Source organism: Lepidochelys olivacea, assembly GCF_965140295.1.
Source record: "Lepidochelys olivacea isolate rLepOli2 genome assembly, chromosome: 12".
Classification (NCBI taxonomy): domain Eukaryota; kingdom Metazoa; phylum Chordata; order Testudines; family Cheloniidae; genus Lepidochelys; species Lepidochelys olivacea.
The window spans coordinates 2329667-2401212 of NC_140422.1; the positions used below are offsets into that span (position 1 = coordinate 2329667).

The window sequence follows — 71546 nt, forward strand, 5'->3', positions numbered from 1 at the left end:
CCTGATGAAGGCAGTTTGGGGTTTATAAAAACACATGTGCTGCTGATGCTGTTTTTAGGGCCCTCAGCAGTGAGGGACAAGGCTGGCTCAGCCGATTTGGCAGCCAGTTCCTCCCGGAGATCTAGCCCCGAAAGCAGAGAGTACTGGGAAATGTAGTCCCCTGGGCAGTCATGACTGTAGTTCTAGCCTGGGGCAAAGCATGCTGGGACTTAAAGGGCCTGTATAAAGCACTTTCCAGGAGCCGGGGAGAGATGTAGGGGGAGTGGGTCACGCTGAGAGGCAGTTCTGGAAGTAAGCCTTTTATGGTTTTGATTTTGGGTTGTTGGGTTTTTTTTAAATTTGGTTTTGTGTTTTATTTTGTGTAGGCTTTGGCGGGAGGGTCTCCCCCCATTTCATAGAATGGGGGATACAGCCCCTGGCAGGAAAGGAGGGTATTGGTGCCTGTGTAAAAGATCTCCACAGAATAGCTAAGCCATCGGTGAGTCAGTCCTGGAGGTCAGACTTGATGATCTGATGAGCCTGTCTGGCCTTAAAAATCAAACAATGAAACCACGCTGTGTCCTGGTGTATCTGTGTGTGCTACTACCTTAACGTAACACTCCTCTAGAAATGTTTGAGATTTATTTTTTAAATAACTGTATCCCTCTGCCTGCAAAGTCAGTCTGCAGAAGGCCCCCGTTCAGCAAAGTTCTTAAGCATGTGTCTTGCTTTAAGCATGTGAGATCAAGCTATATGTCCCAAAGTGTATCTTTTATGTAGCTAAATTAAATTAACTTAGTTCAGTTCACCACTTTTACTTACTTCTCTTTGGTCTGAGCTCTATTGTGTCACCTCTTTGTAGTTTCATGTATATATCCTTATAATGAAGAATTTAAATTCTTCATCTGTATTAAACCCTTCCAGCGAAGAATTAGAGAGGTTTAAAAATAAAATTCAAATGCAGATTTCTGGTATAGAGAAATTAGAGAAGGACTTTGATCATTTTGAAGGAATGTGTGTCCTGTTACTGCACGTGTGTCCTGTTACTGAGATGGGAGATTGAAATTGCATTTTAAAAAAAGCTTTTCCATTTATTTTTATGTTTTAAAAAAAAGCCTGAATAGCTGTAAAAGAGAGTATCTGATAAATGAAACCTTGCAAGATATATGGGGGGCCAATCTCATCATCAGTTTGTTTTTGTTTTTATCCTTTTCCTGATAACAACGGAGATTTCTCATGGTGTGATCTGGCCCATGTTGTTATTGGGGTCCTCTGTCATAATCACTTCCATTGAGGACAGTCATGATGGCATAGGGATAGGATTATCCATAATGTCAGTGGGATAAAAGCAGCAGCAGCTGACCACCTAGGGGAGGAAGATCCAGCTTCCATGAAAAAAGAAAAGGAGGACTTGTGGCACCTCAGAGACTAACCAATTTATTTGAGCATGAGCTTTCGTGAGCTACAGCTCACTTCATCCGATGAAGTAAGCTGTAGCTCACGAAAGCTTATGCTCAAATAAATTGGTTAGTCTCTAAGGTGCCACAAGTACTCCTTTTCTTTTTGCGAATACAGACTAACACGGCTGTTACTCTGAAAGCTTCCATGAAAGTTTTCTTTGTAATGATGGACAGGTAAAGTTAAATGGCAGGCACACATCACAGGCCAGGCTTGCTCCTGGGATGATGGAGCCCCAGCAGTGGTCAGTCTGGGTGGAACACGGCTCCCATGGGTCTAAAGCTGGCCTCAAAGTGGCAGGACTGCCCACTGGGATGGGGCAAGGTCCAGCTGCTCAGGAGTTGTGCTGATTGAGTAGCCGCCAGGCGGCATCCATTCTATCACCATATTGCCAAGCCCAAGGATTGAAAAAATGACGAGTCAGGCCTCCGAATCAGGAGATTGGCTTAAAAAGCATGAGATTTTTAGAAAAAAATAACAAATGTTGGGTTCTTTTTGTCTTCAATTTTCTGCCTTTAGGGTGAGCTTACTTCATGTTTTCAAGCTTTCCTCAGAAAGCATAAGTGCGGAAACTTACTTTTATTTGAATGCAGTCTGTTGATTTCAGCAGCTGAGGCTTTAAAAACCACCAAATACTGCAAGACTCACAATAAAATCTTAAGTTATCAATACTGCATCCACCAACAGGGCTCCAAGAGCCCCAGCTCGGACTTCTTTAAAGCTGCCTTCGCCCAACAGAATCTCAGGCATTTGTCTTTCATCTTCTGTTCAAACCCTCACTTGGTCCACCCTTGCGCATGTGCTTATGGTCCTGGTGTCGTGATTCATATATCCATGTAATACATTATAGGTCATTGAGGCCTGGTATGAATGACGCGTGCTTGACATGAGTACTTGCGTTGCAAGTTAACAACCGAAGCAAGAACTTAAGGTCAAGGACTATTAGAACTATTCGTACAAAGACAATCTTATGTTCCAAGAAAAATACAGAAAATCATCAGAAAAGGAAACAACAACAGCTGGACTGATATAAAATGGCATAAGAATTGGAGGAAATGGCATACCTATGATCATGGCAGCCCACTTAGGATTGTCTTTTTGGAATTGTATGGGTAGAAGGCCTGTAAACAAAGGCAAAGAACCGATGATGTGATGGAATGGACTATAAATGGTTGGTTATGATTTCTGCCAATGGGAGTAGTTTATTGATCCAGAGTCCCATGTGGATATAAATGTGGCTTTCACTGGCTCCCCGCATCTTGTGATCGGAAGGAATCTTGACTGGCCATTGGGACCATTCTGACCTTTGGACTCTGGTATAGTATGTTTGGGGTGTGAATGTGGAGTAAGTAAGGTTTGTTTAATAAAGAGCATTTAAAGTATTATGTACCAACACTGTGTCCAGTATCTGGCTGCTCCCCATCCTGTAGGGAGACCTCTACTGTGGGTCTAACATTGGCGTGTGCAGGTCACAAAAAGCCACCCACAGTGTGACCTGCTTCAAGTCATAATTCAACATTACTAGCAGCCTCTGGTGATTCTGTCCCCAAAGTGCTTGGAAATGTTAAAATCTATTATCCCTTTTGGGGTGGGACGTAGCAGCTGTGTAACCAAATGCAGCAATACGTACACTATTTTAGGACTGGAAGTGAAGAAGAGTATATCCAACTACGTACAAATACAGAGGGTATTTAACTAAGCAGAATGTACTTACCCAAATGGGAAATTGGCCAGGACTGTACACACTAACTTTTGTAAAAGTTCACAGGTGATCTGCAAAGAACATACAGGCTTAAGACCTCTTCTTACATCTTATCTGCAAGACCACACCTCCAGTGTCCCTTAGCATCATCCTTTCACTGACTCCAGTTGACAAATTGGGAACACTGTCTTTTCAGTCACCAACACAATGATGGGCTGCTTGGATGTTTCCCCTCTGCGTACTGATCTAGCCTGACCCTAATTAATTTACGAAATCTGACAAGATCTCAGCCTTAGGTGCTATGGCTGCACACTAGCTACATTTAACTGAATGTGTGACCTCTACTCTCAGTCAGATATTTGTATTTACGTAATATTTATTTAATAAATATCGAATACTATTGCTTGGACATAGAGTACTTGTCTCGTATCTTGTGCCCTGAAATTGACAACTGTTAACATGCTGTTCTACTCTGAATAGTGAGTAAGTAAAAATTACACTTTCTTTCTCAGCAGAACTTTTTTCTAGTCAGTCACATCTACTGACTTTAGTGACCAATTCTTTTTAACTGCTTTTTGCTCCTGGTAGCCCTGCAGAACTGACACAGTTATGGGAAACAGAGTGGGCATTGTCTTCTCTTTGGATGTCATTTGCAGAACTGGTTACTGAGACTCAATCAGCTACCCCTGTGCAATCCAAAGTCATCGAGGGACCTAGTTTTAAAGTTCATGAGAGCCAGCCTTACCCTGCTCTGCTGTGAGATGTACCCACCAAGGAAAGGTCAGCCTTCATCACACATGTCGGGCTGTATGCATTTAATGTGCTCCCTTTCGGGCTGCAGAATGCACCCGCCACCTTCCAAAAACTTGTAGATGGTCTCCTAGTGGGATTGGGAGAATATGCAGTCACCTACCTTGACGATGTGGCCATATTTTTGGATTCCTGAGCAGAACACCTGGAACATCTACGAAAAGTCTTTGAGCGCATAAGGGAGGCAGGACTAACTGTAAAGGCTAAGAAGTGTCAAATAGGCCTAAACTGAGTGACTTACCTTGGACACCAGGTGGGTCAAGGAACTATCAACCCTGTACAGGCCAAAGTGGATGCTATCCAAAAGTGGCCTGTCCCAAAGTCAAAGAAAGACGTCCAATCCTTCTTAGGCTTGGCCGAATATTACAGGCGATTTGTACCGCAATACAGCCAAATCGCCGCCCCACTGAGGCCTGGTCTACACTACGAGTTTATGTTGGATTTAGCAGCTTTAAATCTGAATTAACCCTGCACCCGTCCACACAACGAAGCCATTTTTTCGACATAAAGGGCTCTTAAAACCTTTTTCTGTACTCCTCCCCAACGAGGGAATTAGCGCTGAAATCGACATCACCGTTTTGAATTAGGGTTAGTGTGGACACAATTCGAAGGTATGGGCCTCCAGGAGCTATACCACAGTGCACCATTGTGACTGCTCTGGACAGTACTCTGAACTCGGTTGCACTGGCCAGGTATACAGGAAAAGCCCCAGGAACTTTTGAATCTCATTTCCTGTTTGGCCAGGTGAGCTCATCAGCACAGGTGACCATGCAGAGCTCATCAGCACAGGTGACCATGCAGTCCCAGAATCAACAAAGAGCTCCAGCATGGACCGAACGGGAGGTACTGGATCTGATCGCTGTATAGGGAGAGGAATCTGTGCTATCAGAACTATGTTCCAAAAGACGAAATGCCAAAACATTTCAAAAAATCTCAGAGGCCATGAGGGACAGAGGCTACATTAGGGACACAACACAGTGCCGCGTGAAACTTAAGGAGCTCAGACAAGCGTACCAGAAAACCAAAGAATCAAACCAATACTCCGGGACAGAGCCCCAGAGATGCTGCTTCTATGCTGAGCTGCATGCAATTCTAGGGGGGGCTGCCACCACTACCCCACCCCTGTCCATGGACTCTGATGATGGGGTACTCTCTGCCATGCCTTAGGATTTTGCAGATGGGGAAGATGAGGAGGAGGAGGAGGATGAGCTTGGGGAGAGCACACAGCACACCATTCTCCCCGACAGCCAGGATCTTTTTATCACCCTGACTGAAATAACCTCCCAACCCAACGAAGCCAGAGAAGGGACCTCTGGTGAGGGTACCTTTTTAAATACAATACATGTTATAAAAGCAAGTGTTTTTTAATGATTAAGTAGCCCTGAGGACTTGGGATGCATTCGTGGCCAGTACTGCTACTGGAAAAGTCTGTTAACGCGTCTGGGGATGGAGCAGAAATCCTCCAGGGACATCTCCATGAAGTTCTCCTGGAGGTACTCTAAAAGCCTTTGCAGAAGGTTTCTGGGGAGAGCAGCCTTATTCTGTCCTCCATGGTAGGACACTTTACCATGCCATGCTAGTAGCAAGTAATCTGGTATCATTGCATGACAAAGCCTGGCAGCATATGGTCCCGGTGTTTGCTGGCATTCAAGCAACATCTGTTTTTTATATCTCTGTGTTTATCTTCAGGAGAGTGATATCGTTCATGACAGGTTTCAGAGTAACAGCCGTGTTAGTCTGTATTCGCAAAAAGAAAAGGAGTACTTGTGGCACCTTAGAGACTAACCAATTTATTTGAGCATGAGCTTTCGTGAGCTACAGCTCACTTCATCGGATGCATAACTGTAGCATCCGATGAAGTGAGCTGTAGCTCACGAAAGCTCATGCTCAAATAAATTGGTTAGTCTCTAAGGTGCCACAAGTACTCCTTTTCTTATATCATTCATGGTAACCTGGTTGAAATAGGGGAATTTAATTAAGGGGACATTCAGAGGTGGCTGTTCCTACTGGGCTGTTTACCTGTGGCTGAAAAGAAATCCTCCCCGCAGTTAGCCATGCGGTGGGGTTGGGGTGGTGCATTGTTGAGCTGTTCGCATTTGGCTTGCAAGGATCTTCCCTGATACCAGCCAGGCGGTGTGGGGGAGGGGAAAAGCGATCATCCCAGAGAATTGGATGAGGGAGGGTGTTAGTTTGGTTTCTGCTCCACCACGTTAACAGGAAAACCACAGCACTAAATGGTCAACTCAACGGGCTTTGCTTGGTATGGGAAAGGAGGGCGCTGCTGTTATGAAGGTTGCAGAAGCCGAAAGACTGGCTTACCATGGCCGCCTGCAAGCTGAATTCTGTTGCCTGGCACTGCGTGTGTGATCTCCAACACCAAAGCCGCAGGCACTCAATATAAGATGCAAAATGCAACCTTGTACCAAAATCACATGTGCTATGTAATGTGAATAGTGTTGTTCGCCGTGAAAGAGTATAGCCACTGTTCTGTAAAATGTATCTTTTAAAATACTTCACTCCCTTTTTTTCCTCCAGCAGCCGCAAATGTTTCAAGCCTCCCTCCTCCATCCCAAAGGCTATCTCAGATAAGGCGGCAAAAAAAAATCACATGCAATGAAATGTTCTCTGAGCTCATGCAGTCATCTGGCACTGACAGAGCTTTGTGGAGGGACACAATAGCAGAGTACAGGACAGTGGGCGATGAACGTGAGGAGAGGTGGCGGCAGGAAGATCAGAGGAGGCATGAGGCAATGCTGGGGCTACTGCGGGATCAAACGGACGTTCTCCTGCGTCTGATGGAGGTTCATGAACGCAGCAGGATCACAGATTGCCACTGCAGCCCCTGTTTAACCACCCTCCCTCCTCTCCAAGTTCCATAGTCTCCTCACCCAGACGCCCAAGAACGCGGGTGGGGAGGCTCCGGGCACCCAACCACTCCAACCCCGTGGACAGCCCAAGCAACAGAAGGCTGTCATTCAACAAGTTTTGAAGTGGTCTTTTCCTTCCCTCCTAGCCTCTTCCCACACACCACCCGGCTACCTTGTGAGTTATCTCCCTATTTTTATGATCAATTAATAAAGAATACATGTTTTTTAAATGATAGTGACTTTATTTCCTTTGCAAGCAAGCTGTGATCAAAGGCGGGAGGGCAGGTGTCTTACAGGGAATTTAGAGGCAACCAAGGGGGTGGGTTTTCATCAAGGAGAAACAAACAGAAGTGTCACACCATACCCTGGCCAGTCCTGAAACTGGTTTTCAAAGCTTCTCTGATGCGCAGCACTTCCTGCTGTGCTCTTCTAACCGCCCTGGTGTCTGGCTGCGTGTATTCAGCGGCCAGGCGATTTGCATCAACCTCCCACCCCGCCATAAACATCTCCCCCTTACTCTCACAGAGATTGTGGAGCACACAGCAAGCAGCAATAACAACGGGAATATTGCTTTTGCTGAGGTCTGAGCGAGTCAGTAAACTGCGCCAGCGACCCTTTAAATGTCCAAATGCATGCTCTACCACCATTCTGCACTTGCTCAGCCTATAGTTGAACAGCTCCTGACTACTGTCCAGGGTGCCTCTGTAGGGCTTCATGAGCCATGGCATTAAGGGGTAGGCTGGGTTCCCAGGATAACTATATATAGGCATTTCAACATCCCCAATAGTTATTTTCTAGTCTGGGAAGTAAATCCCTTCTTGCAGCCGTTTAAACAGACCAGAGATCCTGAAGACACGAGTGTCATGAATCTTTCCCGGCCATCCCACGTTGATGTTGGTGAAATGTCCCTTGTGATCCACCACTGCTTGCAGCACCATTGAAAAGTACCCCTTGCGATTTACGTACTGGCTGCCCTGGTGGTCTGGTCCCAAGATGGGGATATGCGTTCCGTCTATAGCCCCACCACAGTTAGGGAATCCCATTACAGCAAAGCCATCTAGTATGACCTGCACGTTTCCCAGAGTCACTACCTTTGATAGAAGCAGCTCAATGATTGCGTTGGCTACTTGCATCACAGCAACCCCCACAGTAGATTTGCCCACTCCAAATTGATTACCGCCTGACCGGTAGCTGTCTGGCGTTGCAAGCTTCCACAGGGCTATTGCCACTTGCTTGTGAACTGTGAAGTATTCCTGTGCTTCAGGGCAGGGGAAAGCAAGTCACAAAGTTCCATGAAAGTGCCCTTACGCATGCGAAAGTTTCGGAGCCACTGGGAATCATCCCAGTCCTGCAACACTATGCGGTCCCACCAATCTGTGCTTGTTTCCCAGGCCCGGAATCAGCATTCCATGGCATGAGCCTGCCCCATTAACACCATGATCTCCAAATTGCAGGGGAACACGGTTTTAGAGAAAAGTGTGTTCATGTCCTCATCACCGCGCTTCCGTTGCCTCCTCGCCTGGTTTCTCAGGTGCTGGTTCTGCATAAACTGCATGATAATGCGTAAGGTGTTTACAATGGTCATAACTGCTGCGGTGAGCTGAACGGGCTCCATGCTTGCTGTGCTATGGCGTCTGCTCCTGCTCAGGCAATTCAGGGAAAAGGGCGCAAAACGATTGCCATTGCTCTGACAGAGGGAGGGGCGACCGACAACATGGCTTACAGGGAATTAAAATCAACAAAGGGGGTGGCTTTGTGAGAAACAGAATGGCCCCCTCAAGAATAGAACTCAAAACCTCAAGGATAGAACTCAAAACTGGGTTTAGCAGGCCGTTGATTTCAGGGAGGAAGGGAGGAGAAAATGAATACAAAACAAATCTGGTCTATTTCTTGTTTTGATCCACTTCATCTATCTTTATACATCTTGCTGGCAGCAGACTATGCAGTACGACTGCTGGCCAACGTCATCTCCTGGGTGCTCGGCAGAAGACGGTGCAGTATGACTGCTGGCCATCGTCATCTCCTGGCTGCTCATTAAAAGACGGTGCAGTAGGACTGCTGGTAGGACTGAATCACCATGAGACAAAATTTAAAAGGGTAATGACCTGTCTGAGTCACTCCCATGTTTGCCTAGGTGCCCCTGACCTCATCGAGGTCGGTTAAAAGAGCACCCTGGAATATGTTGACGATGGCTACCAGTTATACTGCACTGTCTGCTGCCAAAAGGCTGCTGCTGTGTAGCAGTGCAGTTCCATGTCTGCAAGCACCCAGGAGACATGTGGTGACGGTTAGCTGAGCGGGCTCCATGCTTGCCATGGTATGGTGTCTGCATGGATAACCCAAGAAAAAAGGCGCAAAATGATTGTCTGCCATTGCTTTCACGGAGGGAGGGAGGGAGGGAGGGAAGGGGGGCCTGACGATATGTACCCAGAACCACCCGCGACAATGTTTTAGCCCCATCGGGCATTGGGATTTCTACCCAGAATTCAAATGGGTGGTGGAGACTGCGGGAACTGTGGGATAGCCACCCACAGTGCAACGCTCCGGAAGTCGACGGTTGCCTCTGTACTGTGGACGCACTCCGCTGACGACATGCACTTAGAGCATTTGTGTGGGGACACACACAATCGACTGTGTAAAAACGCTTTCTACAAAACCGACTTCTATAAATTCAACCTAATTTCGTAATGTAGACAAGGCCTGACAGACCTAACCAAAAAGAAACAGCCAAATGCAGTTCAGTGGACTGAAGAGTGTCAGAAGGCCTTTAATCAGCTTAAAGCGACACTCATGTCTGACCCTGTGCTAAGGGCCCCAGACTTTGACAAACCGTTCCTAGTAACCACAGATGCGTCTGAGCATGGTGTGGGAGCAGTCTTAATGCAGGAAGGACCAAATCAAGAGTTCCATCCTGTCGTGTTTCTCAGCAAGAAGCTGTCTGAGAGGGAAAGCCACTGGTCAATCAGTGAAAAGGAATGTTACGCCATTGTCTACGCTCTGGAAAAGCTACGCCCATACGTTTGGGGATGGCGTTTCCACCTGCAAACCGACCATGCTGTGCTACAGTGGCTTCATACCACCATGGGAAATAATAAAAAACTTCTTTGGTGGAGTTTAGCGCTCCAAGATTTTGATTTCGACATACAACACATTTCAGAAGCTTCTAACAAAGTGGCTGATGCACTCTCCCGAGAAAGTTTCCCAGAATCAACTGGTTAAAATTGTCCTTGAGATGTGGAAAATATTGTTAGTCTTTATACAGTTAGTAGTATATTTAGAGGTGCATGTGTCTTATTAACTCTGTTTTCTCCTAGAGCTCCAGGAAGAAATCACAGCCAGTGTTTCACCTTATGTGTGATTTTGGGGGGTGTGTGTCATAAATATAAAGGGAAGGGTAACCACCTTTGTGCATACAGTGCTATAAAATCCCTTCTGGCCAGAGGCAAAATCCTTTCACCTGTAAAGGGTTAAGAAGCTAAGGTAACCTCGCTGGCACCTGACCCAAAATGACCAATGAGTGGACAAGATACCTTCAGATCTGGAGGTGGGGGGAAAGGCTTTTGTCTGTCTGTGTGATACCTTTTCCGGGAACAGATCAAGGATGCAAGCCCTCCAACTCCTGTAAAGTTAGTAAATAATCTAGCTAGAAAATGCATTAGGTTTTCTTTGTTTTGGCTTGTAAATTCGCTGTGCTGGAGGGAATGTGTATTCCTGGTTTTGTGTCTTTTTGTAACTTAAGGTTTTGCCTAGAGGGATTCTCTATGTTTTGAATCTGACTGCCTGTGAGATTATCTTCCATTCTAATCTTACAGAGTGTTTCTTTTATCTTTATTTTGTTCTTCGAATAAAGTTCTGGGTTTTTTTAAGAATCTGATTGAATCCTTAGAAACCCAAGCTGGTCTGTGCTCAACTTGTTTATTCTCAAGCCTCCCCAGGAAAGGGGGTGTAAAGGCTTGGGGGGATAGCTGGGGGAAGAGGAACTCCAAGTGGTCCTTTTCCCTGGTTCTTTGTTATAGCGTTTGGTGGTAGCAGCATACCCTAGTCCAAGGGCAAAAATTTTGTGCCTTGCGGAAGTTTTTAACCTAAGCTGATAGAAATAAGCTTAGGGGGTCTTTCATGCAGGTCCCCACATCTGTACCCCAGAGTTCAGAGTGGGGAAGGAACCTTGACAACTTGTATTCTATTTGATCCACTATAACCCCCCACATCCTTTCCAGCAGTACATCAGGCTAGCCAATTATTCCTCATTTTGTAGTTGTGCATTAGATTTTTTTTCTTCTACAACTGAAGTACTTTGCACTTGTCTCTACTGAATTTCATCTTGCTGGTTTCAGACTAATTCTGTAATTTGTTAAGGTCATTTTGAAATCTAATCTAATGGGGATGATGATCATAGAATCATAGAATATCAGGGTTGGAAGGGACCTCAGGAGGTCATCTAGTCCAACTCCTGCTCAAAGCAGGACCAACCCCAACTAAATCATCCCAGCCAGGGCTTTGTCAAGCCTGACCTTAAAAACTTCTAAGAATTGAGATTCCACCACCTCCCTAGGTAACCCATTCCCGTGCTTCACCACTCTCCTAGTGAAATAGTGTTTCCTAATATCCAACCTAAACCTCCTCCACTGCAACTTGAAACCATTGCTCCTTGTTCTGTCATCTGCTACCACTGAGAATAGCCGAGCTCCATCCTCTTTGGTACCCCCCTTCAGGTAGTTGAAGGCTGCTATCAAATCCCCCTCTCACTGTTCTCTTCTGCAGACTAAATAATCCCAGTTCCCTCAGCCTCTCCTCATAAATCATGTGCCCCAGCCCCCTAATCGTTTTCATTGTCCTCCACTGGACTCTCTCCAATTTGTCCACATCCCTTCTGTAGTGGGGGGCCCCTAAACTGGACGCAATACTCCAGATGTGGCCTCACCAGTGTCGAATAGAGGGGAATAATCACTTCCCTTGATCTGCTGGCAATGCTCCTACTAATACAGCCGAATATGCTGTTCATCTTCTTGGCAACAAGGGCACACTATTGACTCATATCCAGCATGATCCAATTTTGTAAACAGAGTCAAGGTCTGTCTGTCAGAAGTGCTGAAGTATTATAAAAGAAGTCCCAAGCACCACATCTAATCTCAAAGAGCAAATCACGTATGGAAATAAGCAATCCAATAAAGAGCTCCCATCTTGTCTGTTGTGGGGACAGTTTGACAGTTTGACCGTGTGCTTGATTGGTGGTGTAAAAAGTGTGAATTGGGAGTGCTTTGTTCCAGGTGAGCCTTGAGTGGGCCTGACTGTTATAAAAAGCCAGTCAGCTGCGAACCAGCTGAGCAGCAAACAGCAGAGAGGCTAACAGAGGGAGTTTGCCTGGGAGTTCGCCTGGGGAGAGCCCACTGTGGCTTACATCTTGCCGACTTCTCTGAGTAGTTACTACAACTCCTGAGGAAGCTCGTAGAAGGAAGGTAATATGGATGGGGAGTGTTCAGCTGTTGTGACCTGCACTGGATGTGCCATGTTTGTCTTTCTTCCACAGGATGGAAGTGACTTTGTCTGTACAAAGTGCAAGCTGGTCTCCACATTGAAAGAGAAGGTTCAAGGTCTGGAGCAACAGGTATCGACCCTGCGTTGCATAAGAGAAACTGAAAATTTCCTGGACAGACGTCAGGATATGCTTCTACGGGCACAATGTTCTGAAGATTCAGAGCAGGCTGCACTGCGGGGACAGGAGGACGGTGAAGAAATTTGGCAGTATGTGACCTCCAGAAGAAGAAAGGGGAGCGTCCATGTACCAGCAATGCAGATACAGGTAAGTAACTGTTTCATGTTCTCTTCACAGCTACTAATGCAGAGAGTGGACCAGATGATACGTCTGAGGGAAGGGAGCAGAAGGAGACTCCGCCGATTGGAAGGCATGAGATGCACTGTCCTAGGGTTGGGGGTTCCACGACCACTGCTCCCAAGAGAAGGAGGCGGATGGTGGTGGTTGGGGACTCTCTCCTCCGGGGGACTGAGTCATCTATCTGCCGCCCCGACCGGGAAAACCGAGAAGTCTGCTGCTTGCCAGGAGCTAGGATTCACAATGTGACAGAGAGACTGCCGAGACTCATCAAGCCCTTGGATCGCTACCCCTTCCTGCTTCTCCACATGGGCACCAATGATACTGCCAAGAATGACCTTGAGCGGATCACTGCGGACTACGTGGCTCTGGGAAGGAGGATAAAGGAGTTTGAGGTGCAAGTGGTGTTCTCGTCCATCCTCCCTGTGGAAGGAAAAGGCCTGGGTAGAGACCGTTGAATTGTGGAAGTCAACGAATGGCTACGCAGGTGGTGTCGGAGAGAAGGCTTTGGATTCTTTGACCATGGGATGGTGTTCCAAGAAGGAGGAGTGCTAGGCAGAGACGGGCTCCACCTAACGAAGAGAGGGAAGAGCATCTTCGCAAGCAGGCTGGCTAACCTGGTGAGGAGGGCTTTAAACTAGGTTCACCGGGGGAAGGAGACCAAAGCCCTGAGGTAAGTGGGACATGGGATACCAGGAGGAAGCACGAGCAGGAGTGCACAAGAGGGCAGGGCTCCTGCCTCATACTGAGAAAGAGGGATGATCAGCGAGTTATCTCAAGGGCCTATACACAAATGCAAGAAGCCTGGGAAACAAGCATGCAACTATTAGGACTGCTTTGCTCCAGGGATGCCCCTACTTTGCAACACAGATGGTTGCATTGGCAAACTTGCCAGCAGCCTGAGGGGGCGCAACTAATTTGCATCCACCCATCTTAAACAGGAGCACAGGCTTGTAGTATTTGCTAGCATTTGGATCGTTTTCGATAGATGGAGAGAAACCGCTGGGTACTTGAGTTCACCTCTGCCGTGCATACTACAGCCTACTTTCAAATGGCTCAAGTAAGGGGCTTCCACTGCTTGCTTTGGGAGGCTGTTCAGCAGTGGAAAAACCTTTCCAAAGAAAGAGCATTTGGTTCTGGCTTGGGTTTCTGTCACCACAGGGTAACTCTAACAACAAGTTCGCTCACCAGTGTAGGTTAGTTTATTATCACCCGGCAGTTGCATGGAAAGGGTGACTCTGGAGCACAGCTTGGGGCTCCAGGGGCTGTGCTCCAGACAATCCTGCTCTGGTCTGGGGGAGCTGACAGAACAGGGGGCTGCAAAGCTGGGTCCCTCACTCATTTTCTGTCTCATCAATAAGAATCTGTTCCCACTCCTGCTGAAGGGAATGAGCTTTGCCACTGAGTCAACGAGAGCAGGAGTGGGCAGTAAGACATGGTCTATGGCCACTGGGGAACTTCCAACGAAAACCTCTAACCATCTTTAAACTTGGTTCAGCAGAAATTGTTCAGGCCCCCGAAAGCTCATCTAGCCTATGACTCCAGCTGGCTTTAGACTGTTTCCAGCTGAATATTTAGACAGGGCTATAATGTTTTATATTTTACTGCACCCAGCACAATGAGGTCATGACCCTGGTTAGGATACCTGCGTCCTAAAGTAATAGAAACAAAAAATTAACCCTTTGTATCCAATCTGGGGAATGAGCATTGATCAACAAGCCAATACCCACACCAGGCCTGCTAGCTCAGGCTTAAAGCACCCTCAAGCCAGCTTAGAGATTCTTCTGTGTGGATGGAAGTGGACTTAGGGGCAACACACATAGGGGAGTTTTGCCACTGACTTTAATGGAGCCAGGATTTCAGCCTTGATCTCTTGTATTTGTAAAATATTTGTGTGGATGTAGTGACTGTGAGAAATACAGGCCATCTTTCTATCCTGAAAACTAGAACATCAAAGGCAGCATTGGCACAGGCTATTCCAGGCTGTTTTGCTAACATGCCTCCACCTTGACGTGGAGGAACTACTTCTAGAGGTCAGAGCACAGCTCAGTCTTCATGGTTCATTCAATTCCTGGCCCTCCTGCAGAGACTACCAGTGATAATGCTGATGAGAATGGACCGTATATGAAGGGGGGAAGGGGGTCTTGTGTTTTAGACATCTGTCATAAATATAGAGGGAAGGGTAACCATCTTTCTGTATACAGTGCTATAAAATCCCTCCTGACCAGAGGCAAAGTCCTTTTACCTGTAAAGGGTTAAGAAGCTCAGATAACCCGGCTGGCACCTGACCCAAAATGACCAATGAGGGGACAAGATACTTTCAAATCTGGAGGGGGAGGGAAAGGCTTTTATCTGTCTGTGTGATACCTTTGCTGGGAACAGATCAAGGATGCAAGCCCTCCAACTCCTGTAAAGTTAGTAAGTAATCTAGCTAGAAAATGCATTAGGTTTTCTTTGTTTTGGCTGTGCTGGAGGGAATGTGTATTCCTGTTTTTGTGTTTTTTTGTAACTTAAGGTTTTGCCTAGAGGGATTCTCTGTTTTGAATCTGCCTGTAAGATTATCTTCCGTTCTGATCTTACAGAGTTTTTCTCTTATCTTTTTTTGTTCTTCTAATAAAGTTCTGTTTTTTAAGAATCTGAATGGGTTTTTTGGGTCTTAAAAATCCGAAGCTGGTTTGTGCTCATCTTGTTTATTCTCAAGCCTCCCCAGGAAAGGGGGTGTAAGGGCTTGGGGGGGATATTTTGGGGAAATAGGAACTCTAAGTGGTCCTTTCCCTGATTGTTTGTAAAATCACTTGATGGTGGCAGCGTACTGTTCAAGAACAAGGTGAAATTTGTACTTTAGAAAAGTTTTTAACCCAAGCTAGTAAAAATAAGCTTAGGGGGTCTTTCATGCGGGTCCCCACATCTGTACCCTAGAGTTCAGAGTGGGGAAGGAACCCTGACAACATCTGTCTGGTAGGAAATGTACCAACAGACCACCAAATATGTAACACATAGGTCATTCAAAAGGCATCAGATGGTAACTAATTTCATAGTCCTTGCCTAGGCTGAAAAACGTGTACTACTTACATTTACAGTTTGGTTTCAAGATCATTATGACCTATGGGAGTAGCCATAGGAGCTGGATTAAGATGATGATATGTGAGTTCTTCAGATGTGTTTGTCTAGCCCTTAGCATATCTTGGGTGCTACTGCCATCAAATAATAACTCTCATTTGTATAATTACTCAACTAGGGAAGCCGAGAAGAATAATTCCCTCCGTTGCAGGTTCCCTACTCTGGCCTGTGTTCTGATTAGATCACTTGCCTCTTCTGGCCTACTAAGCTATTAATCCATTTCCATACTGCAGCACTGTGGCATTTTTTCAACTCTCTAAAGATTGTTTTAGCTTTTTTTTTTTCTTCACTAAAACATCATTTCAGGGCTGTGATGTCATAGCCGGAAATCCACACTTATGATTATACCACAGCTTTGAAATAAACCTTTCTTCATCAGCTCACAGTGGGATTTTTGCTATTCCTATTAACATACATATAGAAATAGGTAATATTATAGTGGGACTGGATGGCTCAGGAATTTGGCTTAATGCAATCCAGGACTTTCACCTCTGGTTCTGCTGTTCAGATCTAGCTCACTCATACTGCTCATTGATTGGGAACATCTGGGGACTATTGGGTGCTTCTCTAGCATACAACTGATCTCTCTTACTGGAAAGGATGGCTTGTTGGTCTAGGGGTATGATTCTCGCTTCGGGTGCGAGAGGTCCTGGGTTCAAATCCCGGATGAGCCCTGTTTTGGGGGGAGGGATAGCTCAGTGGTTTGAGCATTGGCCTGCTAAACCCAGGGTTGTGAGTTCAATCCTTGAGGGGGCCATTTAGGGATCTGGGGCAAAAATTGGGGATTGGTCCTGCTTCGAGCAGGCGGTTGGACTAGATGACCTCCTGAGGTCCTTTCCAACCCTGAGATTCTATGATTCTATGAAGACAGGCTTAGGAGTGGATTGGTGAACTACTGATTCATAACAAAAAACAGCCTCTCTTAGACCCCACTTCAACAAGGTACTTAAGCACACTACTAACTTTAAACATCTGAGTAGTTCCAGTGACTTCAGCTGGACTACTCACATACTTAAATACCTTGCTAGTTCTAACCGGAGATGAGGCACAGTGGCAGGGAACCATATGAGCGAAGCTTGTTCTGCTGCTGCCTGTGTTGTATCTGTCTTGTGGAGAGAGTCCTTCAGTGTCCACAGCTGTCAAGTCAGTTGTTTGAAAGTATCATCATGCTTTCAATTAGCAAAATTAAGAGATTTCTGGAAGTCAGTGTTGCGGTTGATCAGAGACTCTTCAAAAATAGGAGATTGCACTGTTAATATTCCTTAATGACTATTCCTATTGTTCTAAATGGCTGAAATACATTTAATAGCTATCGGCTGGGTGGCTGTGCGTAGAGTATGTAGCTAATGTAGGCTGAAGTTCATTCCTATGCAGAGGGCCAGAACATGGCACGCAAGTCGGATGGATACAATGCTAAACTGTACTGCTGTGTCTCTTAGCGAGATTTTTTTTTAAAACATATCCGTGTAGGGAACAAACTTCATTCAGATTTGGATTCTACTTTTTGCAGCTTTAAAGGACAACACGAGGAGGCTCCCATAAAGAGCTGCTCCACACTCCAGCAAATTCTAAACCATTGGCAAATAGGGTTTTGAATGCTGATGTATCATGGCATATCCTGTGGTAGGATGTTAACTTACTCACTACATTGTTTGGGTTTTTCCCTCTCCTATTGACAAGCAGTATATGTCTATACAATAGATGCTTTTTCCTATGTAATTGCTCAATTCCTGTTGCTTGATTCACACACTGATGGCCCAGTCCATCACAGCTATGTCCATGGTAGTGAATTGTGATGTCACAAATACTGGATTATTACACCAGCATATGATCTGAGCAAAAGTTTAAGGCATTTACAACAGGAAATTCATATTTATCTAGAAATACTTTGCCAAGGAATAATAATGAAATGAAAAAGAGAGTACATATCCAGTAAGATAGATGGAGTTTTGGTAATCCTATCTTGGAATTTTCCTAGGTATGCCATGGACTCTTTAAACAGGCAAAAGTGACATCAGAGCTCCCAGCCAAAAACCTCAAAGTGTTTTCCATATGTTAATGAATGAATCCTCACAATTCCTCTGCTAGTTAAGCATATTCCATATTTTATATGTGAGTAGGGAAACTGAGGCATATAGATTCATAGATATTAAGGTCAGAAGGGACCATCATCTACTCTGACTTCCTGCACAATGCAGGCCACAGAATCTCACCCACCCACTCCTGCGATAAACCTCTCACCTATGTCTGAGCTACTGAAGTCCTCAAATCATGGTTTAAAGACTTCAAGGTGCAGAGAATCCTCCAGCAAGTGACCCGTGCCCCATGCTACAGAGGAAGGCGAAAAACCCACAGGGCCTCTTCCAATCTGCCCTGGAGGAAAATTCCTTCCCGACCTCAAATATGGTGATCAGCTGAACCCTGAGCATATGGGATTCACCAGCCAGATACCCAGGAAAGAATTCTCTGTAGTAACTCAGATCCCACCCCATCTAACATGGATAGTTAAAGATCAATTAATTACCAAAATCATGTTATCCCATAATGCCATCTCCTCCATAAACTTACCGAGTTTAATCTTGCAGCCAGATAGGTCTTTTGTCCCCACTGCTTCCCTTGGAAGGCTGTTCCAGAACTTCACTCCTCTGATGGTTAGAAACCTTCATCTAATTTCAAGTCTAAACTTCCCGATGGCCAGTTTATATCCATTTGTTCTTGTGTCCACATTGGTACTGAGCTTAAATAATTCCTCTCCCTCTCTGGTATTTATCCCTCTGATATATTTATAGAGAGCAATCATATCTCCCCTCAACCTTCTTTTGGTTAGGCTAAACAAGCCAAACTCCTTGAGACTCATAGAATCATAGAATAACAGAGTTGGAAGGGACCTCTGGAGGCCATCTAGTCCAACCCCCTGCCCAGAGCAGGACCAATCCCAACTAAATCATCCCAGCCAGGGCTTTGTCAAACCCGACCTTAAAAACTTCTAAGAAAGGGGATTCCACCACCTCCCTAGGTAACGCATTCCAGTGTTTCAGCACCCTCCCAGTGAAAAAGTTTTTCCTAATATCCAACCTAAACCTCCCCCACTGCAACTTGAGACCATTACTCCTTGTCCTGTCATCTGCTATCACGGAGAATAGTCTAGATCCATCCTCTTTGGATCCACCTTTCAGGTAGTTAAAAGCAGCTATCCAATCCCCCCTCATTCTTCTCTTCCGTAAACTAAACAATCCCAGTTCCCTCAGCCTCTCCTCATAAGTCATGTGTTCCAGTCCCCTAATAATTTCTGTTGCCCTTCGCTGGACTCTCTCCAATTTATCCACATCCTTCTTGTAGTGTGGGGCCCAAAACTGGACACACTACTCCAGATGAGTCCTCACCAATGTCGAATAGAGGGGAATGATCGCGTCCCTTGATCTGCTGGCAATGCCCCTTCTTATACACCCCAAAATGCCATTGGCCTTCTTGGCAACAACGGCACACTGTTGACTCATATCCAGCTTCTCGTCCACCTTCACCCCTAGGTCCTTCTCTGCAGAACTGCTGCCTAGCCATTCGGTCCCTTGTCTGTAGCGGTGCATTGGATTCTTCCGTCCTAAGTGCAGGACCCTGCACTTATCCTTGTTGAACCTCATCAGATTTCTCTTGGCCCAATCCTCCAATTTGTCTAGGTCCCTCTGTATCCTATCCCTATCCTCCAGTGTATCTACCACTCCTCCCAGTTTAGTGTCATCCGCAAACTTGCTGAGGGTGCAATCCACACCATCCTCCAGATCATTTATGAAGATATTGAACAAAACCAGCCCCAGGACCGACCCTTGGGGCACTCCACTTGATACTGGCTGCCAAGTAGACATGGAGCCATTGATCACTAGCCATTGAGCCCGACAATCTAGCCAACTTTCTACCCACCTTGTAGTGCATCCATCCAGCCCATACGTCTTTAACTTGCTGGCAAGAATACTGTGGGAGACAGTGTCAAAAGCTTTGCTAAAGTCAAGGAATAACACGTCCACTGCTTTCCCTTCATCCATAGAACCAGTAATCTCATCATAGAAGGCAATTAGATTAGTCAGGCATGACTTTCCCTTGGTGAATCCATGCTGACTGTTCCTGATCACTTTCGTCTCGTCAAAGTCCTCTTGACTCCTTTCATAAGACTGGTTTTCCATTCCTCGGATCATCCTAGTAGCCCTTCTCTGTACCTGTTCCAGTCTGAATTCATCCTTCTTAAACATGGGAGACCAGAACTGCAGACAGTATTCCAGGTGAGGTCTCATCAGTGCCTTGAATAATGGTACTAACACCTCCTTATCTTTACTGGAAATACCTTGCCTGATGCATCCCAAGACCGCATTAGCTTTAGCGTATGTACCCTGCAAAAGGGCACACAAGACAAACCTGAGAACAGAATCTATATTGCCAAATTCCCTGTCCTGTGCCCTAATCACTAGACTTTGCACTTTATCCTAGCCAGATTTTTGTGTATATATATTGTGACAGGGTCGGGCCAGATGGCTACAGGAGAGTAATCCTATTGGGATCCGGGAAGTGGGTGGACAAAGCCTGCCCACGGCTAAAGGATCCCCCCCAGCCTAAGAGGGGGATCCACAGGACCTGGACACCAAATAAATCCCAGGGACAACTAATGAAATAACAGGGACAGGAGTGTGGTCAAAGGGTCAAACGAAGGGAACTGGACGGGGACACCGAGCAGAGAACCCTGGACAGGGCCCACTGCTCCTCAAAGGCATCAACGGAGTCAGTGGACGCCGCCCAGAGGAACTCTGCCCGGATACGTGAACAGACGGAGGATCGGAAGAGGGAGGGACCCCCCTCTGTAAAGACTCGGCCCAGATGGTGACTAGGTCTGGGCCGAGGACGTCCCAGAACACGTGGTAGAACTCCACGGTCAGCCCGTCCATGCCCGGAGATTTATTGGTGGGCATGCGACGGAGGGCTTCCAAGAACTCGGCCAGAGTGGGAGGCAGCTCTAGCCGGTCTCGGTCGCCTGTGTTGACCATAGGGAGGTCCTCCCAGAGCACTCTGCAAGAGTTAGGATCAGTCAGATCTGGGGAGAAAAGGCTTGCGTAGAAGGCTCTCACCCTCCCGCACATCTCCACTTGATCCGTGAGGGGGGTGCTGTCTTCTGCCAGAAGGCAGGTGATGTGTTTCTTGGCCCCCCCTCCTTTTCTCCAGGACATAGAAGCAGGAGCTGCGATCCATCTCCTGAAGGAGACGGATGTGGGATCAAACAAAGGCACCCTGGACCCGATGATCTTCGAGGGCCCGGAGCTCCTCCCGCTTCTCCTGGCACGCTCCACAGAGGGGCGGATCCTCGGGGCTGGCGGCCAGACGCCTCTCCAGCTCTAAGACCTTCCGTTCCAACTGCTCTATCGTCGCATCCCTCCGTCGGCTGGCGCCCCGGGTGTAGACACGGCAGAAAAAGGCTGGGCGCGTACCTTCCCCAGGTCCCACCACCACCATGCTGAGGGAAAGGCACGCCGCTGCCCTCGCCAAGCCAGCCAGAACTCCCGGAAGGATGCCACAAAGCCCACATCCTCCAACAAGCTGCTGTTGAAATGCCAATAGGCCGGCCCCGGCCTCTCCACGCAGAGGGAGGCCGTCACGGTGACTAAATGATGGTCAGAAAATGGGGCCGGCCGGATGCTGGAGGAGTGGGCTCATGAAAGGTGGAAGCGTGATAAATAAATGCGGTCCAACTGGGAGTGGCGCGACCAATGGGCCTCCACCCGGACAAAGGTGAACATGGAAATGTCATCCGGGTGGTGGTCATGCCAGAGGTCTACCAGGGAGTGGTGTTCGACTATCTCCTGGAGGACGTCTGCGGTGGCTGGGCACTGCTCTGTCCCCAAGTGGTCCTGCTCCTCGTGGGTGGTGTTAAAGTACCCACCCAGAACCAGACACTCGTGAGGATCCAAGGCGCCAAAGAAGGCGGACGCCTGCTGATAGAATTGCAGGCACTCCGGGTCCAATGTCGGGGCATAGACATTAATGAGGTTGACCACGAGCCCCTCTATACGGACCCTGAAGTGTAGCAGGCGGCCTGGCACAGCCTCGGCAACCCCCAGCACTTCGGGCCGTAGGTTGGGGAAGAACAGGGTCGCCCTCACACTGCAAAAGGGGCAGGTGTCTGGGATGGGGTGAACCGCGCCAAGTACACGCCCGTGCTCATGGCTCCGTGAAGGAGGATGGTGTCTGGCCCAGTCAGGGGAGCAGCAGTAGCAGCAGGGAGAGCCCAGGGCCTAACAGCAGCAGTATCAGCAGTGGGAGCTGCATCCCTCTCCCTCCTTCTCCCTCCAGGCCAGATGGCTACAGGAGAGTAATAGAAGGCAGACATATTAGCCCCAGATTAAATAGGTCTCTTTTCCCTGGGTATGGTAACAGGGGCGGTTCCAGAACAATCAGGAACTTTCTGGAAACCATTAAAGCAGGCAGGCTGATTAGAATACCTGCAGCCAATTAAGAAGCTGCTAGAATCAATTAAGGCAGGCTAATCAGGGCACCTGGGTCTAAAAAGGAGCTCACTTCAGTTTGTGGTGTGTGCAAGGAGCTGGGAGCAAGAGGTGCAAGAAGCTGAGAGTGAGAAGGTGTATAGAATCATAGAATCATAGAATATCAGGGTTGGAAGGGACCCCAGAAGGTCATCTAGTCCAACCCCCTGCTCGAAGCAGGACCAATTCCCAGTTCCAGTACTACTGGAAGACTGAGAAGTACAAGCATCATCACACATCAGGAGGAAGGTCCTGTGGTGAGGATAAAGAAGGTGTTGGGAGGAGGCCATGGGGAAGTAGCCCAGGGAGTTGTAGCTGTCAGGCAACTGTTACAGGAGCCACTGTAGACAGCTGCAATCCACAGGGCCCTGGGCTGGAACCTGGAGTAGAGGGCGGGCCTGGGTTCCCCCAATCCCTCCAACTCCCTACTTGATACCGGAGGAGTTGAACTGGACTGTGGGTTCCACCAGGGGGGAAGGTCTCTGGCCTGTTCCCTGATCCACTGGGTGGATCAGCAGAGACTGCAGGGATTGTTCTTCTTCCTTTTCCCCATGCTGGCCAGTGATGAGGCTAACTGAGTGAACGGCAGATTTGAGCCACAAAAGTGGCCAAGGAAGAAAAAGAGAAAAATAAGGGTTGTCTGTTACTGGAAACTGATGCAATCTTCCTAGGGTTGCCAACTTTCTACTAGCATAAAACTGAACACCCTTGCTCCGCCCCGCCCCTGCCCCATCTCTCCTCTGAGGCCCCGCCACTGTCCTACCCCTTCTTTGAGGCCCCACCCCATTCACTCCATTCCCCCCTCCCTCTGTTGCTCGCTCTCCTCAACCTCACTCACTCTTATTTTCAATGGGCTGGCTCCAGTGGTTGGGGTGCGGGAGCGGGTGAGGGCTCCGGCTGGGAGAGCGAGCTCTGGGGTGGGGCCAGGGATGAGGGGTTTGGGGTGCAGGAGGAGACTCTGGGCTGGGGGGTGGAGCTGAGGTGTTCAGAGTATGGGGTAGGGCCAGAAATTAGGGGTTCAGGGTGCGAGAGAGGGCTCTGGGCTAGGACTGAGGGGTTCGGAGGTGCAGAGGGGGTGTGGGGACTCTGGCTGGGGGGATACAGACATTGGGGTGGGGTTTGGGATGAGGGGTTTGGGGCGTAGGAGGGAACTCTGGGCTGGGACTGAGGAGTTTGGAGGGCAGGAGGGGGATCAGGGCGGAGGTAGGTTGGGTCATGGGAGGTGGGGTGAGGGCTCCAGCTGCGGGCTCTGGGACGGGGCTGGGGATGAAGGGTTTGGGGTTCAGGAGGGTGCTCCAGGTTGGGGCTGAGGGGTTCGGAGTGTTGGTGGGGGCTCTGGGCTGAATCTGGGGGGCTGTGGTGCAGGAGGGGGTGTGGTGAGGGGTGCAAGCTTTGGGAGGGAGTTTGGGTGCAGGAGGGGGCTCTGGGATGGGGCAAGGGATTGGGGTGCAGGAAGGGATTTGGGGTGCAGGCTCCAGGAGGGGACTCAGTGCTGGGGCATGGGTTCAGGGTGCAGGAGGGGGTTCAGGGTGCAGGAGGGGGTGCCAGCTACAGGAGGGGGCTCAGGGCTGGGGCAAGGGGTTAGGGTGTGGGAGGGGCGTGGGCTCCTGCTGGGCGGTGCTTACCTCGGGCGGCGGTGCAGTGGGGCTAAGGCAGGCTCATACACACACAAACGTAGGCCTGCCTGCCTGACAAAATAATAACAGCCTGCAAATTTGCATTGATTTTCACATATTTACATAAACTCAGGCACCAACCATCAGAAGCATTTGTCTTCCTGTTTAAAATGCTCTGTGACAAAGCCCAAAGTAAGTGTGGCATGTGTTTACTGGGAGGCTGCAGAGTTTGGGAGGTGCCACGTGTCATGGATCCACGGGTCCGCTGCTCTTGAACAGCTCTGGGGGGGGAACAGTCCCTGGGAAGACCCCTTTAGTGTGTCAGCCCCTTCAGGTCACACTCTCTCCCTGGGTTGAGCCCCTTGGCTTCTCCGCCTTCTGGGACTGAACTTCGGAGCCTTCAGCACCCCTGCTTCACTCTGTGAGCTTGACCTGAATTGGACACCTGGGGAAGACTTGCAAGCCCAAAGGGAGCAATGTACCCCCAACTTCCTGACTCAGAAGTGACGCTCAGCCAGCAGAAGGGTCTGTTAGATGTCTGGAACACAGCATAGAAAGTTCTTGATTATCACAGAGAACAGAAAGTTACAGCCTGGTCCATCTGGGTCAGTTCAGAGCTCAGAGATCTCTTTGACCCACCTTGAGTCCCAGTCCCGAAGAGTGTGTCATGCTTCCAGCAGCTCACATGTAACTACTCCCCACCCCCACCCCCAGACTCCTCCTCAGCCCTTTGCGTTGTCAGTTGTTGGCTGCATGTGTGTTCTCTCGGCATGCTGCACTGGCTGTAGCCAGATAGCCTGTACAGCAGACTTTGATTGTAGTGCCCAAGAAGACACAGACTCTGTTCAGTGGCAAAGGCTCTCAGCCAGGCTTATTGCCGACAAAGCATGGTCCTAGTGCCTATGCATGCTACAGGTACACTGATACATGTATACTCATGACAATGGACTAGCTCAGTGAGTGGCAGGACTTTCTGTTCTCACCTTGGCCAGACAAAGACATTCCTCCTGAGACCCCTCTTTTATACAAGCAAATTACTTGGTACCCTTCTGACATGGTTTGTGACCATCTTATACCCTGTACCTGTTGGTTGGATCAAAACATTTCCATCCATCTCTCTGTCATCCTGACCTTATGTCAAGGAGAGGTCAGTGTGTCCCTATATCATCTTTGGGGAGTGTGTATACACCATACATTCCTATCCTGGCACCAGCCTTCTGGAATGTGTTTCTATGAATACTTAGTACCTAGGAGTGCTTGTGTTTTCGCAACGCCAGCCCTGGCCCCGCCAAGTCCATGTACTGGAGAGTGAACCTGTGAGCAGGCCTCTGCTTTGGAATGGGCCCTGGCTTTTGCTCATAGCCTGACTCTTGCTAACTTTGCTGTATCTCAGCAGGCCCTGGCTTTTGCTCACTTTAGTTCATGCCTTAGGCCTCGTACCAGATCCCATGCTTTAGACTCTCTCTTTCTACTAAACTTTGTTCTTGCTTCCAGGCAAAGATGGTCACTTGGCCATCTTCCTTAGTGCTCTGTTCTCCAGCTGGTCATAACTGGCTGTCTTCCTGCAGAGGGGGTGGGCTCCCCTGGTCGTTAGCTGATAGGTACCAGTTGTCTGGGCAATTGTCTGGGATCAGGCCCCAGAAAGCTGGGTATCAGCCACACCTGGATCTCTGGGTCTCTGCAAAGAATAAACAACCTTCTCCCCTGACCTAGTTAACCATGCTGCTCATAGGGGAAACTGAAGCACACACAATCGTCATCCAAAATATTATGAAAAACTCTCATACCATGTAAATACAAAGAGTAATCAAACACATCCCTGCCACACTTCAGTATTCTTTCCCACTCAAGTGGTGACAAGGGGGAGATGAGGTGTGCCTTGTAATACTCCATCGAGCTTAACTAACTTACTGAACTCCAGCCATGCCCAAAGGAAATGCGGGGGCAGGTCTTTCAAACCAGTTCTGCTCAGCAGACTATAATGTCTTAAAGGGCACACACTGGAAAGTTGGGGACCCCAGAAATTGCATGCCCATTTTTTATTTCTGCATGTGTTTGCTCTCCGACCTGAGAGAACACCCTGAACACTTTTTGGGTTGCCCCAAGAAGTTCTCATAGTAAATTTCAAACTCAAATAGGATAAAATGTGAATGGTGAAGAGCATGCAAAACAGAGCTCAAAATACTCCACAGTCATCCCCACCTTGATTTCATGCAGGTCCATCCGCACAAAACAGCTTGCAGGATCTTGGCCTTCAGGAGCCAATGGGGTCAATAGAATCTGTTTGTTGATGGGAAACAGCATGATACGGAAAGCATGAGTTTTCACTTTCTCCCCCACCACCACACACACAAAGTGGATCTAAACAGAACCATGGGTATCCTTCCCCCCCATCTCCCACCCCTCCACACACACACACTGTCCCCCCCCCACACCACACCCCGTCTTTCATTTTGACATCACCACCTCCATGGGCTCCTCTCCTTTATAGACACCTGGCCCCATGGAGTCCTTCCTCCACCTGGGAGGACAGGAGAATGACCCCCTCTGATGTTGCTGACTGGGTTGTTTACCTTCACGGAGCCTAAAATGTCTCCTCCACAATGTCTCTGAGCTCTGTGAGCCTGGGAACCAAGAATTCCTAGGTTGCTCCCTTTCTTAGGGCAGCCCCACACCAATAATTTAGCTTCCTATTTCCTCGTTTCGTTGCCTTTATATCCCCTCCTCACTTCCCCTTTTCATTTTCCCTACACTTTTTTCTGATATCTTCCCTTCTCTTTTCACCTCTCTTCACTCCTTGCCATTCTGCTTTATCCCTCTCCTCTGTGCACTCTCCTTCTGCCTGCCTTCTCCCCAGGCACATTCTTCTCCCCTCCGTCATTCTTCTTTACAAAACACATTAGGCCCGTAGCACAGAGCTCTCCATAGCAGCTCAAACCTTTTGGCCCTCTGGAGATCCCCTACTTCTCTTCCCAGTACTTGCAATTTCTTTTTAACACCAAATTTGTTCCTATTGAACTGAATGGAGACAGGCAACCCCAGTGAGCAAGACTAGGTCCTAAATGCTGATTTTCCTTGTCGCTCTTTGGGGGACTCCTGAGCCCTCCAGATCTGTCCCTTTGTTTAGCATTAATCTGATTTTCCCCCCCAAAGCAAACAAGATCAGACAGTCTGTGAGCTCCTTCCAATTTGTTCTTGTCTAAGACAATCTCCTCCTTTAGTCTGGATTTACATGGAAAACGTTATCAGGAAAGGACCTTCTTTATCTGTCTCCAGAGGTCTGTGATTTAGCAGCAACAAAAATGACTTAGGCCTAGTCTACACTATGGGGTTAGGTCAAATTTAGCAGCGTTAGGTTGATTTTAAAATGAATGTGTCCACACAATCAACCCCGTTCCGTCGACTTAAAGGGCTCTTAAAATCGACTTTTGTAATTCTCCCCAGCGAGGGGAGTAGCGCTAAAATCGACCTTGCTGGGTCAAATTTGGGGTAGTGCAAATGCAAATCGACGGTATTGGCCTCCGGGAGCTATCCCGGAGTGCTCCATTGTGACCGCTCTGGACAGCACTTTGAACTCCAATGAACTAGCCAGGAACACAGGAAAAGCCCCAGGAACTTTTGAATTTCATTGCCTGTTTGTTCAGCGTGAAGAGCTCAGCAGCACAGCTGACCAAGCAGTCCCCCCAGAATCGCAAACGAGCTCCAGCATGGAGCAAACAGGAGACACTGGAGCTGATTGCTGTTTGGGGAGAAGCATCTGTGCAGACAGAAGTCCGATCAAAAAGAAGAAATGCAAATATAATTGCCAAAATCTCACAGGGCATGGTGGACAGAGGCTACAACAGGGACATACAGCAGTGCCGCGTGAAAGTCAAAGCATCATAGAATCATAGAATATCAGGGTTGGAAGGGACCTCAGGAGGTCATTTAGTCCAACCCCCTGCTCAAAGCAGGACCAATCCCCAATTAAATCATCCCAGCCAGGGCTTTGTCAAGCCTGACCTTAAAAACTTCTAAGGAAGGAGATTCTACCACCTCCCTAGGTAACGCATTCCAGTGTTTCACCACCCTCCTAGTGAAAAAGTTTTTCCTAATATCCAACCTAAACCTCCCCCACTGCAACTTGAGACCATTACTCCTTGTCCTGTCCTCTTCTACCACTGAGAATAGTCTAGAATCATCCTCTTTGGAACCACCTCTCAGGTAGGTGAAAGCAACTATCAAATCCCCCCTCATTCTTCTCTTCTGAAGACTAAACAATCCCAGCTCCCTCAGCCTCTCCTCATAAGTCATGTGTTCTAGACCCCTAATCATTTTGTTGCCCTTCGCTGGACTCTCTCCAATTTTTCCACATCCTTCTTGTAGTGTGGGGCCCAAAACTGGACACAGTTCTCCAGATGAGGCCTCACCAATGTTGAATAGAGGGGAACAATCACGTCCCTCGATCTGCTGGCTATGCCCCTACTTATACATCCCAAAATGCCATTGGCCTTCTTGGCAACAAGGGCACACTGTTGATTCATATCCAGCTTCTCGTCGACTGTAACCCCTAGGTCCTTCTCTGCAGAACTGCTGCCTAGCCATTCGGTCCCTTGTCTGTAGCGGTGAATTGGATTCTTCCGTCCTAAGTGCAGGACTCTGCACTTATCCTTGTTGAACCTCATCAGATTTCTTTTGGCCCAATCCTCCAATTTGTCTAGGTCCCTCTGTATCCTATCCCTACCTGCCACTGTATCTACCACTCCTCCTAGTTTAGTATCATCCGCAAATTTGCTGAGAGTGCAATCCACACCATCCTCCAGATCATTTATGAAGATATTGAACAAAACTGGCCCCAGGACCGACCCTTGGGGCACTCCACTTGATACCGGCTGCCATCTAGACATGGAGCCATTGATCACTACCCGTTGAGCCCGACAATCTAGCCAACTTTCTACCCACCTTATAGTGCATTCATCCAGCCCATACTTCTTTAACTTGCTGACAAGAATACTGTGGGAGACCGTGTCAAAAGCTTTGCTAAAGTCAAGAAACAATACATCCACTGCTTTCCCTTCATCCACAGAACCAGTAATCTCATCATAGAAGGCGATTAGATTAGTCAGGCATGACCTTCCCTTGGTGAATCCATGCTGACTGTTCCTGATCACTTTCCTCTCGTATAAGTGCTTCAGGATTGATTCCTTGAGGACCTGCTCCATGATTTTTCCGGGGAGTGAGGTGAGGCTGACTGGCCTGTAGTTTCCCGGATCCTCCTTCTTCCCTTTTTAAAAGATGGGCACTACAGTAGCCTTTTTCCAGTTGTCCGGGACTTCCCCCAATCACCATGAGTATTCAAAGATAATGGCCAATGGCTCTGCAATCACGGCCGCCAATTCCTTTAGCACTCTCGGATGCAGCGCATCCAGCCCCATGGACTTGTGCACGTCCAGCTTTTCTGAATAGTCCCTAACCACTTCTTTCTCCAGAGAGGGCTGGCCACCTACTCCCCAAGCTGTGTTGCCCAGCGCAGCAGTCTGGGAGCTGACCTTGTTCGTGAAGACAGAGGCAAAAAAAGCATTGAGTACATTAGCTTTTTCCACATCCTCTGTCACTAGGTTGCCTCCCTCATTCATTAAGGGGCCCACACTTTCCTTGGCTTTCTTCTTGTTGCTAACATACCTGAAGAAACCCTTCTTGTTACTCTTAACATCTCTTGCTAGCTGCAGCTCCAGGTGCGATTTGGCCCTCCTGATTTCATTCCTACATGCCCGAGCAACATTTTTATACTCTTCTGTTTATTTGTTTATTATTTGCTGGGACCAAAGGGAGGACGCTACCTTTAGTCGAACGTATGAGCAGCTGGCGGCCGTTGATGGGACCCTGATCGATCCATGCTGGGCAAAGGTGTGGCCTCATTTCGAGTTACACCATAACCATCTCTCTTGGGTGGAACGAGATCCCCACATCGGAGAGGTCCAGACCCAGCTGCTTGTGCCTCGATGTCACTGATGAGCGATAATGAAACTCGCCCGACTGCAGGGCACTTGGGCCATGAAAAGACCCTTGCCCGAATCTTGACACGGTTCTTCTGGCCCGGGGTGCACCAGGACATGAGGAACTATTGTAGTTCCTGTCCAGAATGTGAGCTGGCTGCTCCCCCACAGATGCCCAAGGCCCCACTGATTCCCATGCCCATTGTAGAAACACCATTTGAGCAAGTGGCCATGGACTTGGTGGGCCCCCTCCCACAGAGTATGGCTGGGTTTCAGTACGTGCTGGTCTTCGTGGATTACGCCACCCATTTCCCCGAAGCCGCCCCAGACGAGTCCCCTTATGCTGGCTTATGTAAATCCTATTTAAGGGTGGGGAGGAAGGCAAACAGGACTCCTCCTCTTCATGGCCTCTCTGTCCAAGAAGAAAGATTGCAAAAGGGAAGGCAAGGGGGGAATCCAGACTGAGGACAGGGGCACAGGCTGAAAAGGAATATAACTGGAACTGGAACTATCTGTAACCAACTTTTTTAGTGAAACTAGCTTAGTTTGCATGTTTGATTTCATTTGCTTTGTAATCTGCTTTGTTCTGTTCATTACCCCTTTTTCCACTTAAAATCTGCCTTTTATAGTTAATACAATTTGTTTTGTTTATTATTAAATCCAGTTTCTGTAATTTCTAACTTGGGGGAGGAGGCGAATTTCATAATATATCTTTGGGTCTGCACCCTCAAGGGTGGTGGACATCTGAGTGCAGGAGCAAGTCCCTTAACCTGAGTCTTCCCAGAGCTGATCTGCAGCTGGGTGTGGTTCTGCCTGTGTGTGTGTTAGAGGAGATTTCAATGGGAGTTACGTGTGATGGGTTGGACCCTTGGGAAGCCACCTGATGTGCTGAGATACCACTGAGTCTATCTGTTCTGCCAGCATGGGCCCCCTTTAACCTGTCTTGCTGAGCCAGGCTCTTAAAATCTCCTCTAACACACACAGCAGGGAAAGCGCTGCAGTCTGTCCACACTGACAGCTGCAAGCGCACTGGCATGGCCACATTTGCGGCACTTGCAGCGGCATTGCGAGCGGTGTATTGTGGGCAGCTATCCCACAGAGCACCTCTTCCCATTCTGGTAACCGTCACCCTATGTCTCCTGGGTGCTGGCAGACGCGGTACGGCATTGCTACACAGTAGCAGCAACCCCTTGCCTTGTGGCAGCAGACGGTACAGTACGACTGGTAGCCGTCATCGTCATGTCTGAGGTGCTCCTGGTCGCCTCTGTGAGGTCGATCAGGAGCGCCTGGGCAGACATGGGCGCAGGGACTAAATTTGGAGTGACTTGAGCAGGTCATTCTCTTTAGTCCTGCAGTCAGTCCTATTGAACCATCTTATGGTGAGCGGGCAGGCGATACGGACTGCTAGCAGTCGTACTGTACCATCTTCTGCCGAGCAGCCATGAGATGTGGATGGCATGCAGTCCTTCTGCACCGTCTGCTGCCAGCCAAAGATGTAAAAGATAGATGGAGTGGATCAAAACAAGAAATAGACCAGATTTGTTTTGTACTCATTTGCTTCTCCCCCTCCCCTGTCTAGGGGACTCATTCTTCTAGATCACACTGCAGTCACTTACAGAGAAGGTGCAGCGAGGTAAATCTAGCCATGTATCAATCAGAGGCCAGGCTAACCTCCTTGTTCCAATAAGAACGATAACTTAGGTGCACCATTTCTTATTGGAACCCTCCGTGAAGTCCTGCCTGAAATACTCCTTGATGTAAAGCCACCCCCTTTGTTGATTTTAGCTCCCTGAAGCCAACCCTGTAAGCGCCCCTCCCAGCGTCAGAGCAATGGCAAACAATCGGGCATCTGAGAGTGCTGTCCAGAGCACTCACAATGGAGCACTCTGATGGGGCTAAAACATTGTCGCGGGTGGTTCTGGGTACGTGTCGTCAGGCCCCCGTTCCCTCCCTCCCTCCGTGAAAGCAAGGGCAGACAATCATTTCGCGCCTTTTTTCATGAGTTACCTGTGCAGACGCCATACCACGGCAAGCATGGAGCCAGCTCAGGTAACCGTCACCCTATGTCTCCTGGGTGCTGGCAGACGCGGTACGGCTTTGCTGCACAGTAGCAGCAACCCATTGCCTTCTGGCAGCAGACGGTGCAATACGATTGGTAGTCGTCCTCGTCGTGTCCGAGGTGCTCCTGGCCACGTCGGCTGGGAGCGCCTGGGCAGACATGGGCGCAGGGACTAAATTTGGAGTGACTTGACCAGGTCATTCTCTTTAGTCCTGCAGTCCTATTGAACCGTCTTATGGTGAGCGGGCAGGCGATATGGACTGCTAGCAGTCGTACTGTACCATCTTCTGCCAGGCAGGCAAGAGATGAGGATTGCTAGCAGTCGTATTGTACCATCTTATGCCAGGCAGGCAAGAGATGAAGATGGCTAGCAGTCGTACTGTACCATCTTCTGCCGAGCAGCCATGAGATGTGGATGGCATGCAGTCCTTCTGCACCGTCTGCTGCCAGCCAAAGATGTAAAAGATAGATGGAGTGGGTCAGAACAAGAAATAGACCAGATTTGTTTTGTACTCATTTGCCTCCTTCCCTGTCTAGATCACACTGCAGTCACTCACAGAGAAGGTGCAGCGAGGTAAATCTAGTCATGTATCAATCAGAGGCCAGGCTAACCTCCTTGTTCCAACAACAACGATAACTTAGGTGCACCATTTCTTATTGGAACCCTCCGTGCAGTCCTGCCTGAAATACTCCTTGATGTACAGGCACACCCTTTGTTGATTTTAGCTCCCTGAAGCCAACCCTGTAAGCCGTGTCGTCAGTCGCCCCTCCCTCCGTCAGAGCAACGGCAGACAATCGTTCCGCGCCTTTTTTCTGTGCGGACGCCATACCAAGGCAAGCATGGAGGCCGCTCAGCTCACTTTGGCAATTAGGAGCACATTAACCACCACACGCATTATCCAGCAGTATATGCAGCACCAGAACATGGCAACGCGATACCGGGCAAGGAGGCGACGTCAGCGCGGTCCCGTGAGTGATCAGGACATGGACACAGATTTCTCTGAAAGCATGGGCCCTGACAATGCATGCATCATGGTGCTAATGGGGCAGGTTCATGCTGTGGAACGCCGATTCTGGGCTCGGGAAACAAGCACAGACTGGTGGGACCGCATAGTGTTGCAGGTCTGGGACGATTCCCAGTGGCTGCGAAACTTTCGCATGCGTAAGGGCACTTTCATGGAACTTTGTGACTTGCTTTCCCCTGCCCTGAAGCGCATGAATACCAAGATGAGAGCAGCCCTCACAGTTGAGAAGCGAGTGGCGATAGCCCTGTGGAAGCTTGCAACGCCAGACAGCTACCGGTCAGTTGGGAATCAATTTGGAGTGGGCAATTCTACTGTGGGGGCTGCTGTGATGCAAGTAGCTCACGCAATCAAAGATCTGCTGATATCAAGGGTAGTGACCCTGGGAAATGTGCAGGTCATAGTGGATGGCTTTTCTGCAAATGGGATTCCCTAACTGTGGTGGGGCTATAGACGGAACCCATATCCCTATCTTGGCACCGGAGCACCAAACCGCCGAGTACATAAACCGCAAGGGGTACTTTTCGATAGTGCTGCAAGCTCTGGTGGATCACAAGGGACGTTTCACCAACATCAACGTGGGATGGCCGGGAAAGGTGCATGATGCTCGCATCTTCAGGAACTCTGGTCTGTTTCAAAAGCTGCAGGAAGGGACTTTCTTCCCAGACCAGAAAATAACTGTTGGGGATGTTGAAATGCCTATATGTATCCTTGGGGACCCAGCCTACCCCTTAATGCCATGGCTCATGAAGCCGTACACAGGCAGCCTGGACAGTAGTCAGGAGCTGTTCAACTACAGGCTGAGCAAGTGCAGAATGGTGGTAGAATGTGCATTTGGACGTTTAAAGGCGCGCTGGTGCAGTTTACTGACTCGCTTAGACCTCAGCGAAACCAATATTCCCACTGTTATTACTGCTTGCTGTGTGCTCCACAATATCTGTGAGAGTAAGGGGGAGACGTTTATGGCAGGGTGGGAGGTTGAGGCAAATCGCCTAGCTGCTGGTCATGCGCAGCCAGACACCAGGGCGGTTAGAAGAGCACAGGAGGGCGCGGTACGCATCAGAGAAGCTTTGAAAACCAGTTTCATGACTGGCCAGGCTACGGTGTGAAAGTTCTGTTTGTTTCTCCTTGATGAAACCCCCCGCCCCTTGGTTCACTCTACTTCCCTGTAAGCTAACCACCCTCCCCTCCTCCCTTTAATCATTGCTTGCAGAGGCAATAAAGTCATTGCTGCTTCACAGTCATGCATTCGTTATTCATTCATCACACAAATAGGGAGATGAGTATCAAGGTATCCCAGGAGGGGTGGTGGAGGAGGGAAGGAAAATGCCACACAGCACTTTAAGCACAGCACTTTAAAAGTTTACAACTTTAAAATTTATTGAATGACAGCCTTCTTTTTTTTGGGCAATCCTCTGTGGTGGAGTGGCTGGTTGGCCAGAGGCCCCCGCACCGCGTTCTTGGGCGTCTGGGTGTGGAGGCTATGGAACTTGGGGAGGAGGGCGGTTGGTTACAGAGGGGCAGCAGTGGCAGTCTGTGCTCCAGCTGCCTTTGCTGCAGCTCAACCATACACTGGAGCATACTGGTTTGGTCCTGCAGCAGCCTCAGCATTGAATCCTGCCTCCTGTCATCATGCTGCCGCCACATTTGAGCTTCAGCCCTGTCTTCAGCCCGCCACTCCGGTTGCCTCCGGCCAACCAGCCATGACGTTCATCCATTCTTGCGCGCCCTCCTGTGCTCTTCTAACCGCCCTGGTGTCTGGCTGCGCGTAACCAGCAGCCAGGCGATTTGCCTCAACCTCCCACCCCGCCATAAACGTCTCCCCCTTACTCTCACAGATATTGTGGAGCACACAGCAAGCAGTAATAACAGTGGGAATATTGGTTTTGCTGAGGTCTAAGCGAGTCAGTAAACTGCGCCAGCGCGCCTTTAAACGTCCAAATGCACATTCTACCACCATTCTGCACTTGCTCAGCCTGTAGTTGAATAGCTCCTGACTACTGTCCAGGCTGCCTGTGTACGGCTTCATGAGCCATGGCATTAAGGGGTAGGCTGGGTCCCCAAGGATACATATAGGCATTTCAACATCCCCAACAGTTATTTTCTGGTCTGGGAATAAAGTCCCTTCCTGCAGCTTTTGAAACAGACCAGAGTTCCTGAAGATGCGAGCATCATGCACCTTTCCCGGCCATCCCACGTTGATGTTGGTGAAACGTCCCTTGTGATCCACCAGAGCTTGCAGCACTATCGAAAAGTACCCCTTGCGGTTTATGTACTCGGCGGTTTGGTGCTCCGGTGCCAAGATAGGGATATGGGTTCCGTCTATAGCCCCACCACAGTTAGGGAATCCCATTGCAGCAAAGCCATCCACTATGACCTGCACATTTCCTAGGGTCACTACCCTTGATATCAGCAGATCTTTGATTGCGTGGGCTACTTGCATCACAGCAGCCCCCACAGTAGATTTGCCCACTCCAAATTGATTCCCAACTGACCGGTAGCTGTCTGGCGTTGCAAGCTTCCACAGGGCTATCGCCACTCGCTTCTCAACTGTGAGGGCTGCTCTCATCTTGGTATTCATGCGCCTCAGGGCAGGGGAAAGCAAGTCACAAAGTTCCATGAAAGTGCCCTTACGCATGCGAAAGTTTCGCAGCCACTGGGAATCGTCCCAGACCTGCAACACTATGCAGTCCCACCAGTCTGTGCTTGTTTCCCGAGCCCAGAATCGGCGTTCCACAGCATGAACCTGCCCCATTAGCACCATGATGCATGCATTGGCAGGGCCCATGCTTTCAGAGAAATCTATGTCCATGTCCTGATCACTCACGTGACCGCGCTGACGTCGCCTCCTCGCCCGGTATCGCTTTGCCATGTTCTGGTGCTGCATATACTGCTGGATAATGCGTGTGGTGTTTAATGTGCTCCTAATTGCCAAAGTGAGCTGAGCGGCCTCCATGCTTGCCTTGGTATGGCGTCCGCACAGAAAAAAGGCGCGGAACGATTGTCTGCCGTTGCTCTGACGGAGGGAGGGGCGACTGACGACACGGCTTACAGGGTTGGCTTCAGGGAGCTAAAATCAACAAAGGGGGTACCTGTACATCAAGGAGTATTTCAGGCAGGACTTCACGGAGGGTTCCAATAAGAAATGGTGCACCTAAGTTATCGTTCTTATTGGAACAAGGAGGTTAGCCTGGCCTCTGATTGATACATGGCTAGATTTACCTCGCTGCACCTTCTCTGTGAGTGACTGCAGTGTGATCTAGAAGAATGAGTCCCCTAGACAGGGGAGGGGGGAAGCAAATGAGTACAAAACAAATCTGGTCTATTTCTTGTTTTGACCCACTCCATCTATCTTTTACATCTTTGGCTGGCAGCAGACGGTGCAGAAGGACTGCATGCCATCCACATCTCATGGCTGCTCGGCAGAAGATGGTACAGTACGACTGCTAGCCATCCTCATCTCTTGCCTGCCCGGCAGAAGATGGTACAGTACGACTGCTAGCAATCCGTATCGCCTGCCCGCTCACCATAAGACGGTTCAATAGGACTGACTGCAGGACTAAAGAGAATGACCTGGTCAAGTCACTCCAAATTTAGTCCCTGCGCCCATGTCTGCCCAGGCGCTCCCAGCCGACGTGGCCAGGAGCACCTCAGACATGACGATGACGGCTACCAGTCGTACTGTACCGTCTGCTGCCACAAGGCAAGGGGTTACTGCTACTGTGTAGCAATGCCGTACCGCGTCTGCCAGCACCCAGGAGACATAGGGTGACGGTTACCTGAGCGGGCTCCATGCTTGCAGTGGTATGGCGTCTACACAGGTAACTCAGGAAAAAAGGCGCGAAATGATTGTCTGCCCTTGCTTTCACGGAGGGAGGGAGGGAACGGGGGCCTGACGATATGTACCCAGAACCACTCGCTACAATGTTTTAGCCCCATCAGGCATTGGGATCTCAACCCAGAATTCCAATGGGCAGCGGAGACTGCGGGAACTGTGGGATAGCTATCCACAGTGCAACGCTCCAGAAGTCGACTCTAGCCTTGGTAATGTGGAAGCGCTCCCCCGAGTTAATGCACTTAATGCACTTAGAGCATTTTCTGTGGGGACACACACACTCGAATATATAAAACCGATTTCTAAAAAACCGACTTCTATAAATTCGACCTTATTCCGTAGTGTAGACATAGGCACCAATAATGCCCTCCCATAGTGAAACCCAGAGGAGGGCTAAAGCCAGGTAGAAAAATCCATTACTTTAAAACCAAGGAGTTTCTGCCAAATTATACAAGGCAGGTGGCTGTTGGGTCCTCATGGAGCTGGCAAAGACCTTGTTTGCCTAACATAGTTTAATGCTGAGCTCTCCAGAGAAATCCCTGTGGCTGTAGAGGGCTTGGCAGAAGCTCAGACCCTCTAGTTCTCTCTCTGCCCACCATGGCAGTTGTTCTGCTGTCTAGCGATCTACTCCAACCATCCCCACTTGTGGATTTGATAAGGCAAAGCAAGTGATTGTTTAGCTGGGAAGTCCCTGCAGGTTTCCAAGAATACGATGCCACAGACTGCCACAGCTCGGCTCTTTGCTCTCCAAAACACGCAGGCCCAGATTCTCAGAGGTACTTAGGCTCCTAATTTCTGTTGAAATCAATGGAAGTTAGAAGCCTAAACCCCTTTGAGACTCTGGGCCTTAAATATTATGGATGGGATCCACAAGCACTGAAGTGCCTATGTCCCGTTTTTAGGTGCCACTGCAACCCCCACAACTCCCATTCGGTTGCTGGCGACCCCATAGGCACCTAAACACCCTCAGCACCCAAGCTTTTCTGCAGTAAAAATTCCCTAGGCATCTGTGTTCCTCCCTCTGCGGATGTGAGCGGCAACCTCACTCTGGGTGCTTAGGCACCTATGTTCCCACCTAAGCTCCAGAGCGAGCAATGGACCAAAGGAAAGATAAGCACTCCTTGGCCTAAATCATGTGAGGGACCCATTCCAGTAAACATGCTCAGAAGCTGCCTAGCTCCATACAAAACAGCCAGAGTGCAGAGGAGAAGACGACTCCCTTTATAACAGGGGTTCTCAAACTAGGGGTTGTGCCCCTCAGGGAGTGACAAGGTTTTTTTCATGGGGGGTTGTGAATTATCAGCCTCCACCCCCAAAACCCCTCTTTGTTGGTACTCTGTCGACACTTTTGCTGACAAAATACTTCCAGCCCCGTGAGCAGTGTTTGCTTTGTCGGCAAGAGAGCCCTCCTACCAACAAAGCCACATTCACACTGCCACTTGCTGCGGCAAAACTTTTGTCTTTCGCGGGGAGGCTTTTTTAAGCACCTGTGAAAGACAAAAGTTTTGTCCACAACTTGGCAGTGTAAACAAGCCCTAAGTCACCACCTCCTCCTGTTCTGCTTTCTTCTCTCCCATCTCCCCCCAGTTCTTTTGTATGGAGTTAGGCATCCTCTAAGCTCACCTACTGGATCAGGCCCTGGCTGGGATGATTTAGTTGGGGTTGCTCCTGCTCTGAGCAGGGGGTTGGATTAGATGGCCTCCTGAGATCTCTTACAACCCTAATCTTCTAGGATTCTGTCTTTGATTTAGGCAGAGGAGTGCCTATCTGATGAAGTGGGCTTTAGCCCATGAAAGCTTACGCTCAAATAAATTTGTTAGTCTCTAAAGTGCCACAAGTACTCCCCTTCTATCTTCCCCCAGTTCATGAACTGCTAGCAGAGATAGGCACTTCCTTGCAGCCTAGAATTAGGTGCCAAACTCCGAGCAATCAGTGCAAACTTTCCCTTTAGCACTCCACCAATGTGCCTAGGCCCTCATCTGGAGGAATCGCTTCTGCTTTGTGGCCTGCTCATTCTATGGCCCCTGTTACTTTATGGTGCCAACTGTTGTGGGGGATTTTCTGATATGCTTTCCTTTCCAACGGGAACTGGATTGAGTCGACCAAATTCATGTCCCACTGAGTAATTAATGAAAAATCTGCCTGTTTTTACCATTTCTGACTTGATCTGAATAATTAGTGTGAAGGTGAGAGGTGCTATTGGCACCAAAGCTAATTGCATAAACAGCAAGTATGTGTTTACCACAGGCGTGTGTGACAGACCTGCTGACACCTAACTTCCAGTGGGACGTCTGGGGAGGAACTAGGACCCTGCTATGTAATGCCAAGGAAATGCACTGGACTAGGAGAGCTTTCTAGGGAGACAAATCATGAAAGTTCTGCTGAAAGATCAGGGGGAGTTCCACCTAAATGGGGAGAGATGGAGCGGCGTGGGGGTCTGGCCTCCCACGCATTCAGCCACACCGCTGTACCCTGGTGGGCGGTGAGTGGGCGGCCGGAGCAGGTGTCTTTCTGCAGGGGCAGGGAAGAGCACACAACCTGGGTGGCCATGGCAGCAGACTGGAATGGGGGTAGCGAGGGGCTGCGACAGGCCTGGACGAGCAGGGCGTGAGGCAAGGGGGGTGAGTGGCAAAGGGATGCCGCCTTGGTGGGTTGCTCGGAGGCACGGGGGTGTGGCGGGAGAGGCTCAAAGGCCTGGCTGGGCGGGCGGGCGGGCAGCACTGGCGTGGGAGGAGAGGGGCTGTGGGATGGCACGCCCTCGAGCCGGGGGCCAGGCAGGGGGCTCTGGAGAGTGGGGCTGAGGCGGGAGGGCCGCGGGCTGAGGTGAGGGGGCAGGGGTGCCCTTGGAGTACAGGGCCGGGGGCTGTGGCCTGGGCTGTGGGGCCGGGGCGGGAAGCCGGGAGCGGGCCTGGGCTGCGGGGCCGCGCCACGGCGCGGGGGGGCGGGGCTGCGGGGGCGCGTCACGCGGCGGCGGCGGCGGCCGAGGCGAACGTCCCCGGAGCCTCCAGGCCCCGCCCCCGCGGGACACCCCGCGCGCCCCCCCTCCCTTCCCTTCCCGGCGGCCCCGCCTCGCGGCCTGGCGCGGGGCTCGCGTCTCTCCGAAGGCCGCAGCCGCCGGCCCGGGTAAGGAGGGCGGGCGGAGCGGGGCCCAGCGCGGCTCCTCGGGCCTCTGCCCCGCGCCGAGCGAGCGAGCGAGCGAGCGGAGCCCCCGGCAGCGCGGGCCGGAGCCGCCCCTGTGGGCTGCCCCCGGGCGGGGCGGGGCGGGGCTCGGGCGCCTGGGCCGCGCAGGAGCGCCCGCGGGCAGCCCTGAGCCCGACTCCGCCGCCACGAGCCGGGGCCCCGCTGAGCTGCCGCCGCTCAGAGATTTGAGACTCTTACGGGTCGCCCCCGTCCCGCCCCCCTGCCGCGGCGGACGCGGGGGCTGAGGAGGCGCTGTCCGCCCCTCCCGCCTTCCTTCCCGCGCTGTACCTACCTTCCCGGCGTGGGCAGCGACCCTCTTTGGTCTGTGTTCAAAACGAACGGCGGGTCATTCGTGTGCCTAAGCGTGGTCCGCACCAGCCTGACCCATCGCTGCCCCGCTAGGAGTGCTTGGTTTGATCGTGGGGGCACGGGGCGAAGCCAGCTGCGTTGCCCGTCGTGCTGCCCTCATCCGTTTGGCCCCTGTCGCGGCGGTAGCCGAGTCTCTGAGCGCTCCCGTGAGGTAGGCAGGTGGTGTCCCCGTTTCACAGATGGCGAAGCCAAGGCAGGGAGGAGGCGTCTGCGTGGCACCTGGGAGCAAAACTCCCAGCCTGGTCGGACACACTTGGGCTCGTGGGGCTTGAGCTAGCGCAGGAGAAATAGCCGTGTGGATGCTCAAAGAAACGGAGGACTCGTGGCACCTTACCCACGAACCAGTTTATTTGCGCATAAGCGTTCCTGAGCTGCAGCTCACTTCATCGGACGCAACTCACGGAAGCTCATGCTCAAATAAATGGGTTAGTCTCTAAGGTGCCACACGTCCTCCTTTTCTTTTTGCGAATACAGACTAAGACGGCCGTTACTCTGAAACCAGTCATTATGCAAGTGTGGATGTTGTGGCTTCAGAAGCAACCCAAGGGTGGACCCAGGGGGTCAGCTGCTTTCAAGCCTGTCCATGTCCACACTGCTATTTTTAGCATACTTGCTAGGCCCAGTCTTTCTACCTGGACTGTGAGGCTCTCTCTCAGCTCTAGTGTAGACATCCCCTCTTTGGATATGCCTGCACTGGAGCTGGAGTACGTCCCTAGGGTTTCAGACAGGATTGTACAGGAGTGACTAGCCTGTCCTGGTGCCTGTGCAGCTGTGGCTGTGCTGTGACTTTTAGTGTGCTAACTTGATCAAAGCTAATGCCAATATGTCTTCCTGAGCTGGAAATTACTCCTCCTGCTACCATCACAGGAGGTCTGTGGTGGACTGTAAAACAAGTCCACACTGAACCTTTTTTGCTTGATTTCCAGTAAACCCAGTGCCTTAACTGCAAAATCATGCTACGTATTTCCCAGGAAGAAGTATTTCTGTTTTTGTTTTAAAGCAGCTCCCTATTAATTTCATTGGGTGACCCCTAATTCTTGTGTAGTGTGAAGGGGTAAATAACACTTCCCTATTCACTTTCTCCACACCGTTCTTGATTTTGTAGACCTCTATCTTATCCCCTCTTAGTTGTCTCTTTTATAAGATTAACAGTACCTGTCTTTTTAATCTCTTCTCATATGGAAGCTGTTCCGTACCACTTTATAATTTTTGTTGCTCTTCTCTGTACTACTTCCAATTCGAAATACATATTTTTTGGGATGGGGGCCACTAGAACTGACTATCACTTTCAAAGTGTGGGATTGGTATGAGTGTGGGTGGTGGTAAAAGAGGACACTCTCTCTCAATTTGTGAAATCAAAGTCTGAAGTCTGGATAACAAGTGAGTTCGTTAAGAAATTAAACAACAAGCTTGCTTTTATGTCATGAGGGTGAAGTCTCTAGCTTCCATCTTTTGTGTTAGCCAGATGGGTTGGCCAAAATTCTTGTTTTGGATAGTTACAATTTGCCTCTCTGTATTCCTTTCAATTGCAATATAGTATTTTTCACTGCTTTTCCTAAACCTGTTCTGTGGAGCTAAACTGTTGCATTTTTTTGTGGTGGGTGAAATGATGTGCAGAACTAGAGTGGATCTCTTGGCTCCCAAACTGCTGGTCATTTTGCTTAAATAATGCTTCTTGAGTTAAAATGTTGGCTTTGAACTGAGAACCCAACTGTTGCCCTGCAGAGTCAGAACTGTCTCTTAAAGTTCTGTGGTGCATGCAGTAGCAGCTTGGTTCCTTCCCGCTATTGTTCCAGCCTTGCCTCTGCTCTTTTTTCCCCCCCATTCCCCACACCAATTCTCCCATATCTCTCCAAAATGTTACCTTTCTATATTAGTTGGATAACTTTTACTAGTTAATTGGCACTTGGGGAATTTAAGGCATATATATTTTCCGTCTAAATGTATTGGGTCAAAATGGAGGTCTTACTCCAAAGCAGAACTAGAATCATAGAATATCAGGGTTGGAAGGGACCTCAGGAGGTCATCTAGTCCAACCCCCTGCTCAAAGCAGGACCAATCCCCAACTAAATCATCCCATTACTACTTGAGTAACTCTTTATTTCACTCTTAAAATATCTCAGTAAAGTATTTTTCCCTTCTCATTCTGGAACACACACTCTAAAACCAAACAAGTTGAAATAGCTAACTTTTTCTTAAACTTTACAAATGTATTATCTGTTTAGTTTTTTTAACTTATTCAGTGTTTTCTTATGGTTGGGAAGGTGTCATTGGTTCGGTTCATGTAACCCCCTTATCTTTTCTTTGTTTCCCCTCTCCAGATTGTGGGTTAGTCCAAGAATGAACAAATATACGAAGCCTTATGGTGAGCAGACCACAAATCTTGAAAAATTCAGCCCTGTGATTCTTGCTGAAATTGAGGAGCTCTTTGAGAAGAAGTTCTCATATACAAAACCATCGAATAGTGAATGGCAGCTGCCAGATTCCAGTGATGTGTTTACTTGCAATCACAAAGAATTCAATACACTCCTTGCTCTGAAGGACTCCATGAATGAAGTAAAAAACCAACTAAGTGATAAGAAATTGGATGCATGGCATCAGCACACTTCCTTCACCAACAAAGCAGGGATAATCATTCCTCATGTGAAGAAATCTGTGAATGCTGAGCTGTGTACCCAGGCTTGGTGCAAATTCCATGAGATTTTGTGCAGTTTTCCCCTTCTCCCGAAAGAAGCTGTTCAGAATGGAGAACTCTATTCTGTCCACCTCTGTGAAGCACCTGGTGCTTTTATAGCCAGTCTCAATCATTACTTAAAATCCCATCACATTCCCTGCGATTGGAACTGGGTAGCCAATACCCTAAACCCATATCATGAAGCAAATGACACCCTTGTGATGATTATGGATGACCGACTTATTGCAAATACCTTGCCATGGTGGTATTTTGGACCGGATAATACTGGGGATGTGATGACCTTAAAACATCTGACTGGACTTCAGCACTTCATAAGTAATATGACCACTGTTCACTTGGTAACTGCTGATGGGAGTTTTGATTGCCAAGGAAACCCAGGTGAACAAGAAGCGCTTGTCTCACCGCTACATTACTGTGAAGCAGTCACTGCTTTAATGACCCTTGGCAATGGTGGCTCCTTTGTTTTGAAGATGTTCACTTTGTTTGAACATTGTTCTGCCAATCTGCTTTTTCTGCTAAATTGTTCTTTCGAGGAGGTCCATGTCTTTAAACCTGCCACTAGCAAAGCCGGGAACTCTGAAGTCTATGTAGTTTGCCTTCATTACATGGGCAGAGAGGCCATCCATCCTGTGCTGTCCAAGATGATGCAGAACTTTGGAACAGAAATTGTTAACAAGGCACTCTTTCCACAACATGTGATTCCAGAATCTTTTCTTAAAGTACATGAAGAGTGCTGTGCATTCTTTCACAAGTACCAAATAGAGACTATATCTGAGAACATCCGACTCTTTGAGTGCATTGGGGAAACAGAACAAGAAAAGCTGAACAATTTAAGGGACTGTGCAGTGGAATTTTTCATGCAAAAGTTCCACCTGAAACACATTACAAGAAATAACTGGCTAGTGAAGAAATCTCATGTAGGCTGCAGCATGAACGCAAAATGGTTTGGACAGAGGAACAGATATTTTAGTACATACAATGAAAGAAAGATGCTGGAATCCCTGACATGGGAAGATAAGGTGGCCAAAGGCTATCTTAATCATTGGGCTGAAGAGCACACTTTAAGTAATGCTGGGAAAAGCTGCATTTTGGAAGGGTCATCCCGTAATCTTGAATGTAATTTATGGTACATCCTGGAGGGAAAGAGGCTGCCAAGAGTAAAATGCTCTCCATTCTGTGATGGTGATGTCTTGAAGAATCTCAATGAAGCCATCAAAGAATCATTAGTAGGCAGACTAAAAACTATTTCCTTTTCCAGACAAACACAGCACCCATGTCATTCTTGCAGTGTTCTTACTGAGGCACTGATACTATCTGAGTTGTCTAGCCTTACCAAGTACCATCAGAAAGTACCAAATGAAGGACACAGTGACCAAATCAAGTGTCTCGTTGTGGGCTTTCCGTCTCTTTGTGACATCAAAACTCAGTCCAACGTGGAAGTTAGGCTCCTGGAGTCAGCTGCACTCTTGACTTTCAGCTGTTCTTTGCTTCATGATGGAGAGCCAAAATATCAGCAGCATCTTTTGGACTGCATTCTGCGTGCGGTTAATCAACTTCAACTGGGAGATGCTTTGATTCTGCCTGTTCTTTCTTGTTTTACACGCTTCACAGCTGGCCTGATTTTTGTACTGCATGGCTGTTTCAGCTACATCACATTTGCTTGCCCCATAGCCTCTGAACCTTTAGGGACCACTGCTGTTCTGTTGTGTATTGGCTATCAGGGTCTTCCAAATCCAGTTGTTGAGTACTTGCAGGATCTGAATAAACTAATGAGCTCTTTGCTCAACTCAGACTCTCCCCAGCAGGTTTTGCAGTTTGTCCCTATGGAGATACTTTTGAAAGGCGTGCTACTTGAGTTTTTATGGGATTTGAATACTGCCATTGCAAAGAGGCAGCTCCATTTGATTGTACAAGTTGAGCAGCAGCAAATGTCATGTAATCTTTAATTTTAGTGATTCTAGAATCGAATTGGTAGATGTTTCAAAAGATTCACTTCACTGGCTGTTTAAAGTTCTTAAAATTTTTTTTATTTTTCTTTTGCTAGTGTGAATATCACTTCATTTTAAAACAGTGGGGATTATTTTAATGTTGGTATCCAATTTTGGATCGCCAGTTCTACAGTACTGCCTTATGGCATTAGGTGTTGCCATACAATCCTGTAAGCATGGGGGTTATTCTACATGGTGGGGAAATTAAGGCAAAATGAAGGACTGAAATTTTGGAGAAAGGGGAGTTGTTCTAGGTAATGCCTTTGTACAATCTTGTCTTCCCTCCACGTAGGCATAACCTCACAATGACTATATTTCTGTGATGAGATTTGACTGGAGCTTAATTGATGCCACTGCTGATCAGCCAGTAGAGGCTGCTAGTTGTATCCCTTTCATACTGTCTCTCACTGTTAATTTGAGAGCTCTGGGGACCCAAATGTGGTATTCAAACTTGGTAGCTGATAGCATTTCCATGCTAGCTAATTTTCCCTTTTGATTAAAAAGAGGCTGGCTATGCTGTTGCCTGCAGAAAGAATTGAAATCCTTTAAAAATATCTCTAGAGTTGCTGAATACACCACTGTTTTCTGAAGCAAATATTATATTTATCTCAAATTTAATTTTATAAGCTGTTGCCTTAGCAGATCTGAAGCCATGCTGGCAAAGGCCTCAGTTTTTCAAAAGTTACTGACTTGTGATTTGGATGTCTCAATTTTTGTTGCCCAACTTTAGGCATTAAAGAAGGTTGACTTTTCAGAGTTCAGGTCTTCACCACTTTCTGAAAATTTAGCCCTCCTTAAAAAGGTATTTCAAGTTAGGCACATGCTGGCAGCCGCTAGAATGCTATGTGATGCCATTTATAACATACCACCATGTAGGGCCAAGGTCAGATGTAAAGCACAAGGGAGACTGGTTTTCTTATCAGGAATTTTGTGATCGCAGAATCCCAAGTTACAAATCCTTGCTTTTTCAGCAGTGTATAGGAGGGAATCAAGACTTCTGGGTTCTACTCCCATCTATGAAATAGACTTGCTGTGTGGCCTTCAACAAGTCACATCACCTCCCTATGCCTCCATTTTCCCATCAGCATAACACTTGTTTGAGTTTCCAAAGTGCTGAGGATTCATTCATAAAGATTTTGAGAACCTTGGGTGAAAGAGAGAACTGCCTATTGTTGTCTACTATGGTAGCTGTCAGCAGGTGACCCACAACTACTGATTTTAATTAGAAACGTTATCAAGTGCAGTTTAGAAGCAGCAAATAATATGTCTCACTGTGTGACAGTTGGAAGCATGGAACTGAGAAAAGTGAATGAAACTTGTTGGAGGGGAAAAAAAAGTATGTTACTTGATTTGATCCTTTTAGGAGTAAAATGAAAGAGAAAATGAATAATTGACACTACTGTCCCTTAAGGAAAATCAGATTTTACTTTTTCATATTGCTCCTTTAAGATCTCATTTTGATATCTAATTCATTTTCTTTAAAACTTTGTTTCCAAGATTCTAATTTACATAGAAGACCTACTTAGAGAGAGAAATGGTATTTAAAGGGGAAACTTATGGATTTAATGTTGGTATAAAAATTACATAAATGAGTGCATGTGAGAGAAAGGGGTTAGTAAAAGAAAAGACAGCCTCCTGATTAATCACCAGTCACTTGTGGAAATACTTTTAATTACATGAGGAAGGAGCTTGAAGGATATTTGATTATCAGTGGGGATTAAAAGCACGGTTGAAAAACTCTCTTGTCTGGTGGTGCTGCACACTTAGTAGCCTTTCTTGTCACTTTGGTAGGGGTGGAGTGTAATCTAACATTTTGTTCTGCTTTTTGTTTACTGGGTTTGAGTTGGTAGCTTAAGTCTAACTACTTTTATAACATTCTGTACAGACTTTGCTTTTCTGATCCACTGAAACTGCGCAGAAGTGGATCTGTTTGGCTCCTGCTTCCCGCAAACTTCTCAAATTGGTCACTGTTCATTTTAACTTGCTTTAAATTAACTTCCTGTAGTTGTTCTGTGGAGATGAAGAGAGCCTTGCCTCCTGTCAATCACAGGCAAGCAAAACAGTTCAGCAGATGCTGGGGGGATCAAGAGACTAAGGCAGCAAAAGCTTCTCCAGTAAGTGATTCTGAAAGCTTAGGAAACTTTTTAAGAGGACCCGAGGGGCCAAAAAGGAGGCAACATTGAGGAACAAAGGAAAATGAAGGGGAATGGAAGGAACAGAAGACCTATAATGTGAGAAAGAAAAGGGGAAGGGGGAAGGATATATGAGGGGGATAATGGATCTGAGAGGACAGTGTGATTAAAAACCTCAGGTACAGTACCATAAATTCAGTATTCACAAATGATCCTTCTGTTTCCATGTATATGGGAGAATGAGCAAAATTAGAAGTATCGCCATCCATCAAAAAGCAGTGTTCCCTCTCCCTCTCCCCTTTGTAATTGTGGGATTACAGAGGGTTACCTTAACCTGTTTGTATCCTGCTCTAGTCAACCCATATGGGAAATCACCTCTTCTGAAGCAGGAGCACATACCTATGTATCTGGAAGTATTGTAGATGTATGTTTACATTGTCACAATCTATATTTTGGAGTACTAAAAAGTCAAAAGGTCCCCCATATAGTTTGTCAACTGAAATCTAGACATCAATTCTTTCTGGGCTTAACGGGACATCTATAACTTTAGAAATCTGACTTCTGTCTGATTTTTTTTTTTTAAACCTACTGTTGCTACAAATCCCAGAGATAACTATACCTGTAGGACAAATACAAAAACTTTTTTCTCTATTTTTTTTCCCAATTGTCTGCTGTGTATCTTTGCCAGGACTCTGTCAGTTTCACTGTTTTCCCTCTGCCATCAGTCAGTATTCCCCATTTGTATGGGCCTTTCACATAGCAATGGTGGAAGATGGGCTTTTTTTTTCCTTTAATGAAATGTGGTTGTAAAGCCACAAAAATTGACAGGAAGACTCTGAAGCAGATGTACTTCATGAAAGTATCTTTAACTCTCTGGAATTGACTAGACTTCACATTGACAAGGTCCCTTGAGGTGCCTCACTTCTTCCGTACTTTCTGAAAGCCATCTTTCCAGTATCCAGAAATTAAAAACAGGAGGCGTAACTTGACTTGGGGCCTGATTTTCAAGAGAGTTTAGCAGCCAACGTACTTCCAAAGTGCTTCTCATGAAAATCTGATTGCCACCTCCCAGAGGAGAGACATAGGGGGAGGATGTCTTAGAGATCGTTTTATTGGGTGAAATCCTGGCCCCATTGAAGTCAGTGGGAATTTTTCATTGACTTCAGTGGGGCCAGGATTTCCCCCCTGGAGTCTCAGGGTGCTGGGTTTTGGTCCACAGTCTCCTGGCAGAGTGATCCATAAGGCTCATTTTCAAATATGGAGGATTCCAAGGATGCTGGCACAAGGGCTTTGTGACTCCACCCTACTCATGGAGCCTGTGTGTTCTCCACTCTCTCCCTGGCACAGAAATCCTGTGGTCACAGGTGCCCCCTTGGATCCTTCCTTAATGGGGAATTCTCCATGATGGAGGGGTCTCTGTGAGAGTCCCAGTCTACATTTTGTTTTTAAAATAAAATCACTGAAGTCTAATCAAAGTTAGGACTGTTGCTTTGTCCTTTTATTGTGAATGTTGTGGGCTGATTGTGTCTTAAAGACCAAAGACTCCTCAAAAAACCAGTAACGTTTACGTGTTTCCATTGTGCCTTTTGTGGGAGTCATAAGAAAGAGAGGGAAGAATGTATTAACCTTTTTGGATAGAGATGAATTGAAGAGTCTCTGATGCAGTTAAATTCATTTGCCAAGTCTTATGTTTGACATAGAATGAGGCCTGATTAAATATGTCTTAGCTTTCTTTTTTTTTTTTTTTAAACAACTGGCAAGTTTATTTTTTCTGCCTCCTACCATTTGAAGAGGAACTGGATGTTGGTCTTAGTGTTTTAGAAGCTACAAGTTACATGCAGTGAAAGGGAGGGGAGGGAGCAAGTCATTGATCAAGCTATATAATGTACAGAGATGATAAATACAGATGAGTTATGAGAATGTGAGATGGATTTGGTTTATTTGGCAGCCTTACTGTTTCAGATTTTCAATTATGAGTTCATATCTAGGCCCTAGTGATTGTTAGATGAAAGGCCTGTCTCTGGTTTAATTTGTAAAGATTTTGTACTTGATTTGGCTCCTGCCTAAGAGCCATTTGACTATTGATTTCAAAAAGTTACACTGATTTAGAATAAGTGAAATTTGAATAAAATATCTACCCAATGAAACGACTCTTTAGTTGAGTGCATTAAGGTTTGGAGACTTGCCATTTTTTATTTGTATTGTAAATTATTGTATTTAAGTGTGTGTGTGTGTACACACGCATGCATATTCAAATGAGGTATATAAAAAGCCTGCTGGTTTTCTAATTTTATTTCTATAAGGCATAATGAGATTTACTGTATGAAATCTTGTCCTCTGCTAAAATTATACTAATTGCTGTCTATTCAACTTAAATTAAGTTAGATCAGTCAAATTACTAGTAGAATAAGTAGACTGTGGTAGAATTACTGGATATTAGAAAAGCAATTTGGGACTTTGGTATAAGCTATCTGAATAGCTTATGCAGTAGGAACAGAAAAGTCTTATGTTCTGGTTGTTAAGATGAGATCTTGAGCTAGGGTGTGGAATATTCTTAAATATTGATTCATTGGGATGCACAGTGTGACCATAACACTCTAGCCTATGGGGCAGGAAGTCTTTCTTTATCTTCTTCTGTAACATTTCTTTTGAGATTTTAGTCCTTAAACTTGGGAATAATTTTCAGCACATTATTTTGGAAAAATAAACTTAGCATAATGTTTTTCTCTTGCTATTTGTATCTGGATGCCACTAAAATATGTCAGCGTGGCTATTCGTGTAGGCTGACAAATTGTGGGGGGCACTTGTTTTCTGGACATGACAGCTTCGCAAATTTTATGCTTGTGCATGGAAAGTAATGTGTTTATTGTTTTTTTTACAATGGGCATATGAAATATCATTAGTTTTTGTTTTTCTCCTAATATCTTCAATCACTGGTGTAAAGGTTGGGTGAAAAGATTTTTTTTTTTGGTGCCTGGATTGCTAAAGTTTCATGACAATATTACAAGACTGAGATAAGGGAAGCCATTTTCATGGTTTTCTTGCTGAAAACTTGGTTTGCTTTCTTCCTTTTAAACTTCAGCTCAGCTGGCAAAATGTATTAACTGGACAGGATGAAATAAACATATAGGCCCAAACGGAGTTGCATCTATTTATGTCAGAAGTGAATGCAGCCCATGATTGCTTATCAGTAACTGTTTATTATACAATAATTTGGATTGCTGTGTAATTCTGTGTAAATGCTGGCAATTCTGAAATTTATTCTGAGCTTTAAAAGTATATCAACTTTATGTGGAAATTCTGAATGGTTAGAGACAACTGGCTTGTAACAAAGCATAATTTGCTGTTACAATTACTGCCTAGCTAAGCAGTCTTTCTGTCCATCTGTACAGTCTGATTAAACTTGCTCACTGGGCCACTGTCTACATTTGCCCAACCTTGCTTGATAAAGATTCCTTCAGAGGTAGGCTCGGTGGGATTTACTGCCTTGAGAGACCATTTTGTGCATGTGTTAGTTAATGCTGCTGAGATTTGCAATCCTACATCAGATTGGAAGGGTTTGCTTTATAACTAAGTGGATGTTTGTTTTGTTTGGGGGTGGAGTATTTATGGATATAAAGATTAAAGAATGCTGGCTGAAGCTGGCTATTGTATTTCTCTGTTGACCTCTGTAAATGTATGCATGTAAAGTGTGGGGTTTTTTTTGTTTTTTTTTTAATTATTTGAAAGGGGGGGGGTGAAACTTGTGTTTGGAAATAAAATTTTATTTTTCTCTGAGCATTCGTTTCTCTGTTTAGAGTCCTATCTATATATGAAACTGAAAAAATAAACAACTGAGTAGCAGACTAGGGAGTCATAAAAATATTTAATAAAAATGTTTTAATGCTTATTTATTTTCAGTTACTTGAGTCATTTGTTTTCCTTTCCCCAGCTAGGGTTGCCAACTTTGGTTGAACGAATTCCTGGAGATTTCATCATGACATAATCTTTAATTAAAGATTTAATCTTTAATTCCTGGAGAGTCCAGGACAATCCTGGAGGGTGGGCAACCCTATCCCCAGCCTGCCAATCTCATCTGTCTCCAGGCATGTGGACTATGTTCATCACAATGGTATCTGAGCATCCTGGTTAATGGTGGCCATTAGTACACTTCTGGTCTTTAACTTTCACTTTTCATTTTACCTTTGTAGCTCACCATTAAGAAACAAGTAACCTTCAGATGCAGACATGGGCAGAACTGTGTGTTGGATGCCTGACTAGAACCCCGTTTCTTATGCCTCGCTTAATAGTAGTACTTGTGGCACCTTAGAGACTAACACATTTATTTGAGCATGAGCTTTCGTGAGCTACAGCTCAGTAGCTCACGAAAGCTCATGCTCAAATAAATTGGTTAGTCTCTAAGGTGCCACAAGTCCTCCTTTTCTTTTTGCTCAAATAAATGTGTTAGTCTCCACGGTGCCACCAGTCCTCCTTTTTAATCCAAGAAAGGTGACAGCTAGAAAGTTGAAGCAGGTGCTTGAGAGAGCCCGGAGGAGGAATACAGTTGCAGGTACCCTGTGCCTGACAGTCGGATTTACACATTACATATGAAGTATATACAGTAACTGGGCATAACAGTAGAGAGCTGGCTCCTTGGGTATTCTCGCTCTCAAAGCAGAATTAAATTCTTAAGCCATAAGGAACAAATCCTGACTGTGTCTAATTTTTCCCCACAATATCAGAAATACACGATCTTAAATATCCATCCAAAATTATTTACAAAACGGAATATTACAAAATTGTGGGTAAGTACTTTTGATGTGTTGACAACACAGTGTGATGTAGGCTGCGGACCTTGGATCCAATGGCAGTAAGCTTTTCAAGCTCTGTCTACACTAGCACTTTTGTTAGGATAACTTACGTCACTCGAGGGTGTGAGAAAACACCCCCCTGAGCAACATAAGAGACACTGGCAGAAGCGCCAGTACGGGCCAGTGCCGTCAGTGAGAGACGCGCTCCCGTCAACACAGCTGCTACTGCTCCCTGGGCATGGTTTAATTCCCTTGACGGCAGAGCTCAGTGGCGCAGCTGCATAGGTGCAGCTGTGCTGCGGTAAGCACTCTCGTGTAGACATGGCCTTAGCCATCTCTGAGGTGGATCAACAGGCATAAACCGACCACAGTGCGGCAAAGCCTCAGGCCAAGCCCAGGCCAACTTGCTGGGAGGAGTGGGGACATGATGCATAGGAATCCTTCCCTACAGCGTATGCAGAGAAGCAACAGAACCGCTCCATGGGTTCCTAGTCTTGTGTGCTTTTACCCTACACCAGTGTTTCACAAACTTGTTCCACCGCTTGTGTGGCGAAAGCCCCTGGTCGGCCGGGCCGCTTTGTTTCCCTGCCACGTCCGCAGGGGAGACCAGTGTTTCTAAAATTGGGGGTCCTGACCCAAAAGGGAGCTGGGGGGGGGATAACAAGGTTATTTGGGGGGGAGGGTCACAGTATTGCCACCCTTATTTCTGTGCTGCCTTCAGAGCTGGGTAACTGGAGAGCAGTGGCTGGGGGCCAGGCACCCAACTGTGAAGGCCGTGCCCCACCAGCACAGAAGGGTGGCAATACCATACCATAAAAACAATGAGGAGTCCAGTGGCACCTTAAAGTCTGACAGATGTATTATATTTATACCTTCCCATGCCACTCTTACGTCACCGCTGCCTTCAGAGCTGGGTGGACAGAGCGGCGGCTGCTGACTGGGCTCAGCTCTGCAGGCATCGGCGCAGAAGACAGACTGGCAATACCGTGCCAGGCCATCCTTACTCCTGCACTGCTGGTGGTGGTGGTTCTGCCTCCAGAGCTGGGATCCCGGCCAGCAGCCACTGCTCTCCAGCTGCCCAGCTCTGAAAGCAGCCCTGCTGCCAGCAGCAGCGCAGAAGCAAGGGTAGCATAACCTTGAGGACACCTGCCCCAAACGCCTTTTTGGGTCAGGACCCCTACAATTACAACTCTGAAATTTCAGATTGAAATAGCTGAAATCATGTAATTTACTAATTTTTAAAATCCTAGGACCATAAAATTGACCAAAATGGACTGTGAATTTGGGAGGGCCCTATGCATCATGCACAGCAGTACACCCTGCATGTTCCCCAAATCCTTCCTCAGCTCTACAACTGAAACAGTTCCACTGGAATGGATTCCTCCATAGGTTTGGAGGCAGGATTTACCCCCAAAAATGGGGCCATGCAGACAGGATTCCCTCCAGTAAAAAAAGCAGGTACAAGACTAGTTTTCCTCTTCCACACACAGAGCTCTAAGTCTCACTCCTGATCCGCAGTATTTCTGCTCCTCCAGAATGGCACTGAGCAGATTGCCATCTCTGTGAAAGAGCTCTGCAACTTGGGCAAATGTCCATTGGGAACTCTGCCAAGACCAAACTCATTTTAGTTATAACCCACAACAGATTTTCATTACATCTCAACTTAACAGTTAAAAACATTCTGCTTGTCAGCTCATGGGACTGTCAACCCATGTATGAAGCAGAAAGAATGTCAAATCTTCAGTACTCTCCAGACTTAAATTAAACTTCACCACCTTAGTGCACCCCCACTAGCTAGTCTGAGATTATTAACTCATTGCCAGTACCGGTGTATGAAAACAGGGAACATTACAGCTAGGAAGCTAGGTGCAACCCAAATGAGACTTTTCATTTATCGAGTAAAGCATTCACCCATTTTTATTTCTTAGCAAGGCAGATTATTTAAAAAAAAAAAAATCAACGTATTCATAGCTGAAGCCAGAGGTTATTTAGATCAATTTCTTCACTTGATTTAGACCAATTAGTAAATGAGTCAATCCTCATTTAATAATGTGGTCTGAAGATGTATTTTCATAAATGCATTGGAGTCTCCGATGCAGGAAGACTATTTTTCTAATAAATAAAAATGGCCACTAATTGATGCTCACTAATTACATGAGTATGAAGAGCTGTATTACAGTAAACAACATCTATTGTTCTGGCCTGTTCAGCAGAGTCCAAAGTGGCTGATATACTGGCATCAGAGCAGAACAGTTTGCTGAATTATTCACTTCAGGAAATGGCCAGTTCAATTGCATATTTTCAAGTCTGTTTGGCTTAGCCTTCCTTACTAACAGAGCATCACCATGTTAAAGAAAGGGACAATGGCAGGTTAAAATCATACACAATAATAATATTTCAAATATATGGGTAACAGACTACATTATTAGTGAAAAGAAAAGGAGGACTTGTGGCACCTTAGAGACTAACCAATTTATTTGAGCATAAGCTTTTGTGAGCTACAGCTCACTTCATCGGAGGCATGCTGTGGAAAATACAGTGGGGAGATTTATATACACAGAGAACATGAAAAAATGGGTGTTATACACGCTGTAAGGAGAGTGGTCACTTAAGATGAGCTATTACCAGCAGGAGAGCAGGGGGGGGGGGGAGAAAACCTTTTGTAGTGATAATCAGGGTGGGCCATTTCCAGCAGTTGACAGGTACGTCTGAGGAACGGTGGGGGAGTGGATGGATCATTACACAAAGTAAAACTATTTCCCCATGTTTATTTCCCCCCCCAAATAACCTTGTGATACCCCCCCCCACCCCCAGCTCCCTTTTGGGTCAGGACCCCCAATTTTAGAAACACTAGCCTCCCCTGTGCGATTGGCCGAACTTGCAGACGTGGCAGGGAAACAAAGCGGCCCGGCCAGCCAGGGGCTTTCTCCACACAAGCGGTGGAACAAGTTTGTGAAACACTGGTGTAGGGTAAAAGCACACAAGACTAGCAACCCATGGAGCGGTTCTGTTGCTTCTCTGCATACGCTGTATGCAGATTTGTTAGTCTCTAAGGTGCCACAAGGCCTCCTTTTCTTTTTGCGAATACAGACTAACACGGCTGTTACTCTGAAACCTTTCTTGGATGTCGCTCTAGGTCTCACTCCCTCCTGCCCAGGGGTTTTAAAGCTGCACAGCTCCCTGCTTTATACTATGATCCCATCAGCAAGCCATTCTGCCTAAAGCCCAGCATCTGTGCATTGCTTTCATTCTACAGGCTATGAACAGTGCATTACCAGCAGTTATAAGTTACCATACAGCTCTTTCTAGCAAGCACCTTTATTCTTAAGGTAAAAACATTACAGGGGGAGGGGGGAAGCAGATAAACAACACACTGAACATAACAGGAGTCACCCATCAGTCTTATTTGACCCTAGTAAGCTTGAGTCTTCCCAGCCCTTGCAGGGCCCCCCCAGGACAGAAGGTCCTGTCCATTTGCTGGTTCAGAAAGAAAGCCCTGTGTCACTTCAAGCTCATCTTTTTATATCAAAACCTCTTTCTTTGTCTCCTTGGCTCTGGAAAACCCAACTTGAACCAGTCTGTGCAAACCACTCCAGGTTCTGGTGCCTCTCTAGAGTTGTTCAGGCTCAGGGATTCACCTGAATCACCTCCTATTGTTTTTGGTTGGTTGTTTTGTTTTTCGTTCCTGGAGGAACTATGGTAACCCTGCCCCATAGCGCAGAACACAATTATACATAAACCCTTCATAGCCTTAGTACAATATGGTCCCCAAAGATATCGGCAGTATCTCTCACATCAAACACTGAGCAATGGACATTATAAAGGCTTAGCCTATGAATTACCAAGTAACTATGATAAATACACAAAGTTAACTGCCTGATAGCGACTTCAGATTTGTATCGTATTATTCATTATTTAAAAGTGCCAGTGATGTGTTGTAATGCTGACAGCTAGGTCTGTGTAAAGCCATTATGCTATTCGTAATACACACTGTAGGACCTGACCCTTCAAATCTTTACTCATTCACATGCATCGTCCCATGGAGATCAATGGATCAAGGATATCTATGTGTGTTCCAAATGTTAATGAATTAAACCCAACAGGCCCTCTGTGAAGTAAGTATCCTCTCCAGATCCAAATCATAGAATCATAGAATCATAGAATATCAGGGTTGGAAGGGACCCCAGGAGGTCATCTAGTCCAACCCCCTGCTCGAAGCAGGACCAATTCCCAGTTAAATCATCCCAGCCAGGGCTTTGTCAAGCCTGACCTTAAAAACCTCTAAGGAAGGAGATTCTACCACCTCCCTAGGTAACGCATTCCAGTGTTTCACCACCCTCTTAGTGAAAAAGTTTTTCCTAATATCCAATCTAAACCTCCCCCACTGCAACTTGAGACCATTACTCCTCGTTCTGTCATCTGCTACCATTGAGAACAGTCTAGAGCCATCCTCTTTGGAACCCCCTTTCAGGTAGTTGAAAGCAGCTATCAAATCCCCCCTCATTCTTCTCTTCTGCAGGCTAAACAATCCCAGCTCCCTCAGCCTCTCCTCATAACTCAAATGACAAATGGCAAACACTGAGCAGTTAAGGGCCCGATCCTGGTCCTATTGAAGTCAGTGGCAAAACTTCCATTGACATTAATGAGAACGGGATTGGGTCCTAAAAGTGAAATGTGTTCCCCCTACGTACAGCCCAGTTACTCCCCTCTATATTGCTGGAGTGCAAAGGGTTTAGGGAAATGAAATCCACCCCTGCAGCCAACCTTGGAGCCAGTGAGCCGTGCTGGTGCAGAGACAGAATAGTACCCAAAGCTCCATTCAGTCACCTTCCAGGTGGTTTGGGGCTGCTGGGTGTGAGGCCCTGACCAAGCCAGTTAGTTATGCACATGTGTGAGTGCTTTTCTCAATAGGGATTGACTTAACTCTGCTCCTGGTCACGGCCATTAGTTTTGTTTAGATGACTCTGACTTTAATCATTGCAACATTCTCTTGCAATCATGGGATGACCAAACAACTTTCCAAAGGGATCAGCAACAAGGAGTGGCAGCCATGAGCATGAGTGGAGATAATGAAGTAGTAAGAAGTGATGAAGTTTATTATATATTTAAAAAATCACAGCATTGGCCTAGGGCTTTGGCTGGTGCTGAAATGTACAAATCCCTTGGAAATCTACAACTCTGAAGTGTAATTACCATCGATTTCTTTAGACACCATCTGTCTTTAGAACAAACTTGTACCCCCCCTCCCCCGCAATGTACAGAAGTTTGCTTTTTTTGTTGTTGTGTTTGTTTGCTTTTAAAATCCATTACAATGTCCTTTTCCAAAATGAAGGTGCTGTGACAAGGCAGGATGACGAAAGGGGCTATGATGGGATTTGCAGATACTGATAAGAGGAAAGCCAAAGATTTTAAAGAATCCGTATTGTGATTACAGGGACAAACCATCCCAATGTGTAGAAAGAATAGTAAATATGGCAGGCGACCAGCTTGGCTTAACTGTGAAATCCTTGCTGATCTTCAACACAAAAAAGAGGCTTACAAGAAGTGGAAGATTGGACAAATGACCAGGGATGAGTATAAAAATATTTCTTCAGGATTTCTTCAGGTATGTTGGCAACAAGAAGAAAGCCAAGGAAAGCGTGGGCCCCTTACTGAATGAGGGAGGCAACCTAGTGACAGAGGATGTGGAAAAAGCTAACGTACTCAATGCTTTTTTTGCCTCTGTGTTCACGAACAAGGTCAGCTCCCAGACTACTGCACTGGGCAGCACAGCATGGGGAGGAGGTGACCAGCCCTCTGTGAAGAAAGAAGTGGTTCGGGACTATTTAGAAAAGCTAGACGTGCACAAGTCCATGGGGCTGGATGCGTTGCATCCGAGAGTGCTAAAGGAATTGGCGGATGTGATTGCAGAGCCATTGGCCATTATCTTTGAAAACTCATGGCGAACAAGGGAAGTCCCGGAAGACTGGAAAAAGGCAAATGTAGTGCCAATCTTTAAAAAAGGGAAGAAGGAGGATCCTGGGAGCTACAGGCCAGTCAGCCTCACCTCAGTCCCCGGAAAAATCATGGAGCATGTCCTCAAGGAATCAATTCTGAAGCACTTAGACGAGAGGAAAGGGATCAGGAACAGTCAGCATGGATTCACCAAGGGAAAGTCATGCCTGACTAATCTAATTGCCTTCTATGATGAGCTAACTGGTTCTGCAGATGAAGGGAAAGCAGTGGACGTGTTATTCCTTGACTTTAGCAAAGCTTTTGACACAGTCTCCCACAGTATTCTTGTCAGCAAGTTAAAGAAGTATGGGCTGGATGGATGCACTACAAGGTGGGTAGAAAGTTGGCTAGATTGTTGGGCTCAATGGGTAGTGATCAATGGCTCCATGTCTAGTTGGCAGCCGGTATCTAGCGGAGTGCCCCAAGGGTCGGTCCTGGGACCGGTTTTGTTCAATATCTTCATTAATGATCTGGAGGATGGTGTGGATTGCACCCTCAGCAAGTTTGCGGATGACACTAAACTGGGAGGAGTGGTAGATACACTGGAGCGTAGGGATAGGCTACAGAGGGACCTAGACAAATTGGAGGATTGGGCCAAAAGAAATCTGATGAGGTTCAACAAGGACAAGTGCAGAGTCCTGCAGTTAGGACGGAAGAATCCCATGCACCGCTACAGACTAGGGACCGAATGGCTCGGCAACAGTTCTGCAGAGAAGGACCTAGGGGTGACAGTTGACGAGAAGCTGGATATGAGTCAACAGTGTGCCCTTGTTGCCAAGAAGGCCAATGGCATTTTGGGGTGTATACGTAGGGGCATTGCCAGCAGATCGAGGGACGCGATCGTTCCCCTCTATTCGACATTGGTGAGGCCTCGTCTGGAGTAGTGTGTCCAGTTTTGGGCCCCACACTGCAAGAAGGATGTGGAGAAATTGGAGAGAGTCCAGCGAAGGGCAACAAAAATGATTAGGGGTCTGGAACACATGACTTATGAGGAGAAGCTGAGGGAACTGGGATTGTTTAGTCTATGGAAGAGAAGAATGTCGGGGGATTTGATGGCTGCTTTTAACTACCTGAAAGGTGGATCCAAAGAGGATGGATCTAGACTATCCTCAGTGATAGCAGATGACAGGACAAGGAGTAATGGTCTCAAGTTGCAGTTGGGGAGACTTAGGTTGGATATTAGGAAAAACTTTTTCACTAGGAGGGTGGTGAAACACTGGAATGCGTTACCTAGGGAGGTGGTGGAATCTCCTTCCTTAGAAGTTTTTAAGGTCAGGCTTGACAAAGCCCTGGCTGGGATGATTTAGTTGGGGAATGGTCCTGCTCTGGGCAGGGGGTTGGACTAGATGACCTCCAGCGGTCCTTCCAACTCTGATATTCTATGATTCTATGAGATTGGGAGATTTGGTTCCTGTTAGAATAGCCCTCATAGCTTCAGCTGTTTCTTCAAGTCGGGAGACATAGGATTCTGTTTCGCAGTCAGTCACAGTGCCTCCTACAATGAGTATTCCCACTGGCTTCAGTCAGACTAATCACATGATCAAGGAGATGAAGGATTGTCCCTTAGGCAAGACATCTCAACTCAGGACTTCTTTCCTAGGCTTCTGGTACAGAAAGGGCAGCGTGATGTAATAGACTGAGCACAGGGCTAGGAACCAGGAATGCATGAGTTCTAACCCTGACTCTGACTCTGGGGTGTTCGTTGCCCTTTGGCAAGTCACTTATGCAGAGATTTTCAAAGGAGCTAGATGTCCAACTCCCTTTGAGCTTCAATGAAATCTAGGTATCTAAATATTTAAAGCCCTTTTTGAAAATTCCAGCCATGACTTCTATGTCTCCTGGTTTCCCTGCCTGTAAAATAAGAATCACCATTCTTGACTTCACTGGGGGCAGGAGGGTTATAAAGCCCTTTAGTAGTATTTTTGCTAGTAAATGCTGTAAGAAATATATGTATATTTTGGTACAGCATTTTGGTTTTTGGCCCAGCCAGAATCCCATGAAAGATATCTGAGGCAGGGGAAGGGGCTCCACAATGACTGGGTTTTAATTTAGGGCAAAGGTTTGGAATAGACTATTACATGCCCTGGTTCATCCATTACTATGTACAGTTACTGTACGAGTCTCCATGGGCAACTGGGTTTTGCAGAGCATGGCTGCAGCACATTCACTAAGCCCTCTCTTATACACAGTTTTGTGGAACCTTTTATAGGTCCCATATGCACTGATTTTTGTAACAGAACAATTTTGAAATGACTCCTCTGGCCTAGGAGGAAATGCTTTTTCTTAATTCTACTAGGAAATCCTGAGAGAGAGACAGAAGTTTGCACCTGAATGTCTGACCTGCTGCCTGCCATCAAGATGTGATGTCTGCCTGATGGCTATTGTTCAACAGCTGGATTTGGATAAAGTTACTCTGGTGAGTGGAAAAAATCCCTCCTATCCCAATTGTGTGTTAGTGTATATATATTGCCCCTCAAGGATTTCCACGTCCTGCTGCTTTGCTCTACCAGTCAAAATGTGTTTTATGCCTCGCTGAACACTACAGGGTCAATCTAGCTCCGAGAAAAATCAGTCACGTTGCCTTTCCCCACTCACTTCCCTCAAAGATCATGGGAAAAACCCAAGCTCTTACAAATCACTCATGTCTGGGGCTGTACAAGCTTCAGGAAGTTCAGATTGTGCTGGAGTCTCTCTCTCTCATCCATGGAAGATGTCCTAAGGGCCTGAACAGAGCACAGCGTTTTTAAGAAGGAAATTGGGCAAATGGGACATTGGAATCTAGAGGATGTGTGCAATGTTATAACGTCACACTTTTTTCCACCAAAGAGCTGCATTCAGGATTCAGTTTGTCTTGGGAAAATCAGCTTTAATTAATACAGCAGATGTACCAACAATATGTCAGGAAACAAATGGATGGGGAGAAAAAGAAGAGGCAGCTGGTGGGGTTGGATGGAAATATTCGCTTTCTGGGCTCTGCTGCAGACACTTGCTTCAGAGATAGGATCTGTGCTTGTTTGCTGTGCTATGAAGGGATACACGCAGCAGAATTACATAGAAGTGGTGGTGTTAACTTTGATCTTGCTGGTATATGTGAAGTTAAAGGCATAAAACCTTTTAATGTTGGGCCAAAGCCTATAGCCTTTACTTCCACTTAGCTGGTGTAAATTAGCATTGATGTCATGGAGCTAGTTTTATACAAGCTGAAGATCTGACCCAGAAGCTTGCTTGTCATTATGAAAATGCTTTAAGGGCCTGATCCACAGTTTTCTCAGTGTGAGCTTAATTGTGGGGTTGCTGCTGTCACCTTCACAGCATCACTATAAATGTGCACAGTGCTGTACAAGTCAAATATATGCTAAATGCAAATCAAGGACCCAGACTTTTGCCCAAAGGTAGCAATGACCGATACAGTAATACTAATGTAGTGGGGCATGTAGATTGCTCACCAGCAATGCATAATGGAAGAGGGAGATTTCCATAAGAAATATGAAGGCCCACATTGAGAAGGCATGGCATGCCTGGAATCTGTTCCTAATGTAAGGGAGAGGACAGGGAACAGGCAGGAGTCTGGTTTAGCAGAGTGGAAAAGGGGGTAGGAGTGTGGACCACAAAGTTTTAACTGTGCTGACTGCACACAAGTTGTGTCCTCTGTTAGTTTTTGAAGAATTTACACTGCACAAAGGGGCGACAGTGTTTCCAACTTGACTTTTTTTTGTGAGGCTCTTGGTATTTGATGTGTTACTTTTCTTAAGAGCCCCAGCTCCTGGAGACCTGATGACATGAGAATCTCAGCTAACTTATTTAAAATAAGGGGGGATGGATAGCTCAGTGGTTTGAGCATTGGCCTGCTAAACCCAGAGTTGTGAGTTCAATCCTTGAGGGGGCCATTTAGGGATCTGGGCCAAAAATTGGGGATTGGTCCTGCTTTGAGACGGGTTGGACTAGATGACCTCCTGAAGTCCCTTCCAACCCTGATATTCTGTGAAATATGAGTTTCTAGCCCTTATGATTGTGTTGTAAAGCTTTAAAACATGAATGCCTAAAGGCTCAAAAACCTAGACAACAAATAAGAACCCCAAATATTTTTTTAGCTAATCTCATGATTTTGGTGGGCCTTTGCACACGATTTTTGAACGCTTGGGATGGGCAGTGCTAGATGAAGGGGAAAATGGAAAGTGGAAAACAGGCCAATAGGTTCGCTCAGGGAATCAGGGAGTGAGGCAAAGAAGAACAGTAGGTTCCAAGTGTGGACAGGGGCAGCACAGGTATGGTTAGTGGCTGCCAGGAGCTGTGTGTTTAAAACCAAAACGATCCTTCCAGCTATGTAATTATTACTGAGCTCAGTATGGCCAGGTGCAGCCGCTGTATATCCTGAAGGGTGCACTAGGAAGATATATTGCAGGAGCAGCGCTGTTTAGAAGGGAAATGAAATTTCCATTTCCACAGAATTAGTTATGTACCCGTTGGTTGCTAGGTGCTGCATCCTTAATGTGGAAAGTCCCTGAGTATATTTACAATTGGATTGTGCTGTTGTGAGGGTTAACATAGCATGCAGAGCAGGGTTTGGCAGTCCCAAGTGTTTCACCAAGGTTGGGGGTTGAGCCCCCCAGGAATCTTGGGTCCAGCCTTGTTGGGGTTACGAGAACTCTGCCACACAGGATAGTGGAAGGGGAGCCCTTGAGGTCAGGCAGGCTTCTGGGTACAGGGAGTGGGAGCGAGGACTCGGATCCTTTCACTAGCCCATTTCACCAGGATAGTGTGTAAGCCAGAAAAGTTCCCCACAGTAGCAGGACCATTCCCCAGCTTACACACTGTCGTGATCACTTAGGGCAGGGCTAGGGTGTCCCCACTCTGGGGTGCTCTCTCTGCACTAGACACTTCCCTGACCCACTGATCATTACATACAGTTCAAAGCAAATACCATTTATTAAACAGCAATCAATTAAAAAAAAAATAAGGAAAAACTGGGAAAGGTTAAAGGAAAACCCATCACCCAGCTCTTTGGCACGGGGACACCACAACCAGCGTCTCTGGGATGTCAGGGAAGTTCAGTCTGTTCCTCACACGTCCCAGGCTTCCTTCTCAGGCCCTGGCCGTGCTGCAGAGATGCTACGGATCAGACACTTGCTCTGGCAGTGGCCACACACCCTCAGGCTTTAGGTGGCAGGACCCTTCTTCCCAGTGTCAGCACCCCCATCTGAGTTGTGATCTTCCTCCAAGTCTGGCCTGCAAGACCCCTTGGCTGGGACGTCTCCCTGCACTGGGCCTGCTGCCAAGAGTCCCCCTCGCTCTCCCCAGCTGCTCACCGCACCCGGCTCCGGGCTGCTCTGCCTCCAGCTCCCTGGGCTGCTTCTCTGGCCCCTCTGGCTCTGGTTGCTGCAGCCCTGCTCCCAGCACACGTCTGCTTTCTGGGCTGCTTCTCTGGCCAGCGCGGCTCTGCTCCCCAGCTCAGCTTGGGCCCCTGCTCTCTCCTTAGCTCTGCCCCACTCTGACTGACCCACGTACTTCCGGCTCACATGGAGGATGGGACCCTCCTGACTCCCTGATTAGCCTGCCCACCCTGTCAATCAGGCTGACCTGGAGCGTTGGCCTCTCCCCATTGCTGCTGGGGACTGTCAGTCTCAGGGTCCTGATTTCCCATTGACCCTTCCCCTTTCTTTTGGTACTGTGAGCTAGCAACCAAACCCCCGCACTGAGTTTTAGTAAGGGGACAAAAGTCCCCTTACAAGTGTTTCCCTGTAGCTGGCTAGGGAGAAGACTGTTGGTTACGTTGTATGTAATGCACATCTTCCTAAACAGATTAAAAAATTATGGTAGGCTCTTTGGCTCCTTTATCTCATAGGTCATAGAGAAGAGGGATCACTGATAATAAAGCACATGGAAAGCAGCTGAATAATTCTGCACTGCTGCTCAGGTCTCATGGAAGCTAACTGGAAAAAAGCATTAGGCTTCCCAATGTCTTTGTTCAGGACTCACTCACTGGATCCAACCTCCGTTTGATCATTCCCATGAGGGTGTTCCTCTGATGTACCTGCCTTCCTTTTAAGGGCAGATACATTCAAATCCCAACTTCATGCACCCCCAGGACTCCAGCTCTAGGTAGAAAGCCATGTAGGAGATAATGACGGTACCTTCCTGCAGGATCTTGTTCATAAACTAGATTGTAAACAGTCTGGGACAGGGGCCATCTCTTCACAACATGTTTGTTCATCTAGTGCAAGATGGTCCTATCCCTGACCAAGGTCTCCGGGCACTGCCATAATACAAATGATTATTAGTAATATAACCCTTTAGGGAAGTCTGGGCCATTTCCCCCATCCACAAACCCAAGTTAAGTTTGATTTTAGTTAGTTATTTTAAACCTACTAAGTAATCTTATAAGGATTCAGCTTTGCTGAAATGCCCAAAAAACAAAAGCAAAACCAGGACAAGGCAACAAAAGCAAATAAGGCTAAGATCTAGTTCCTCTCTGTTGACTGCTCTAGTGGCCTCTTCCTTCTCCTCTTCAGCAGTCGTGGGGAGACCTCCCTGACCCAGCCTGAACCGTGAAAGCCGTTAAGCCAGCATGACTGCAGTTGTGAGCAGGAGGGAAAGCCACCTTTTAACGATCCCCATCCGATGCCATGTGAGACACACAGGATCTACTCACCATTAACACTTCCCTGGGTACAGTTCTCTGCTCCTATTGGTGAGTGGTTGGTTGTATTGTGGAGGTACTGAGGGGCCCTAGCCATGGACCAGGACCCCATGTGCTAGGTGCTGTACAGATAGAACAAAAAGCTGCTCCCTGCTCCAAAGAATTTACAGCTCTTGCCTTCGATTCTGACCAGCCTACTTCCCATGGCTGTGGTCTTGGGCTATTTTTGTTACACCGTGAAATCTAACTTGGGACCTGACTATGTGAAGTGCTAGTTCTCTCCAGTCCCACCAAGCTGCACGAGAGACAGGAGGGTGCTCAGTACCTCTCGGGTTCAGCCCTTTCCATAGTACATCTCTATCCATATAGTGTCCATGTCTCATTTGCATGTAAAGCATCATGGAAGTCTGTGTTGCTATATATAAATGAAGGAATAGATAACCTTGCTATCAGAATGGTGTGTAGGCCTCACTGAGACAACAGGAGTGCCATAAAGTCACAAAAAGAAACAAATTGTCTACTGCTGCCACTAAACAATGCAGGCCTTTGATGTGACAGATGGAATTGTTAGAAGGCTGGGCATGGGGCAAAAATATCTGTATCTCAGGTGCCTTAGTGAGGCAGACTGCCCTGATCTCATGAGCTTTACTTGCCAACTTCCTGCATGGCTTTTGGACATAGATCCTAAAGAAGATTCTATTTAGGAGGAGCTGTAATTCAGAGCAATGCTTCAAAACCCGCTAGAGAATACAGCCGCAGGGGGGATCTGTAATTGCCATGGAGCCTGACCATAATGATAGTGGGTGATAGAATAGGGGCAGCTGTGAGGAAAAAATGAGACATTGTCACTAATGAATCTAAGCTCTTATTTTTCCTGGATGTTTGCTCTGCTCTGGAAGCCAACAGAAGGGAGCGGAAGCCGTAGTCTTATCATCCTTACTGGGGAATCCTTTTTTATTCTGGGACTATAAGTCAGCAGTCAGACTGAGCATCTATTAACCGAGATATTGGAAGACTGGAGACCTGGGGCCAAATCTGCAGTGCAGAGAATCTGCTTTCCCGATGTTAGCGAGGGCTGAGTGAATGTTTTCTTTAGATAATGGTTTCCTTTCTCCCCACTCACTCACGGAAAGATTTGCCCAAGAGGACAAAGACTAACGAACCGAAACGGAGAGTGATATAGAATTATGTTTAAATTCTAGAATATTTGCTTAAAAGCAACACTATCAGGAGGGGTGGACATCCCTGAGCTAGCTAGATCAGTGCTCTGGGTGCGGTTGTACATGGGAGACCCGCTCAGGCTGCTGTCCCTGAAACCATGGCTATGCTGCCTTCGTTACTGGAATACAACCCCACCCTGGACCCGGAGTACACACTCCAGGGGCTGGCCTGTGCTGTTGCAGCTATGCTGCTAGTGTTACTGGACGTAGTATCAATCAAAACTAGCTTGGGTAGCCTGTAGGGGCTTCATGCACACCCCTGGTTGCACTGCAATACAGACCTAGCCCATATAGTCAGGATGGTCTTGTGGTTAGGACTCAAGAACTCTGGGTTCAGCTTCTGTCTCTGCCATAATTTCCTGCATGACCTTGGGTAAATCACTTGGGGCCCAACCCAGTGCCTATTGAAGTGAATTTGGAGTATTCCAGCTGACAACAGGGGGTGTTGGATTGGGCCCTTAATCTCCCTCTGCCTGTAAACTGGGAGCAGTGACATTTTCCTTCTCTCCCTCTGGCCTCCTGCCAGCTCTTCTGCTGGGGCCTGACTGTGTGCATCTCTACAGAATCTTACACCATGGAGCACTGGACTCAGCTGGGACCTCAAGACACACCTCTAATGCAAAGCAATGTATCAAATATTGTTCAGACTAATTACTCCTCACATTAACTTTATTGGATCTCATCTAAAACGTATTGTATGTAACCCTAATTGCATCTCGTCACCATGGCACAGAAAAATCCAGGGAAAAGAACATCCTGGATTTGTTTAGACACATGTCTCATTTAATCCTTGCAGCTGCCCCGATTCGCTCCCCCTATCATTATGGGTAGACAACATGGCAATTACAGACCCCCCTGGGGCGTTTTGAAGAGTTTCTCTGAAGCACTGTGCTCTGCAGCTGCTTATAAAGCTTGTGTGCACTCTCTCTCGATGGAGTCTAATGTTAAACCATCCCTGGGCACAGTAATATCTGAATAGATTCAAGGGCACATTTTGATGACGCCTGTCATGGAATCGTTAGGCACAGACCCTATGAAAGGTGTCTGTACGACCTGCTATACTCCAGGCCACAAGGGAGGGCTACTGTGCTAACCAATTCTCTCTCTCCCCAAGGTGCCTGTCACCTTGGTGTTGAAGGGCCAGACCAGTATGGAAAAGCAAACACAAATGTGTTATTTCTCTGTCTTCCTCTGGAGTCTGGGGCTGCTGAACAGGAGCAAGTTTGGGACTGCAGTTCCTGGGGTGGGTGGGGAAGCTTCCTCTACGAGGTGTCTGACACTGAGCCCAGGACTGACAGTAGTTAGAACTCAGAGCTCTGACAAACTGTTCCACAGCTAAAAGAAAAGGAGGAGTTGTGGCACCTTAGAGACTAACCAATTTATTTGAGCATAAGCTTTCGTGGACTACAGCCACAAGTACTCCTGTTTTTTGCTGATACAGACTAACACAGCTGCTACTCTGAAACCTGTTCCACAGCTGGGTTTCTTCTTCAAGGGCTTGCTCATGTCGATTCTGTGACGGGTACCCCTGTGGCAAATTGCCAGTACAACTATGATGGGTCCCACACTTCCTCTTCTTGGGCCAGGGGAGGGGGGGGGGTCAGGGCACAGTTTCATGCCCCTGAACTAGGGTATTTACTGTCCCACTAGTAACCCAGAGAAGGGTAGTGGAGAGGGAGGGACCCAGGCCCACCCACTACTTCGGGTCCCAGCCCAGGGGCCCTAGGGATAGTGGTAAACCACTTGAACTCATGCTTCCTTCCCCTGGGCTACTTCCCTCTCCTGCTCTTCAGCCTGAGGGGCTTCCCACCCCCCACAAGCTGGGTGTCTCTTTACCTAGGGTCTTGGTCTTCTAGCCAGCCACAGCTCAACTCCTTCAAACTGCTCTTGCTCCTTCCCCTGGCTGATTGAAGCAGGGGTTTTTTATCAGGTGACTGGCTTCAGGTGCTCTAATTGGCTTCAGGTGCTTTTAATTAATCTATAGAAACCTTTCTTCCCTCTACAGGGAATAAGGCTTCTCCTCACCCTGGGACTTACATCTCTCTCCTATATTGCTTTCCTGCCGTCTTCTGGCCATGCTGTATCACACCCCTTGGGGTGCCACTTGGAACTGCCGTACCATTGGGCCTGCCTGACCCACCAGCCTGGGCTCCCTTTCACACTGGTGCTGTAATAAGTTGCCAAGCTCGCCAAATTTGCTCTTTCACCAGCATACACACAAATAGATGCTGAGATCACAGATGCTGAGATCAGCTCTGCATGGGAAAGATCATCTAAGGCACCTCCCAGTTGCTAAGGCATGCACCCCCTTCTGGAGAGTAAACCCCAAATTACACCCTCTTGCACTACAAGTGGGGAACGCCCCGGGTGGACCTAGTCACGTCCATGCAGAACATGTGGGGGTGGGAGGGAGCTCTGCCTCCTTGGAACTGGTCCCATTTAACTTCGCCAACAGCAGTTCATGCACAGCACTGGAATGGCCAAGCTCGACTGGACTTTGCACTCTCTCTGTCTCTCACCACCCGGGGCTACAAGTTCTAGTCACTGGAGTTATTTGGGCTAACATGCCTATGATGCCATGGACCTATGCGTGGGGTTGATACAGAGGGCTGTATGTTAGAAAGAGAAATGAGCTAATCCTCACCCTCTGTGTAATCCACACACACGACCACCCCTGCCGCTCAGCAAAGACTTAATGCTGCTTGCAGTGGAGAGGCTTTATCTTCACAACATATACCACCTCAGTCAGGTTTTCTCAATGCTTTCTACACAGGGATCCCCTTTCCCACCCCAGAGCATCCTGGGGAGCCCTGCTCCCAATGAACTGGGATGCTCAACCCTCTCCATTAACAGTATGGGAAGGGCAGGGTGATTGTGACCCCCTGACATCTGTTTGCCACCCCCAGGTTGAGAACCCCGGGTTTACATCACTGGCTGGCTTTCCCAATGTATTTGTTTGATCAGTTGTATGCTTGTGTCCATCTGATAGAACAGGAAGTGGGAGTGGGATTACATGATAGGATTGCCTATGGTGGTGGGGGGCAGGACTCAGCAGCACGGGGGATCCCTTCCAGTTCCTTTCTTATGTTCCTAAAATCTTCTGCTTCAGGGTTTCCTGGCAGTCCCCTGCAGGGGTCAGAAAGATAGTCCCCACTCTTCCCCCAAAAATGTTTTCCGGGTTGGTTTTTTTTGTTTGTTTCAGGAATGGCCAGAGCTGGAGTGGGATGGGGTGGACCAGAGCTCTGTGGTGGCATCAAGCATTCTCTCACAAGAGCTTGGCTGGCTGGTTCTTGCTCACATGAAATTTTCCCTCAGGTCATAATAGCAGTACCCTTGTGTGTGTGTGTGTCGGGGGGTGCCTTCTTATGCAGTGTGAGGGTAATTAGCTAAGATCATCTGGGTACATATAACTTAACCAATTCCCTGCCACGCAGGAGCCTCAGGCACTGGTGAAACTTTCCTCCCTCCTATTCTCTGGTTATGGCACATAACAGTTTAGTCTCTTGAGGGCTGTAATACTTCAGTCCAGGGCTTTGTCTACACTAAAAACTTTTGTCGGCTCTCCTGCCGACATAGCAGTGCCCACAGCGTGTTTCTTCACGCCCCTGAGTGACAAAAAATTTGATGACAAAAGTGCTAGTGTAGACAAAGCCCTAGACTGAAGTATTATAGTCCTCAAGAGACATAAGGCAACTTATGCCAACCTAATGATGTTAGCCTTGCTTCCGCCAATGTAAGTGCCCTGCTACAGTGACATAACTCCACCTCTACAAGAGGCATAGGGCTTATGTCGGTATAGTTAGGGTGAGACAATGTGAACATAGACACTGCATTACTTACATTGGCTGTTGGCTGTCTTGTCAATTTCACAGCTCTGCTGGAGTGAAGCCGGGGGGCAGCTGGGCTCCCAGCAGGCAGCTGAGCGCTTAGGCTCTCAGACTCCCCCACAGCCTATCTTCAGTTGGTAGAAGCCCTCCTGGTGAGGATGCACACCACCGACAGGAGGGTAGTGTGGACATCACAGCCTGTAAATCAACCTACTCTAAGTCCATTTAAGAATGTAATGTAGACATGCCCTTAGTTGCAAAGCAAACTCTCTCCCCATGTGCTCCAAGCTTTTAGGTCAGGACCCCTCTCCCCAGAGTCCAATGGCTGTTTCCTTTTATCTTCTCCAGTGCAGAGAATGAAATGGGCAGGGAGAAAGAAAGGGGGTGTCTTAGGGTGTTTATCCCTTCTTTTTATAGTTTCAGTCCCCCCCCCTCTTGAAAAACATTTCCAGCTGGGAGCAAGGCGACAGGCAGCCTGTGTGGAAGGAAACTATGTTGTTTCTTTGCTAAGCTGTAGATTTTTACCCCTGCCCACTTTCCTGCCAAAGAATGGCCAGTTAGCAGGTAACGGTCCTTCAGCCTTGTTTACTTACACCTGGCTGAGGTGTCAGCTTGCTCTTTGTCTCATAGAATCATAGAAGATCAGGGTTGGAAGGGACCTCAGGAGGCCACCTAGTCCAACCCCCTGCTCAAAGCAGGACCAATCCCCAACTAAATCATCCCAGCCAGGGCTTTGTCCAGCCTGACCTTAAAAACCTCGCAGGAAGGAGATTCCCCCACCTCCCTAGGTAACCCATTTCCGTGCTTCCCCTGCTGAAGCATTACATGGAGGTCAGTGCAACAAGAGGCACAATAATGATCAGACTATAGAGCTGGGCTATCGTGGGCCGGTACCTGAGCTCGGACCAGTGCCTGCTAGCCAGCCAGGTAGCAGTGGGTCAGATGGGTCTCTGCCCCAATCCGTGTACTGTACAGGCAGTGGTGTCACAATCCTATATGGGCCTGCAACACACACAGTTGTGTGTCTATGTTGGTGCAGGGGCCCACCTCAGCCCCCCTGCCTGTACCGAGGAGGCAGAAGTAGGGAAATGTGGTATGCTGTGGGCCATTGGGGACCCCACCCACAGCAATGCAGTGGCAGCCGAGGCAACAGGCAGAGGCAATCCTGAGCCATCACCCCCCTCTGTGGAGCCTACAGTCCATTTCCATCTGTCAGCATCACAGTGGCAGCAGTTACCTTTCCACTAAAATAAATGCATCTGGAAGGGAGCTACCATCTGGTCCCAGGGAGAGGGTGCAGCAGACAAGGAAATGTGCTACTTGTCTAGTGCCATCGGTCAGGAAGTGGAGCAGGCACTGTTCAAAGAAGCCACTGCACGTTTTTATCACAATGTCCTTCTTCTTCGGCCCTTATTGCAGTGCTCACTTCGAGAGTGAGATGTGTCACTGGGCTACAGGCTAGTCTGATCCCACTGGTTCCAGGCCTTCCAGTGTGCTGGGGCAGATTTCAATTGTGCCCCAGATCTGGCTGTCACTCCCCTGTTCTGTAGCTGAGGTTTCAGTGTGTTCCTTGTGACTTTTTCACGATAAATGGCAACTGGAGAAGTGAGAAGCAGAGCTCTCTGAACTCTAAATGCCAGCAGCCTTCGCAGAGGGAGGGATATTCCAAACAAATGTCATACAGATGAGGAATTAGTAACATCTGCACAAGGATACCAGAGGCAAATGAAATAAGAACCACAGTACTTGGGAGACTCAAATATTCCAATGAAAATAAGGAGCATACAGCCCTGAAATAAGTAATTTCTCTATTGCTCAGTATTATTCTTGTGCTCTCGTTCAGTGTGCAGCGGGGGGGGGGGGCAGGCTGGACTAGGTATGTGCAGCACAGGCAAATTTCACCTTGGTTATAAGCAGGTGCAA

General features: G+C 47.5%; 1 protein-coding gene and 2 long non-coding RNA genes across 5 annotated transcripts; 2 read left to right on the plus strand and 1 right to left on the minus strand.

Annotated features, from left to right (window-relative positions):
- The first annotated feature begins 208 nt into the window (after window positions 1-208).
- Window positions 209-7046, plus strand: LOC311528834. Its single transcript, XR_014713714.1, has 2 exons — window positions 209-291; window positions 6485-7046. It is a non-coding gene; the product is annotated as an uncharacterized lncRNA (long non-coding RNA).
- Window positions 7047-24070: 17024 nt separating this feature from the next.
- LOC311529102 lies at window positions 24071-40353 on the minus strand. The gene is made up of 3 exons (XR_014713766.1): window positions 40264-40353; window positions 26103-26180; window positions 24071-24438 (listed from the first exon to the last, which is right to left on the minus strand). It is a non-coding gene; the product is annotated as an uncharacterized lncRNA (long non-coding RNA).
- CMTR2 (cap methyltransferase 2) lies at window positions 39860-51002 on the plus strand. Of its 3 annotated transcripts, none has more exons than XM_084644809.1 (2): window positions 39860-39914; window positions 42662-51002. In XM_084644809.1, exon 2 carries the CDS (start codon window positions 42681-42683, stop codon window positions 44979-44981), a length of 2301 nt encoding a protein of 766 aa, XP_084500935.1. In that variant the 5' UTR covers window positions 39860-39914; window positions 42662-42680; the 3' UTR covers window positions 44982-51002. The 3 variants fall into 3 exon arrangements, with proteins under 3 accessions (XP_084500935.1, XP_084500936.1, XP_084500937.1); XM_084644810.1 differs by lacking the exon at window positions 39860-39914 and adding an exon at window positions 40097-40491; XM_084644811.1 differs by lacking the exon at window positions 39860-39914 and adding an exon at window positions 41619-41720.
- Window positions 51003-71546: the final 20544 nt, after the last annotated feature.

What these genes read in the sequence shown, in the direction of transcription:
- CMTR2 (XM_084644809.1), top strand. Translation starts at nt 42,681, where the DNA reads ATGAACAAATATACGAAGCCTTATGGTGAGCAGACCACAAATCTTGAA.